Genomic DNA, 60,437 nt, shown 5'->3' with positions numbered 1-60,437 from the left:
AACTCCAATCGCTGCAAGTCCTCCAAGGCAAGATGTGGCACAAGGGCAAAGCCCTGTGGTGACCCCTGAGTCAGCAGCACAGGGCTGAGCACCCACCCGGATGGCTGCTGAGGGGTTTTCCAGCTGCAGGGAGTGACTGCACCTCTGGAGAGAAGGCCACCAAACCCCAGGACACATTTGCTGGAGTTAAACAACATGGCTGTGCTTAGACCTGCTCAGCCCTTTCCTCCTGTGAGCAGCTGGGAGGTGCAGCTCAGAGCTCACTCTGCTGCACCGTGGTGAACTGCTTTAGCCCTGTGCCATGTGGGACTGACTGGCAGGCAGCAGGGATGTGCCTCCTGGCAAATTTTACTAGGTGTGAAGCTATGCCCTGCCAGGAGGATGCTCTCCAAGAGCTGGGCAGATGCTGCTGCCCAGAAAAGCTCCTGCCCCACGGCTCCCCCTTCCCTCTGCTTAGCAGGAGACAGCCCCAGGGGGCACAGCCGCTGGGGCTCTGGTCCTTGCAATCCTGTCCCATGGCCTGGGGCTTCTTGGCTGCAGCACAACATGGCCCCAAGGCTGCCAGGAGCGCAGAGGGGGCTTAGGGACCTCCCTAAGATGCTTCTGGGGACGATGCTATGTGCATGCACTGCTCTGTCCTTGGGGTGCTCCTGTGGAGACAACGCACAACCCTGAGAGAAATGTCACCTCCCCACCCTCGCCAGGGTTCTGCCAGCCCTGTGGTTACTCTCCTCCAGCCTGCAGCCATTCCAGCTCATCCTAGTGGCTCTTTGTCCCCGTGCCACCCATGGGGACAGGCTGCACACAATGGTTTTAGGGCTAGGAAAAAAACAGCGGCTAGGAAAAAACGAGGGGATCGTCACCTCAAGGAAAGGACAAGCAGGAATATGGTGTTTTCACTTTTCCAGGATGAAGGGCTTGTCCTGAGGTATATCTGAGGCTGGTCCAGAAGAACTCAGCTCTGTAAGATACCCTCCAGGAGTGCACGCAGGCTTTCTGTTTCCTGGCAAATGAGCTGTTTGGCTTGACCAGAACCTACTTTTTATCCTAAATTTATACAAGGAGAGACAGAAGGCAGAGCTAGCTCAGCCTGCAGAAGAAAAGGTGAAAGGGGAGACCTGGCTGGCTCCAGCTGCTCAAAGGAGTTCAGGTGCACCAAGTCTTCCCACAATGGATGGCAGCAAAAATATCCCTCACTTCTTTTAACAGCAGGTTACGGGGCGGCACAAAGCAATAGATGGAAAGCAAAGCAGAGCTAATTGGGCCATCCCAAGGGGCTTTCCCCTAGCAATTGTTGGAATAACAAATGTCACTTCTGGCACGTCAGCCTTGGATTTCAGGAAGGGCAGGAAAATGCCTCCTTAGGAATCCAGCTGCTGCTCATTTGGCTGCCCTTTGAATTGTCAGTGGCAAATTATGTTCTATTAAATCAAATTTGCCTCTAAAAATAGTTCCCCTACTAGTGTCACAAATAACACTGGATTACCCCACCTGAAAGCGCTTACTGGGAAGCAGCCCCTCTCCCCCTCCTTGCCCTGTGTCTGCCAGCCGTGTGCGTGGGCTTTGCCATTCTGCTGGCACTAGCGGCGCAGCGTGACTCAGGGCGGCTGAAGTGGCTGGGGGAGGATGGAGCCAGGGGAGCTGGGAGGGCTCCGAGAGCCTCCCAAACCCTCCCAGGGGATTAGCTGGTGCTCAAGCCCACAGGAAGCACCCACACAGAGTATCCTGCCAGCCTCAGGGCCAGGCAAGGGAGTTGAGGGCTGGGCAAGGGGTGATGAAGGAGGCGCCATGGGGAGCACTGCCAGGTGCGGGAAGAGGTGCAGCTCAGTGGGAGCCAGGGCCCAGCCATGTAGGGCCTGAAACACTCACGTCAACAAGGGAGATGCCACGCTGAAGCTAGCCATGGGCTAGTCCCTGCTGGCAAGTAGGGTCTGGGCAGCCAGCAGCAGGGCCAAGCCGTGGGCAGAGGGCATGTCTCAATACCTACGAGAAACAGCTGTCCATGAGCACCCACAGTGTCCGAGGCTGAAAGGCTCCTGGGAGCAGCGATGGGAGGGCGGAGGAGCTGTTTCTCCAACCAGCCACCCCTCCCAGCGAGGCTCCCAGCCATCCCCTGGCCACCTGGCACTGCCAAGGATGGAGGACACAGCTCCTGGGCTGTTCCCCCAGCATGCAACACTGTCATGGGGCTTGCCACAGGTTTGAAAGAGCTCCTTCCACCAGCACTCACCTGCCCTCTCTGGGACCAGAGCTAGCGATCATAGAAACAGAGTGGTTTGGGTTGGAAGGGACCTTAAAGATCATCCAGTTCCAATCCCCCTACCATGGGCTCAGACAGCTTCCCCTAGACCAGGTTGCTCCAAGCCCCATCCAACCTAGCGAGCGATGGAGCCCTGATTCTGCCCAAGCTGGGGCAGAGCAACCGCAGGCAGTGGGACGGCAGCCTCCAGGTGCTGGCAGAAGAGTGGGCGCTCTCGCAGAGCCACCAGCCTTCAACCAGCTCTGGAGGGGTGTGCAGATGGGGCTTCAAGTGCATGCCCTGCCCGCAGGAGATTTTTGCTTCAGATGACCTTTGGGAAGGAAAACCATCAGCTCCTCAAGCTTCGGGAGATGGTGTGAGGAGGGAAAAGTCCTGCTGTGCATATGCACACTTGCATATGTGGAGGCTGCAGCTCTCTGACAGCAGCAGGGTACGGCACAGCTCAAAGCTCAGCTCTTCCCCTCATCCTTGGCTGGGCTTGCTGAAAGCCAGTCACTTGCAACATCTCCCAGGGCAGAAGCATGGTAGGTCCCTGCAGGAAACGCATTTTCCAGCCTGCCCCCCCTCCCCCATCTTTTGGAAAGATCAGCCTATTTTTGTGTTGGATTGGGGAGAGGCCCCTGAGGCGGTGGGTGGAATGTAAATCCCTCCTGTCCCACTGCAGCAAACAAACCCCAACCAAGTCACATTCAAACTATTTTCTTCAGTGACAGGAAAACACACTTTTCTGCATTTTGCAACCCCAAGAGGACACTCAGGATCTGCTTTTTCCATTCTCCCTGCTTGTTGCTCTCTACACATTCCCCCAGCCCTTTGCCCACCCACCTACCCACGCACACAGAGCCAGGCACACTGTCCAGATACCTTGCACCAACTTTGCTTTGGGTGCCAAGCACCCTCGTGGCACCAAAGCAATGAAATGTTCTGGCAGGGGAGCCCAGAGCACCCGGGCAGGCAGTTGCCCATAAACCTGCACCCACTGGACCCGAGCACCTCTCATGGGAGGAGAGGTACTCCTTCCCACCTGGAGGAGCTGCTTTTTGGTGCGTTTTTCCAGCTGCCCACTCCTCTGCCTTTGGCAGCAGTCCAGCAAACACAGAGGTGGTTGTTGGTGCGTAACCCCAAACCCCGTGTGCACACATCTGCCAGGAGCACCTTGCTGGGCCTCTGCGCCCGCTCCCGGCTGCAGAACATCCTCCCCTGGCTGCTTTTAAGCAAGCAAGCAGCGTTTCGCTAAGAAATGCTCCCCTCTCTGTGACTGCTATGTTTGGAGGACCGGCAAAGCTAGGGAGAAGAGACATCTTCTGCCACTACAACCAGCTCTTGCATGGTGAGTGCTCTCTCCCACACAGCCAGGCAGTGACACGAGAAGAGGAGGGTGGCTGCGGCCGGCCCTCTGGCCCTGGACATGGCAACTCCCAACCCGGAGTGGGAGAGCTCGGCTCAGCCCAGCTGTGTGGGGACCCACACAGCCCCCCTGGAGCTCACCCGCCTAGCAGCCTGCCAGGGCCAGGGCAGCTCAGCTCACACCCTGGGGACACTAACAACTTCCTGACTTACCACTGTTGCCTTTTTAGAGAATAACTTTGTTGGCTGAGTTCAGAGCAGACTAGATCCGAGCTAGGACGCGTTTTGAGCGAGACCCATCCCTTCACCACCTCCCCTGCAGGTCCCAGCCAGACCAGAGGTCTCCCCTTCCCAAGCCAGATGGGGTGTCAGTAGCTGGCCCTGCAGCCTGGGGGCTTGGATCCTCCCCAGGCTCCCCACTCCATCACCTCACACCTACAAACCCAGCGCTTCCCGCTGCCGGCACAGGGAAGCCCTGGCTCTCTCTCCTCGGGAATCCTGCAGCAGCGCATCCCGTGGGTTAACTGCACCCTTGCGTGGGATAATGCTGCTCTCCATAGCTTTGAAATACACTCGCCTCCCCTTTCATCCTCCGAAACAACCTGAAGAACAAGTTGCAGACAGCCTCTTTCCACAGGCCAGGCACGCCAAATGCCTTCTCGGTCCTCCTGCCCTCCGAAGATAATGGCCCCAGCAATTTTAACGAGAAAGTTACTAACGAGCTTTTCTGGCCTGGCAACATGGGGGAATGGCTGGCTCGGGCTGTTTCGCTGCCCATCGAAAGGGTGTGTTGGTTTTATAGCAAAGCTGAGAACCAACACATGCCGAGACACCAGTGAACATCGCATAGCCTCCCCAGGCTGCATTAAAGGCTCAGTGGCAGCCATCTTCTCCACCCTGGGGGACAAGGGGATGCTGCCCTGTCCTTCCCGACCCTTATGACAGCTTTTCCCCCCGCCCGGACACTCGGGGACCCCGGCTCCCGCACTGCAGTGCTACCCCACTCCTCGAACGCATGTCCCCCACTCCCCAAACCGCTTCAAACCCACACAAAGGCCTGGGGACGGGGTCGGGACCAGCCCGAGGGGGCACCGCGGACTCCGAGGGCACCGTGCGGGGTGTAGGGCGAGGCGGCGGGGCGAGGGCGGCCGATCGGTCCCGGCCGGGCTGGGCAAGCGGCGGTGCCCTGTGGCTCGGGGGATTTTCCCACAGCTGGAAAGGGGCGAGCCCACGGCGGGTCGCCGGTGCCGTGTGTCCCCCCACCCCACCCCAAGCCTTGCCGCAGCCCCCCGCCGCTGTCCCCTTACTTGGAGGCGGTAGCGCGGTGCCATCGGTGGCGGAGCACCGGTGGGGCCGGCCAGGGTCGCTCCGGCGGCGGCTGCAGCTCCGGGGTTGCCGGTTGCCGGCCTCGCTGGGCAGCCCGGCAGCTCCCCGTTCCCTCGGCGAGGCGGAGCCGGGCGGGGAGATGCGGGGGGGATGCGAGCGGGACCAGCCCGCGCCGCTCCGCCCGCCTCAGCCGGCACCGGCGGGCGGCCGCGGGGAGGAGGGGGAGGAGTGTTGGAGGGAAGAGCCCGGCAACCCCGACCGCGCCCCCGCCCCCCGCCCCCCCCCGGGCCCGGGGCAGAGCCGGGAAGCGCCGTGGCGGGGAGCAGCCGAGGAGCGGGAGCCGCGTTTCCTCGATCAAATTCATTTATTATGAATTGCCACCCATAGCGGCAGGACTTTCCCCAGCTCCTACCGGCCCCGCACCGTGCCCTGCAGCCCCGCCGCTCCCCGGCCCCAGCCCCAGCTCAATCCCGTTCCCCGTCCCTCTCTCTTCCCTGGGGCTTTTTACCCCACCTGAACCTCGGTCTCTCCTGCTTTTGAGCGGCTTCACCCATGGCAAAGGCTGCTCTTTCCTAAGGAATGGAACAAACCACGGAAAACAAACAAACAAAAAAATGCCAGAAGAGATAAAAAGCATTTTTATTTTCTTTCCATGACGCATATGCTTGCCTGCTCGGGGGTGACGCTATTTCAGGCATGTCTATTATTTATGTTTCACTATATTTATATTAATTAGAGATGCCATCCATGTACGTAGTTCTCTAACTTCAAAAAAAGCAGGAGAAGGGGACTGACAGCTGAGACTGAACTTTCTCGAGAGAAACAGGCAGAGAGGAGAAGAATATACACACTCTGTCTGCCAGTCCCATGTGATGTTCCTTGCTCTACACCTGGGATGTCTCCAGTCCCAGCCCCACTTTCCCTCTCTCCTCCTGGCTGGGACCCCAGAGAGATGGGTCAGGAGTCCTGGCTGGGATGCTGAGGATGATGGTGTCCCCCGAGTCATGCCAGTTTTAGGGGAGATGGTGGCACTCGTGTTATCTGTGCCCAGGCAAGAGAAGCATCCTTCAAAGTACCCACTGGCCCCTGGTGACAGGCTGTGGTGAAGCACAGAGCAGTCTTACCTTGCAGAGCAGTGGAAAGAAGGCCCTGAGCTCCCTGGCTTCCATCCATGCTGACCATGCTCCCTCGGGAGCTGGAGCCTGTGTCAACACGTAGTCAAAGTGAGTGACCTCTCCTCTCCCCTGAGATGAGTGTCCCAGACCTGTCCTTGTCCTGTCCAATGGCTCCAGGTCTCTTCTCTTGCCAAACATATGGGTGAGAGGAGGATGATGAGGAGAACGGAGGTGTCTCCTGGCTGGACATCTGCTATTGCCCTCGTCCAGGGTACCAGGGCACATTGGCTCCAAGCTGGGCAGGCAGAGACCCAACCAGAGCTGGTGAAATACCTCCTGCAAAGGCTCAGCTGGCAGAGTTCTTTTCCCAGAAAGAAATCTTGCACTAGATGAAACCTTGCCCAGCTCAGGGCTGACCCCAGCCCTTGCAGGAGCAATGCACTCCAGATGTGCTACTACCTCCAGCAATGCTCTCTGGCTGGCAGTGACCCCTCCCCAGGCTTTCCAGATGGGTGGGAGCTCCTGCAGCTTTTGCCAGTTGTTGGAAATGGCCCCACATAAGCGGTGCATGAATATTTTTTTCAGGCAGGGAGTCCACCACAAGAAGCGGACAGCCCAGCTGGGATGCGGTGCTCCCCTACTCTGCCTTGGGTTCGCTAATGCTCTGCCCAGGCTATTGGTAAAACACTCTCAGCACACCCAGATGAAAGAGTTTCGGTCTTTCTCCGCATCCAAGTAGGTATTCCTTCCAGGGATTAATTAGTAAATTAAAACGATAGAAAGACAAAATCACTAGCCCTGGTGACGATGTCACTGTCTTGCAGATCTGCATGCTGTGTCCCAGCACATTCCCACCTCCCTCGAAGGGCTGTGGGCAGCAGATTCACTCCCCGATTGATTCTTTTAGCGGGAAAGCCACTGGGGTTGGGGTTTGGGCAGATGAGAGCTACCTACGGGTGCCTGAAACACCAATCCCCAGCCCTGACAGCCCTGACCATGTGGCCTGCAGTCCTCCACACCCATGGGAGAAGGAGAGTGCTCTTGTGGGGCATCAGCAACTGTGATGCAGGGGTGCTGGTAGCAGCTGCAAAGCCTCTGTGCACTGCCTCCACATACACTGGAGGTGAAAAACTTGGGTCTGAAGAAGTGGGAAGAAAAATGTGCCAGCATGTGGATGCTGCCCTGCTTCATAATCTCTCCCCCTGGGGATTTGTAACTTCTACCGGCCCCCATCAGTTTTCCAATGCTCTCCCTGCTCTGCCGATGGCTCCCTGCTGTGGATCAGCGATGACCCACCACCCACTAGAGACCCCACAGCCACCCGTGCCTCCTCAGCAAAGTGCTCCTGCCAAGCCCTGAGCCTCAAGGCCAGGGTTGGCCAAGCCTCGCTCTCCAGATTAATGCAAGTGATGTGCTGACAGCTGGATTGATTAGAGCTGCAGCCCCTGTTTTCTAGCCCCATTCAAAAAAACCATCACATTTTGCCTGGCAAAAATTGTCCTTTTTAAACCTAAGTCACTTATGATTCCTTGTTCTGATGTTCAGTAATTTCTTCTTTTTCACTGGTTTCCCTTGGCAGGGCCCAAACTCCAGCAGTGATCAGCAGGCAAAAGGGGGGGCAAAGCCATTGGCAGAAAGGGCAGGTCCCTGGGCTTTGGGGGCCAAAATCCCTTCCCTGCCCACTCTGCCCAGCACCCACAGGACTTGGGCACCCGGGCTCCCAAGGAGACAGTTATTCTGCAAAGGCATCACCCCCCAGGGTGGGCAGTGATGGGCAGCACCCGCTTCTCCCAGAGGCGCAGGCAGAGGCACAGAGGCAGGACAAGCCTTATTTTGGGGCCACCCAAAGGGAAGAAGATGTTTTTCCTCAGTGCAACAAGAAAAGGAGGGGTTAAAAGTGTCCTTTCATCATCTGCGCAGATTTGGGGGATTTTTATTAGCTCTCTTCTTGCTTTATCTCTGGTTAATTTGTTCGTGTAATGTCGACCCAAGGCAATGCTGAGGTTTGCTGCTAACTCAGTCATAGTGCCACCTCCCCTCCCTGGGTTCTGTTACATAGCGGTGAAGGAATCCCTAGCAATTATAACTTGATTATTTTACTGAATGTGTGATTACAAATGGGAGGTGCAAAGCCCATTAGGGCTCTGAATAATGAGCATCACAGTCAAGATGCAATTAAAATGAGCCCGGGCTCCCTTGGCCCCAGCTCTTGCTCCAAAGCCAAGCGGGCTGCTCAGAAAGCCGTTTGCCTGCCCTTCGCTGCACCAGTTATTTCTCAGTGACCAGAGGAAAGATGATAAATTTCAAAGGGTGGAAAAAACCCCAACCAACCAAAAGAAAACCAACCAAAAAACACTTGAGAAATTTCCGGGCTGATTTTTTTTATTTACAACTTTCGCTCTTCTCCGCAGCGGTGCCCCAGGGACAGGCGGGGAGAAGGACGTGCCCTCCTGCTCCTGCCTGCAGGTGGTCACCAGTGTTATATTAAGTCGCGGTGAGCCTGGAGAGAGGCAGATTAGGCTGGAAATTAGAAAACGCGGCAGGGATGGGATGTACCCCAAGAGGGACTCAGCTGCAGAGGCAGGGGATGCCAGCACGGCCAAACTGGCCCCTTCCCGGCCACCAGTTATGGTGTGGCAGGGTGCCCCAGGGCTTCATGCTGGGGCTGCTGCACCCAGCGACCCGAGCCTGTGGCAGGGCAGGACAGCTGGCCACTCAGCTGCTTGGCCACTTTCATTACTGTATGTTTTCCCAAAGAACTTGGTGTCACCCCAGCAGTCCTCTTCCCAGCCCCTTGCCTGGGGGTGCTGTGCATTGGAGGGGAAACAACAGCATCTCTGCTGCTGGCTGCCAGCTGACTCCATCCCTGACTCCTGCGCCTGGAGACCAAACTACCCAGCTCTCTCCCTGAGAGTGATTTTTAGGCAGGATGACATTCTGGAGTGTGAAATATTTCTGATTTTGGAATCTGTGGGGCTGGTGTATCACTTGGGGGAGTGCTGGCAGGCAGCAAGCAAGAGCTGCAGTGCTGCAGTCAGAGGGAACACTCACAGCAATGCCAGCAGCAGCTCTCCAAGGCTGCGCAACTCAGCTCCTTGCAGAGCCAGCCTGCTGTCAGGGAAATATGGTGTTATTGAGTCAGGGATTTGGGTGAAGCAGTGTTCTCCCTGAGGCTGGAGGAGGACCCCAGGCCAAGATGGCGGCTGGCAGCACAGAGCCTGAGAGTCACCAAGTCCCTCTGAGCCTAGGTGCTCAGCACATGCTGGGGAAACCCAGGTGGAAGGAGCTGGGTGAAGGAGAGCAGTGCTATGGACTGAGTCAGAGCACCCATGGATGCTCTGCTAAACATCCTGTTTCCCCTTGACTGACTCTGAGTCTGCAGAAGACGAGGACCACGGTGACAACGCAATGGCTTAGAAAGGGATGGCATCAGAAGCCGTCAGCAGAGAGCACCACAGATAGCCATACAACCGATATGCAGAGTCAATGTTGCACTTTTCCATCCATCTCCCAATCACATTCCTCCCCAAAATCGCATCTTGGCACTGTAAATGCTTCAGCACAGCTGTGCAGGTGATGCTTGGCCAGTGTCTGCTGATGCTGGTGTGATATTATGTTATTAAAACATGTAGAAAAGTGTGCTTCAGACTGCCAGATCTGTGCTCCCAGTGGTTATTTTAACTTGAGTAAATAGTGGAAAAATCACACATTCAACCAAATATATGGAAAACCCCTCCTGTACAGCAATACCAATGTACCGCCTGCAACTCCAAGCAACCAATGCTGTGGGTGACAGTTCAATGCACACACCTGGGTGCAGTGGGGTGACCCCAGCAGGAAAAGGGAGGTGGGAGGAGGGGGGCAGGTGAGGAGCAGGAAGTGGGACTGCAGGAGCCCATGCCAAGGCTCCTGCCTCCCCTCAGCTCTCAGCTCAGGCTGCTGCCTTGCTCAGAGAGCATGGAGCAGAGCAGGGACAGGAGTCAAAGAGCTGTCAGATGTGGTTAGTGGTGTGACATCTCTTAATAAGGCCCATCTGGTTGGAAGGCAGTCGATCTGGCAGGATTTCTGCAGACCTGATGGTGAATGCTTTTGCCAAGGTTTTACAATCAGCATTAATAAACAAGCCAGAGTGGCACTGGGCACTGTAAGCTCAAAATTCTCAGGCTGAGACTGAGAAAAAACAGAATTACAGCAAAAAAATATCCTCGCTGCAGCAGAGCTCCTGGGCAACTCATTCCACCTTCTGGGATGAGCGGATCCCACACAACCTGCAAACACCCACCTGGCTGCAAGTCACTTCTGGTGGGGTAGCTCTGTCCCACGGACACCCCATCTTCCTGAGAGTGGGTGCATGGATCCTACATCTCTGATCAAAGGGCTGGCTGGGAAGCCCAGCATTTCCACCAGCCTTTCATCCACAATTTATCCAAATTTCCATCCTTCTCACCCTGCATCACTGCACCACAAAGGACACAGGTGGCTGCATGGGGCAACAACCACGGCATGGAACCCCCTGTCCTCTGGGAACAGGGATTGCAGGGAGACTGTGGGGATCAAACCCGCTGGGACAAACTTGTGTCTCACAGGTTTAAGGGCAGCACGTGTCATGCAGGCAGTGGGTGCTTTTACAGCAGGATGGGGCTGTATGGAAAGTGTCTGGGAGGGAACAGCTGGACCCGTAGGTGTGTAACAGTGGCAGAAATAGCCCACATGATATAGGGAAATGCCGCATTTGGGGATGATGAAAGGCTAGAGCTGAACCAAGTGGCTATCAATGAATCACAGGGCTTTAAGGAACGCACTAGCAGGTGTTTAAACTACTCTGTAAAGCTTGGCTCAGTTCCGGCAGGTGTTTGGGCATTGCAGGAATGGGCTCTGCCACCCTTTCCCAGGCTTCTCCCACCAGAGCCCAGGAAACAGCGCAGGTCAGAGGGGAACTAAATGCGGTGGTGCCCCTGGTGTACCCTGCATGCTGCCACATCCGAGGCAGGGGAAGGGGCCAGCAGAAGGGTGCCTCAGGCTGGAGCACCAGAACTCATGGACCCAGCGGTATGAGATCAGCTTTGCCAGGACAGCCCTGCCCCAGGGGCTGTGGAGTCACTGTGGAAGCACTGCGGAGACTGCTGCTGCATGGGGCTGGAAGGAGCTGGCAGATCTTCATTTGCTGCTGTTTTTTCTGCTCCCAGCTGTGCCCACCAGACCTCCAGCCTCGGCACACTGTGGCAGTGCTTCCAGCACAAGGAAGGCAAGGAGCAGTGAGGCTGGGGTGGTGCGAGACACCAGCATCTCCAAGGCACCCCTCTGCTTCTGCCCACACCCAGCTGAGGGCTGGGGGCTCAACAATGCAGAGCCCTGAATGGTCCCTTGGGTGCTTTGGCATCTCTTAAGCAAGCAGGATTAAATTAGTCTCATTAGAAACCCTATTGTGCTGAGCAGGCTGGAGCACCAGGCTGCAGGGGACACCAAGGCTCCCCACAGCAGGCTTCACAGGGTTGCTGGTGGAGACAGGTGTCCCTGAATCAAACTGCCTTGAAGGTACTGATCCTGCGCATCCCCACCTGCATTATTCCTGCAGCTGGTTGTCCTGGTTTGGGCTAAACCAGAACTAATTCTGGTTTAGTGCTTTAACTTTTCAGTTAAGTCTCTTCTAACTAACTGGACTTTCTGAAACAGCAGCCTGTTTTTCCAGACAGTGACTGCTTCTAGCAGTGATAAGGCCTGATGGTTACAGCTCGTACCAAAGAATGGTGTGCAGACAGGCCCTTGCTTATACTTGTTCTTATAGCAACCAAGGTCACTGCTAAATCTTATACTTCGTGTTGGGATGCTGGGAGTGAAAAGGGTCGCAAGCACATAAAAGGTCGCACCTGCAGGGAGGAGCGAACCAGACAGGTGACCCAAACCTGCCCAATAGAGTATTCCACTCCATATACGTCATATTCAGTTTAAAGCTGAGAGATCACAAGGGTCAATCTCTCTTCTTCAATGGCCGACATCTGAGGAGGACTCTGTTCTTCTGTTGTCGATCCCAATCTGTGCATCCTTGAATTCAGTTCCTGAGTCCAGCTCCTGCATCCTGTCCCTGTCGCTGCCGAGTCCAGCCTGGGACTGCCCCAGTGGCAGCCCTGCAGTGTGGTGGTGATGTACCGTCATCAGGGTGGGGGGAGTTGGGTTCGGTATTGGTTTTGTATCTATTTGTATATATTTGTACATATTGTATATATTTCATTATTTCCTTATTCTTATTATTATCTTTTCTTTTATTGTTATTGTTTCATTAAAGCTCTTTTAGTTTTCCAAACCACAAAGTCTCTCCCCCTTGTTCTCTCTCCCTTTCCCTTCTGGGAGGGGAAAGGGGTTAATAGAGAGGGTCTGTCATTTGTTCGTGGCCAGTCCAGCCTCAACCCATGACACTGGTCCATACCCTGTCCCTGCTGTGGCTCCTCTTCCTCAGGGTTGTGGTGCTGGGTTGTAGGTCTCTCCCCAAAGCTTGCCCTGTTGTCCCCGAGGGCTGGCTGGAACCCTCCTTGCTGTGAGTGATAAAAAGACTCACTCTAAGTACATACTTCCTTAAATCCCTTGAACTCCTGAATTAAAATAAGGATGTGGGATTTAACTTGGAAGGTTTTGAAGCACATATTTTTGTAATACATCATCGCGCATGTCACAAGCCTAAAATATTTGGAAGGGCTGTATAAATAGTCATTTGATCACCTTTTCTCAGCTGGCTCCTGCTTCCCTCTATCTCACAGCTGCCACAGAGCAGGGAAACACACATAGGCACTTGGAAACCTGTGGTTTTACTTTGGACATTTTCTGTGTTTCCATGAGAGATGCTGTCACAAGCTTTGTTTCATTCAAATTAGAGGAGAGAAGAGAGGAGAGGAGAGGAGAGGAGAGGAGAGGAGAGGAGAGGAGAGGAGAGGAGAGGAGAGGAGAGGAGAGGAGAGGAGAGGAGAGGAGAGGAGAGGAGAGGAGAGGAGAGGAGAGGAGAGGAGAGGAGAGGAGAGGAGAGGAGAGGAGAGGAGAGGAGAGGAGAGGAGAGGACCAGGGCATGTGAGGATGCCACTTCCCTGAGCATCACTCAGATATCCGCAGACTGTCAGGACCAAATTGTTGGCGCTGAAACACCATCATGTTACTGGGAATTACACTGTGCTCTGGGCAATTGTTGTGTCAACCACAGAACTCCTGGCATGTGAAATGGGAATTTTCATGACATGTTCAGTGAAGAAAGGGGCAAAATAAGCCAGAAGCTGTTTCCCACTTTGACAGCTGAACCAGCTTGGGAGGCCTGGGGGCATGGTTTGGGGTGCCCCACATCTACTTCCCCATCACCCCGCTCCCAGGCATCACCCCAGGCCAGTAGCTGGTAGAGACGCCTCAAGGTCTGCACCCCAAAAACACCTGCCAGGCACTGGGGGCAGCTCTGATGCTCCCAGGTTGGTGGGGTTTTTTCAAAGCTCTGTCAAGAAGATGTTTCTATTAAAAGACCTTCTGGGTCTAAGATGTGAATCCACAACCGCAGCCAGCCAGCTTGTCTCGGTTTCAGCTTAAACCCCCCCCCTGCCTGGCTGCCGGGGCCAGTGCCGCAGCCATTGGGAGATGAGAAACATTTGCCATATGCTGAGGGATTACTGTATAAAACCGAGATGCTTGGCTGCACACCAAGGTACAGGGTTTCCAAATAGAGTCTGAATCCTGGACAGAAAAGTTCCAACTAAATATAGCCATGACAGCCTCGGAGTTGACTTCTTTTTTTGTGGGGGTTGAGTTCACTTAAAATAGCCTGTTTTTTTTTATGTGCCCTACCAAGGGGGCAGGTAGAAACATGTTTACGAATAGAGATAGAAAGGCAAGGAGATGGTGGGAGGGGGAAACTTTGTCCTTCCTCCCTCCTGCCCTGGGATGCTCCCGAGGGATGGAGGTGATGCAGGTCCAGAGCCCCCAGGCTGCCTCCTGCCCCTGAGGAGGAACCAGGGGAGGCAGCTCTGATCTCCTCTTCCTCATACCCTGCCCAGGAACGAGCTATCTGCCTGAAAACCATTGTAGGGACCAAAAAGTCTGAGGGGGCTCACAATGACACAGGGGACAAGGGACAAGCGGGTGGCCTCGGAGAAAGGCTGGCGCCTGCAGGGGCTCACTTGCACGTAGCTCAGTGAGAAGGAGCTTTGCCGGGTGGCTTCGGCAGAGCCGGTCGTGCTGGTGGGAGCCAGGAGAGATGGGGGGCTGAGAAAAACTCAGTGAGGAGATGGTGCTTTCACTTGGAAAATGCAATTTGGATTTTCTGGGCTGCCAGCCCTGATCACACCTTTCTGAGTCATGGGCTGAATTACTCAGCCATAGACCTACCAGCAAATGCAGAAACAAAATCAAAGTCCAGCACCGGGATGGAGCAAGGGGCTGGGATTCAGCAGCGGTGCATGCCAGCTAAGCCAGCCCTTGGCTTTGGGATGGAGCAGCTCTGGGTGCGATAAGAGACACACTTTTGCAAAAGCTCATAGAAAAAGTGACAAAGCCTAAATATCTGGGATGGGAAAGCAGGCATTGGATGCGATCCTCACACTGAGTGCAGCGTGCTGGGAGGAAGTGCTGGCAAGAAAGAGGCGCGAACTCATCCTCAGCAACGCAAGCAGCGTCACTCCTGCTCACGAGCTGGCCACAAGCACTCGAGGCACTTGATGCTGAAACTTCTTTAAAGGGTTGGGGGAGAAAGCTGCCAGAAAGCCACAAGTTGTTTGCTACATAGTATCATATATATATAATGTAATATATAATGAAAAATTGTTAATAATGTTGATGAGGAAAAGGAGGTGAGACAAGCACCTACATGCACGTTGGCTTGCACAGTATCCGTGAGAGCTTTTCGACACCTTTGCATTGCAGGCAGTGTTTTATTTAAGGGTTCACAGCTCATAGGACAGCTGATAGGGGTAAAAATTAAGCAGATGCCTGAGCCACGCCTTCAAGGAGGACAGCCCTAGAAAACATGGGAAGTCTGAGATGGGCAAGTATTGAATAATCAGAAGGTGTACGATTGAGGAAAAACTGGGTTTGTAAATCGTGATAAAAAGGCAGGAAAGTGGCCTGAGGTGTGATCTCCCCACAGCAGAAGAGCTGCTGGGAGGGAGAAGCTTGGCTCTGCAAAATTTATGTTCCTAAACAACGGCGTTGGGGCGGTCGGTGACATGGGGGAAGTATGGCTAATAGTAACAAATACCGCCAGAGTTATACCTTACATAGATAAAACCACTGCTGGAACCGGCTTTCTGAGAGCCCAGCGAAAAGCTTTTGTTTAATTTATGGGGCTCAGGCTATATTTAGCCGGCAGATCCTTGGGGTTTTATCTGGGATTGCTGCTCTGAGCCAGCAGCTGGAACATTTTAATTGTTTGCTCTGGGTTTGGGGTGTTTTTTTTTTTCCAAAAGGAGAAAAAGGAAAGCAGGTGCCAAGCTCTGACCCCATCAGCTTCCTGACACCCTTGGCAGAACCTCCCGGGGTGGGGAGGGCAACTAGGCCTTGGGGCAGCTCTCTGTCTTCCTGGTGTGGTGCTGGGGGGTTCCCAGGATGAGCCCCTCTCCTCCAGCCCGGTTGCCTGGCAGGGGCTGCACCCACCAGGATGCTGCATTCATCCCCAGCCCCTGTTTGAAGGGCAGCAATCAGCAGGCGAGAGCACCGGGGAGTGGGAAGACTTCACCTCCAGCAACAGTGTCTTCCCATCCTCAGCGATTTAAAAATAGCCTGGGCGGTCCAGCGAGGCGGGAGCATCCTCTTCTTCCAGGAAAGTGAGAAGTTCTGCTCCAGGCGAGGGAACATGCCTGTGTTTGGTGGGGGTTTTATTTGTTAGGAAAGCCCTTTGGTGTCTGCCTGGAGCGTGGATGTGAGAGGAGCCATCTGCTTGGGGACAGGCGGTGTTTACACCTCCGTGCCAGCCCGGGCAGAGACGGGCTTTGCAGATGCCCCGTCCCCAGCTCCCATCGTGCTGCCGGCACCTCCACCTCACTCAACCCCAGTGATGAATCCAGCCACCTCTGTTTAGGAAAACACGCGCTCTGCTGTGCCAGGATCTCCCCATGGCAGCTCAGAAATACGTCCCTGGCCGGTGGCTGACAAGAGCCAGCATGGTAGGGTGACAGCAGGGACAGCCATGTGCTGGGGACAGGGGTCTGCTGGGGTGTCCCTGCCATGCAGGGTACCGGGCACGGCAGCAGCCCTTCTTTGGAGATGTCCTGGTGCTGAGCACAGTGCAGCCAGAGGAGCTTGAGTGGGATGGGGATGGGAGGGGTTGATGGGCTGGGGCCCACAGCAGAGCCACTGTCCCCACAGACAGCCCCAGTTTGGGGAGCACTGCAGCACAGCGGATGTTTCGGGGATTCCTGCTCCGCTGCCAACGCTTGGTGCTACAGGCAGGCACCTCTCCCCGAGCTCATGTGAAGGTGTTGGTGAGTTGGTGAGACAGAAAGGAAGAAATTAAAAGCAAAATGAAGCACCTCAGCCATGCACTCACTCCCAGGAAAGGCTGGCTCAGGCTCAGCCATCATTGACCCAGCACTGAGGGTGCTCCAGGACCCCTGTCTGCCTATGCTGACCAGAGGGGATGTGGGGTTGGGACTAAAGGAAAAACTCTGAAGAAGGACAAGAAAAATCAACTGGTTTCAATCCTACTTTTTTTTTTCCCCCCTCTTTTTTTTCCTTTTTCTCCCTACAGAGTAAATCACTGTCATTTGGCCCCCACTGAAACAAACAAGCCCAGGTTTTGCACCGAAATACTGGCAATTGCCTCTTTCCATTGCCGGCCAGCATGGTGAGCTAATTTTATCCTCCCCAGCTCCCCATCAGCTCCTGGAGATTGTCCTGTTGCAGCCAGGGAGTGTTAGAAAATAGCACATCGCCCACTCATCCAGCCTCCTTCAAGGGAAATATTTATATTATGCCAAAGAGCGGGTTTCCATGGCAGTGATGACTTTAGCACCGTCGCCTTGGAAACCACTTAAGGCCATCATGAAGGGTTTGAAAATACCCTTCAGAGACAAATATGGAGAGGGAGTGGAAAGGCCAGCGGGATCAGAGCAGTTTTTTGGTCTCCCCTGACTTGCCCGTCGGCATCTTGCCCGCGCTTGCTGCCCGGGTGCCCATCCACAGATGTTCACTCTGGGTCCCTGCTCCATCACCAGTATGCTCCATAGCCCAAGTGTTGCTTCATGAATGAATCCAGGACAAACGACCGAGGCACTTTGCTGACAGAAATGGTTTGGTAGACTCTTCCTGCTGCTGCCCAAGCCAGCCGGCAGAGGCTCTGGTGGCAGGGCATTGCTCAGTGAGTGTGAAAGAGCTGCCTCCAGCCCAGGAGGTGGCTTCAGGGAGACTTCCCTAGGCCCGCTGATGTCAGTGATGCCAGTGCCCACCCAGCCTGAAGCAGCAGCTGCTTTTGGAGGAACAAACACATAGGTCCGTTGTCTTTTTGGCAGCCCCCAAATCCTCGCTACGTGCAAAGAGCCTCGTGTTTCTCCTGAGGAGCTGCCAAAACCTAAACCACCTGCAAGAGGTGGGTGCTGGGGTCAGAACGCTGCCTGCAGTGGCAAAATTGAGAGGCCCGTTCCCTCCTCTGCATCACACGCTTCCCACGGCTCAGCCCCCACATCCCACGGTTCAGCTGACATAACACTATCAGCCGTCTACTCTCCCAGCCTAAAGGAGCTCTGTCACCAGCAGCCAGCTCATCTGGTTCCCAAGGAACACGGCAGGGAGAGCAAAGCTTTCAGAGCAGACGGACGATGAGCTCCACAATGAAGCTGGTGGTGGCAGGGGTGGCCAGTGATGCTGCTTGCTGAAGCTATGGGATCACTTTCATCAGGTTTCATTCTCCATTTTGCTGAAAAATATTAGTCACCTTCTTCATTTAGTTTAGGGCAATCCAAAACGCATTTTCTTACTTCTCCCTGAGCTGCCTCCATGCTGAGGAGTCAGTTATTCATCAAGCCAGAGCTCTGCCCTCAGCACCCACGCTCCGCTCTGCGGTGCATCTCCGGCTCTGCCTCCTGCCTCCCACCACAGGCTCCTTCATGCCGACCCACGCCCACCTCATGGCCAAAATCCGTCAGCCACAAAGAACTTGGACAGCCAGCTTTCCTACGGAGAAACAGCCACTCAGAGCTTAGTCCCTCCACGGGATCCCAAGGGTGCGCCTGGCCATGGCTGCCTGCTCCTGCCTGCACCTCGAGGGAAGAAAGGCATGCTTCGGGACTGCGATAGGGATGGGCTGATGATGTCAGGGCACGGCGCCTTCCGGGGATTTGCAGCCATGCGTCTGCCTGGAAAAGCTTGATCTTGTTCTGAATCAGCCTGGCCTGAGCATGGCTTTACACTGGAGGCTGATGCCCACCCAGCTTCAAGGGACGGTGGCTTCAGCCATCACCACAGAGCAGGCAAGCAGCTGCCAGTGGGGATGCAACACCTTGCGAGGATACAGCACCCTGCAGTACCCATAGGGGCCTGGGTGCAGGACTGCAAGCTGGAACGGGTGCACTTGTAGGAACAGCAGTTTTGCTCTGCTGCTGCCAAGAAGCACACGTGCATGTAGTGATACTTTTACCCTATTCCCAAGAGATCTGGGGTAAAAGCAGGTCCCAGAGTAGCCCCGCGCCGGCAGCATGGCTACAGTGACAGTTGGAAACTCATTTCTTTTGTGTTGTCCTCATCGCTGGGCGTGAATCAAGTCGTGCGGAGCTCTTTGGCTCCAGGACAGGAAAGCGCTCATCTGTATTCTTGACCAAAATCATGTGAAAAACGCCATTTATATCAATGCAGCTCCTCACATCTCGAATGCGGTGGGCTTGAGGCCAGCGGGCTTCTTGCTTTGCCCAGGAGTGAGACCCCAGCACCCTGCATGTCACAAAAATTTGCACCCAGCCTGTGCTGACCGAGGGTAGAGGCTGGGATGCAAAGCATGGAATCACAAGGGTAAATATTTATTCATGTGCATGAGGGTCCCAGCCAAATTGGGGCACCTGACTGTGGTTTTAGACAGGATTCTTATACCCTTCAAGCGTTCAGGTACAACATGATTGGACTAATCACAAGCACCCACGCTACCAACTGCTAATCACAGTAAAACTTTGCGAAGCTGCTCTATTTCTGCAGCATTCTTGCTGCTTGTCTGTTGATCCAGGCGTCACTGGCGCCAATCTTGCTCGAGTTACTGACCCGTGATGCCAGATGATGCCAGGATAGTCTCAAAGACGTGTCAGAGGGGCTGGGGTGCGGGTGTTATCCTGGGGTATCCCTTATCCTTCATGGACAGCTCTAAGCTTCCCAGAAGCAAAGTCCTTCTTTCCGGGACTGGGCTGTCTGTTGGTTTGTTTTGCTTCAGCATGAACAATACCAGAATCTCCAGTAAAATTCCACTACCTCACTACCTTATAGTGTACCATGTGAACTAACATATCTATATTGACAAAGTCAGAGAGCTTTCTTGCTCTAAAGGCTGGTGTCGCAGGGAAGGAAGGGGACCTGGGGACCCTCGGGTGGTCGGTTCGCGCCGGGGCAGGGGCAGGTTCTTCTCGGCCTGACACTATCCACATCCGGATGGTTTTGCGAGAGGGCAGCTCCCGCGGAGGTCTGGCCCCCTCCTGCGGCCGGGCCCGGGTCTGCGCGGGGGGCGGCGGGCCCTTCAGCCCCCGGTGGGCTCCGGCAGCCCCGTGCGGGGCTCTCCGCCCGCCGTGCGGGGAGGGATAACCGGGCGGGCCGCCGCAAAGCTGGCTCTCCTCCGCCTCCGCCGCCGCCGCCGCCTCCTCCTCCTCCTCCGCCTCCTCCTCCTCCGCCTCCTCCTCCGGCCGCTGCCCGCCCGCCGCCGGCTCCGTGCGGCGCGGCGCGGCCCGACCCCCGGGGCCCGCCATGGACCGGGACGGGAGAGGCCGCCCCGAGCCCGCCCCCCGCGCTCGGCCCTACATAGGCCCTGGCCCTGGCCCGCCCCCCCCGGCTCCGCCATGGCCCCAGCGCTCCGGCTCTGCGCCGCCCTGGCCCTGGCCTTGCTGCCCGCCGCCGCCGCCGCCGCGCAGGACGTGGCGGGAGGTAAGCGCGGCCCCGGACTCGGCGCTGGCGGGGGCCCGGCCCGGCCCGGCACCGCGACACCGCCGGCGCTCCCTCCCCGTCGGGCCCGGGGGCTCTGAGCCCTGCGGTCGGCTGAGCCCCGCGGTCCCGGCCCTGCGGGGTGCTTCCCCTAGCGCCGCAGGTGGCTTTGCAGCTACTTTGGACCCTGCTTTGCGGGATGTCTGGTGCGTGAGGCAGCCTGGCATGGGCTGTAGCCCTGTGGGCTGCCCTCCAGGTGTGTGCTCAGCATGGTGTGGCCGCTGGCCAAGGCCCAGTGGCCACTTGGGATGGGGACAGGTAGTGGGAGCCGGGCGATAAGGTCCCATCCTTGCTGGAAGCTCTGCAGGGTGCGATCCTGCACAGTGTGGGGCACCGGTGTGTCCCTCTGAGGTCTGGAAGATGGGGTGCTGGAAGAGAGGCTTTACTTGCCACTCTTCCAGCTGCCACTGCAATGTAGCTGTGCATTTAGTGGTGCTAATGGCTTGGCAGGGCTTAGGTGGGAGTCGGGAGCCTGTCCTGGGCAGGAGGGACTCGCTGGGCAGCTAGGTCGTCTCTGGTGGCCCTTTGGAGATCCTCCTTCAGGACAGGAGATACCATCTGGGGAGCCTCAGACCAGAAGAAGAATGGTGCCGTCAGATTTGGGTGAGGGTGAGGAGCAGTAGAGGGCTGACTGCTTCTCCTTGGTGGGTGGAGGATGTAGCATAGCCCCATGGTTGCCATGCCAGGTAGATGAGAAGCTCCAGCAAAGGGTGGGGGCAGGCTTCCTTCAGTCTGCGCACTCTTCCAAGTGAGGAACTGTTACCCACGTGATGACCAGCCCACTGGTGGCTGAATGGTGGCTCTGGCTGGGAGGAGAGTGAGGATCAGCATTGCATGTGTTTTGCTGTCTTCCTTCTCCCCAAAACCATTCACTTCATTTCTCTTGTAGCCGAGTGGCGAAACCATTATCCAGGAGGCTTTTAGCACACCAAGAGCTGCTCTCCTGCCTCTGTCCCCAGGGTGCTTCCTATGCCATGCTGTGCAAGTGGGTGTTTGGACAAAACCCCAGCCCTAAAGGGCTGCAAGGTCCTGGAAGCAGCATGTTCCCATCCAGCTACAAGAGGGTGGCTTTAACTTAGTGGCTCAGAGAAGGAACCCCAGCTTGGGGTGCCAGCAGAGAGAACACTCCAAGGGAAAAGCAGAGCATCAGTAGGAAGCCTGGTTAAAACCACAAGCTCTCATTTTGCCAGCTGGTGGCCTCCTGCGGTGTGAGAAGGCTGTTTCGTGACTCCTTGTAAGCAAAGAGTCTCAGGGGCAACACAGGTGCTGTGATGTTTTTCCAGCCTCGGTTGGAGAAACGGGGAAGACAACTTCCTAGAGTGTTTAAAATCTGCAATCTCTGTCTCTCTGGGTGTGTGTAAACACTCTTATCTGAGCTATGTTAATAAATTGCCTGGTTGTTTGGAGGGCTGCGCAGAGCATGTGACTGCTGACAGTGGGTCACAGCTGAGAGTTCCTGCCAGCTGCAGAGAGAAAATGCAGCTTTGCTGCTTGTGAGTGTAGAAAACCAGCATCTCTGGGACTGGGTTGGTTGGGGTTTTTTTCTGATTAAAGTGCTGCAAAGCAGTGATCCTTCTTCCACCAGTTACTGGGTAGTCAGGCAAGTTGGTTTGTGTTTTGTTGTTTGGGCTTTTTTTGTTTTGTTTTTAAACCAGTCAAACAGGCTAATGCTTAGACTCTTTAGGCAGGGGTGAGGTGCCAAGAACTGCCCGTGTCGATAGAGCAGGTGTCTTCCTCTGCCAAATGGGGGTGGAAACATGTCCTGAACACGGGCACAGATTTTGGCTGCAGTGCTGCTCCTGTCACCTGGACCATTTCCTGCTGAAGGAGGGTTTGGATGAATTGACTGAGACAGGGTACGGCCCTCGTGTGTAGCAGGAGGGTGTGGGTTCCTGTGGGGACTGGAGCTGCATGTTCCCTCCCCTTGTGATCCTCTGCTTCTCCTGGTAGTAACTTCCTTGTTGGGGCTTGTTTGCTTGAGCTGGTCCATCATCCAGTGATATGGGACTGCACCACCTGCCCCATGCTTGTGCTTGTCCTTGTCCTCACAGGATCGCTCCGGACCAACCCCAGCCGTGTCTGCCAGCTGTTCTGCTGCCTGCCGGCCCCAGCAGATGCTCGGGCTTTTAGGGAAATAAGACCCAGGGGCAAAGCTCGGGGCTTTGGGTCAGCGCAGGCAAGGCAGATGACTTCCATTTGCATTTGAGCCTCCCACCATGACAGCATTTTGAAGCTGGCAGCTCTTGCAGCAGCATTAAGCTGCACTGCTGTTGGTCCAACAGGAGCAACTGCCTCCCAGAGCAGGCAAAGCAGCAGGCAGGAGCGGGCTCCAACGAGCCCAGTTTTAAACCACTGAGAAGCTCTTCAAAGTATTGAGGTGTCTTTTTTTTTTTTTTTTCTTCCTGTAGATTGTCGCCAGTATACGAACAGGAGCTGTGAGGAGTGTCTGAAAAATGTCACTGTAAGTAGCAGCAGTACAACTCCCAACCTCTCTCTATACCTAAAAATGCAGCATGGGCTTTGTTATGGAGCAGCTTCCCTCCCGGAAGGGGTACTGCTCCCCTGCCCTTGTCCTGAGCACACTGCAAATGCCACCCAGCCGTGATGGTGAGAGGGCAAACACCCCTTGGTGCTCTGGGAAGAGGTAGCTAGAAACTGCTTGAGTTTTGTTGTATGCTTTTCAAGTCAAGTAGTGGAATTGCTGAGCATCTCCTCACAGTTGGGAGATACCATCGTGCCCACAGTGAAGGAGTTGAGTGGGCTGGACTGGCTGGTCAAGCTGCCCCTCCACCAGTCTGTGGGTGCCATGGCACTAGGCGGATATGGGGTGCATACCTGTGTCCTCCCAACCTCCGCTGCCTTATCTCTGACATCAGCAAACTTGAACTTGAGTCAGATCTCGAAGCTGACATAGATAGCCAGAACCAGTTTGGCCAGAACCAGTTTGACCAAACCCAACTGAACAATGGTGTTGGGGGTTGGAGCCACCAAGAGAGGAGGGTGCCAAGCTGCTGCAGGTAGTCTGGCTGGGAAAGTAGAGAGGGCACACACAAACCTCTCCTGCTCATCAGCTCTGCACTGAGTACCTTGTCTCAAAGGCTTTCTTCTTGTCCCCAAAATTCTGCACGGTATAAACACAAAGGATTTGGTGATTGCTACCATCATGCAAGGCAGGAGAAGGGTTCTCAGCATCTTTACTGGCTCTAGAAATCTGCACTCCCCTCACCTGCCTCTCCTGGTGCAGCCCGATGCAGCCTATGCTGACCAAAACCAACTGTTACTCCTGAGTATCCTGTTGCTGCTGGGTGGTACTGGCTCTCGGGAGCAGGCAGCAGCGGCCTGGTTGCTGTGGCTAACAAAGCAGAGTGTGGCTAACTAGGAGCACTGCTGCGCACCAGTGACGCTGTGCTGCCTGGTTCCTGTGTCCCAGTGCCTGTGGTGTGCCAGCAGTGGGAGATGTGTGGAGTACCCTGTCCGAAGAGTTCTACCCCCAGCTGACCTCTGTGAACTCCGCTCTGCACGTTGGGGAGTCTGCTGGGGTAAGTGCTCTGTTTCCTGGTGGGTTTCTGGAGAAATTAGTGTCTTGTTTAGACCAAGCTTGGTGCATGCTCATGCTCAGACAGGACTCAGCTTTTCGGGGCTGGGGCAGCTAGGAAGCAAGCTGCAGCTTGGTTTCTCTCACGTGTCCCCTTGATGGGGAACTTGGAGTTGAATTGTGGTCACCTGTCATGTATTGTGCTTGAGGCTGGGCTCTCTTCTCTACCCACAAGAGAGTTAAAACCACTTCCATACCTTGTGGAGGAAGAATCTTCTCTTTGTGAGCACTACAGTGTGCTTTTTTGAAACTTGTGTAAGACCTTGAAATACTAGTTTTTATGTGAGTAGCTTCACAAAAGGTTTCATTTTGGAAGGACACATTCCTTTGCTTGTAAAACTCGCTTTAGAGATTAGTCCTGTGGGAGATTAGCTCTTAAATGAGTCTGCATTTTTGGTGTGTGTGACTTAAGCCTTTATCATCAGGTGAAGGAGTGCCTGGTGCTCTGCCACAGGCCTCTTTCTGCGGGAAGGGGTGATCTGAACCCCAGGCTCGCCCTGAAAGTCAAGGTTTCAGAAGCACCAATGCAGACGGGCTGGTGGAGAAACTCCTTTTTGAGCTGAAGAGCCTGTTTGGGTTTGTCTCGTCCCACTGGGCTGACTTCTGATCCCTGACTTTTGGGCTGTCCTCTACATGACTCCACGGGTCTGTTGCAGTGCAGCCAGCGAAAGCTTCATGTTCCTCTGAGGCAAGACATGCTGTGGACAGTCAGGTCTCAAATACTACCTTTCTCAAAGCCTTAGTGTGAATGTGGACCTGCAGACCTCCCTGCTGCTGGGTGACTGCTGGAGAGGCTGTGTGAGCCTGTGGTGGTGCTGGTGGCTCGCTGACTTCTGGTCTCACTGGTGACCTGCTAGGCCATAGCAGCTGTCTGCGGTTGGTACTTGGAACCATGTTCCTTGCATGGTGCTTGCCATGGTAGCCTGGGTAGGGATGCAGTATGATTTCAGAGTGAGATGGCACAGTTGTTGGCAGCGATGAAGCTCTCCACTGGGAGCAGGAGCTGGAGGTTTTCAAAGCAAGTTCAGTGGTGGAGTCAGCTCAGCCTGGAGCAGCCCAATAAGCCTGCTACTGTTGAGTCCCTGCAGCAAGGGGGCAGGCAGGCAAGCATCTTCTGAAATGCACCATGTGCAATGCTTGGGCTTTCCACTGGGCTCATGGTCTGAGCTGCATGGAGAATGATAGGACGAGGGGTAATGGTTGGAAGCTGGGAGAAGGCAGGTTTAGATGAGATACAAGGAAGAAGTTCTTCACCCTGAAGGTGGTGAGACACTGGAACAGGTTGCCTAAGGAAGTTGTGGATGCTCCATCCCTGCAAGTGTTCAAGACCAGGTTGGATGAAGCCTTGAGCAACCTGGTCTAGTGGGAGGTGTCCCTGCCATGGCAGGAGGTTGGAACTAGAGGATCTTTGAGGTCACTTCCAACCCAAACCATTCTATGAGAAGAGGGGATCAGAAGTGCTCTGAGCGGGCTCAGGTGCAGTAGGATTTGTCACTTGGCTGCTGTGTGTGAAGTGGCTCCTAAACAAATACTTCCATGGACCCAAGTGTCTGAACAGTCTGAATCCTACTTGGAAGAAAACGCTTTTTGCTTCAAAGGGTTTCAGGTGATGTCTAGGTATATCTGTTCTGGCTGGTGTCTCTACTGCTATTACTGCAGGAGCTGAGTATGATAGCTGCCTCCCAGGGGCCAGGGCTCAAGGCTGCTGCTTCACCACCACGTCCCAGCAGGTTTTGTGCTGTGCATTGGTGAGCAGATCCCCCAAGCTCTGGGGAAATGCGGTGGTGGTGGTGTGCATGAAGCAGCCCTCCGCCTTCAGCTGTTTCAGCAGCGCTGGTGGCCCCAAGCTGGTAAATCCCAACGGATCTTGTCTTGCTTTGTCACACACCCAAGGACTCCAGACACCCATAAGTGCCTCCAGTCCACTGTCATCTCATCTTAGATGACTTCTGAGGCTGGCTGCTGGCTCCAGTGCCAGCTGTGGCCTCTCTGTCAGAGGTTGCTCCTCAGCACTGAAGCCTCTGGTTTTTTTCCCCCTTGATGGGTTACTGTTCACCTGGATTAGTGATTAAGACAGCTTTGCTCCTGTTTCTGCTGGAAGAGTTTGACCTGAGTGCCTTTGTTCTTGGCTTTCTTCATAGCCAGTAACTGAGTGCTGTAGTTAGCAGCTGCATATACTCAGTTGATGTGTACATGCTGGTGCCAGCGCCTGGTATACCTATAGATAACCATGTCCATCTTGCTCTCCCAGGCTGTTAGGCGTGTCTCCAGCCCAGTGACTGAAGCTGCTGGCGACAGTAGCCGTGTGCTTGTAAATATTGTCACTCCAGGCAGCTGTGTGCTAAATGTGTTTTGTCAAATTCTTTAGTGAACTTTGAAGCCCTGATCATTGCAATGTCTGTGCTGGGAGGAACGATCCTTATCACGTTGGGGGTCTGCTGCTGCTGCTGCTGTTGTAAGAAAAAGAGCAAAAAGCAAGTATTGGAAGGGTCCCCTGTTTTATCGAAGTAGCTCTGATGCAACCATGTGCTGTTGCAGAACTGAGTGCTGAGCACTGCTAATGGGCTTTTCTGTCTGTCAGGCCAGACAAGGATGATGAGAGAGCGGCCAGGGAGCGGGAGAAGAGGCGGGTGCGGCAGGAGGAGAGGTGAGGTTGCCCTGCAGCCCCTGCTCCCCTGTGAGCGAGTCACACTGTCGTAGGCTGCAGAACGATTTGGCTCCTGTCTGTACTGTCAAACGTGATGCCAGGAGGCACATGGAGTTCAACATGTGCAGTCAGTGGCTGCTTTAGCCCTAGCTCAAATGTAAACCTCATGAGCAATGTCTTTCTGGGGTGACTCGTGGATGCAGCATCACAGCAGTGTTGTGTATCCGATTCCGAGGGCTGCTGATGTGCATGGGCTCTGGTGGTCTCCTGTGCCTCCAGGAGGTGGGTGGCAGGGGTTTGAGCAAACCTGGCAGGCTGGAGCTCCCTAGGTTGGGAAGAAGCAAGGAGCTGTAGCTCCTCTTGCTTGGTTTTGTGTCACCAGTCACTGACTTGTGGTTTTTGTTTGCTTTTTGCAGGAGAGCAGAGATGAAATCACGGCATGATGAAATACGAAGAAAATATGGTACAGTGCTGATGCAAGCGATTCTAACTAAGCTTTTTGTCCTGGTTTGGCTGGGACAGAGTCAGAGCCCAGCCATGAGCAGTTTTGAGTTCAGCCAGGGCAGCTGACCTGAGTTAGCTACAGGTGTAGCCCATCCCAATGTCATGGTCATCATAAAGGGGGACCGTTTGCTGAGGAAGGGGGAGCTCTGGTTGGGGTTCCTGCTTGGGTTCCTCCTGAGAACTGTGAGGGTCAGACATTCTAGGCAGAGTATAACTTTGTATGTTTTATTTGTTTTGCTCTTTCATTACATCTGTCCTTGCTTCAACCTTTGGATCTCCTCTCCCTTTCCTGATCCCCTTCTCACCTGGGAAGGGGTCATCAGGTGACAGAATAACTGCTGTAGTTTAGCCCCGGTACGGGCCAAACACAGACAGCTTTAGATTGAGCAGCCTCAGTAACTGTGTTCCTTGCTATGGTTACAGCTGCAGAGGAGGCCTGGCCAGCAGGGAGAACACAGTCTTTGCTTCCCCCATCTCAGTGAATTGCTCTTTTGCCCTCTGGGAGCAAGTGTAGAGATGCTTGGGTCATGGCATGTGACCCCACACAAGTGCTGCTGCTCCTGGGCAGGGAAAGAGGGAGTGTTTAACACTCCCTGGGACCCACTTCCTCCAAACTCACCATGTGGGAGAAGCTGCAGGGACTTGACTGGAGGGGAGAAGCAGAAGCTGGTAGACACACCACCAGCTGTAATGCTGCAGCCCTTGAGGCTCTGGTAGCCCTATGGTCAGTGAGTGGCTGGGGAGCTAGCAGCCTGGGGTGGGGGGGCCAGACAGGAGCCTGGATGCCCCCAGCTGCAGGAGCACAGAGCAGGCACCAGCCTGACTGCAGAGCTGGTCCTCTGTGCTGGCAGTGGTTCATTAGGAGGTGGCTCAGTCCCCTGGTGCTGGGAGGGCACCTCTCTTCTGGGGCTGGACTGCCCTTTAGGTGAGTCCCATGGCCCTGGGGTGTGTGAGGACCTGCCTGAGGGCGACAGCAGCTTGGAAGGAAGGGAGAAGCAGCCAGTCACTTGGAGCTGGGGGAAGGGAGCCTCCTGCCTGCCTGTTTGGCGCTGTTGGGGGCTCTCCCAGGGTGGCAGTGGAGCAGGGAGCAGTTGGGCTCATGCACACTGAGCATGGTGGTCTCTGGCTTGGGGGGGGGGGGGGGGGGCGTGGGGCGTGGGGCGAGCTGTAGGGAAAGCTGGAGACCCTCTGCCTGCAGCTCCTGCCAACTTGCAGGTGCAGGTTGGGCAGGAGATCCAGGGGCCTCTGGCTGGGCTGGCTTCTCTGGGGGAGGAAGAGGAGGAAAAGTTGTGCCTGAAGGAGTTCTTGGTGGGGAAAGCACCTGTTTGTGGAAGAGCTGTGCTCCAGGACTGTCTTGCCATGCTAGGGCTCTGTCCTGCTGCAGCCTGACAACAAAGTGTGCAATCTTGTCCTTTCTGGCTGTTCCTCAAAAGTGTGGGGCTGTCACTGGCCCAAAAGTCAGCCCTGTACCCTGTCTTGCTCCCAGTTTGGGGATGTAGGAGCAGGGGAGCAAGTCGAAGAACAGTTTTAATTTAATTTGGGTCTAGGCTCTCTTCTTCCAAGTCCAGTCCAAGAGAAGGAGTGTGCAGAAGGGGTGCTCTGGAAGTTCAGTTGTGCTGCTTTACCTGGAGTTTATATGGACTGCCTGGGGGAGGAGTTTGCCATCAGGTTGAGTTTCTTAATGGATCTCTCCTCTTGTGCAGAGGAAGAGAGTGAGATAGTGGTGACTGCATGCACAGCAGGTCTTTTGGACAGGAGGCTGGATGAAGAATGAATGACAGAGTCGTTACCAAGAACTAGGTTTCTTGCTGGCCGTGACTGGCATGGCAGCTGCTGTCTAAGGGAATCTCTCTTCTCCTCTAGGCCTGTTCAAGGAAGAGAACCCGTATGCAAAATTTGAGAATTAGCTTCTCTGGACCTGCCCACCCTGGTGAACAGTGCCTTCCCGCAGAGCTGCAGGACTCCACACTTCCCCTGCCATGAGGAGACCACCGTGGTGCCACTTCCCACTCCAGCTGCCACAGAAGATGAGCCAAATGCTTGGTGACACAATCGTCCCCACTCCAGATGCCCAGTTTGCTCCAGAGCTTTGCTCTTGCTCCACTGGTGCAGAAAAACCTGGTGGCAATGCTGGAGGATGACGTTTCTTCTCACTCACCCCTGGGGTGGTAACAGGGTTCAAAGCAATGCAGATAACCACCCTTGTCCCTGGCCAAGGGCAAAAGCAACCTTATGCATCTTTCTTGCTCCTGCTTCACCAAATCCCCTTCATGCACACAGAGCCAGGCTCTTCTGTTCCCCCCACCTCCCTTTCTTTTTATAATTTTTCTTTTAGTATGGGCAAAAGCCAGCAAGAGTTTCATGACTTGCTGGGCAGCTGGAGGCCTTGGCTGTTACTCCAGCATGTACTTGTCCCAGCCCATTAGCATTCCTTTCAAAAAGCACAGGTTTCTGATTATCTTAGGCCTCCAGGAGGAAGGTCCCATGTGCACGTTCTCACTTGCAACTGATCTGGGGAAATGCCCCCACTCTTCTACCTCTCTGTGCCTTTCTAGAAGGGTGATCTTCTGGGTTTGATAGCCACAGCTGATAGCAATACTGTAGGATTCAGATGCATTTACAATATGTTGACTATATATTAAACAGATTTGATTACTATCCTAGACTGAAAGTGTTTAATTCTGCTTCCACACCAGGTATGGCCCATGAAGTCATCACCTTTACATGGCCCTAGCTAGTCAGTCCCTGATGGGGTAGCTGAGGGAGGCAGAAGCAAGACTTCTGCCTTGAACTCTTGCTGGGCTTGAAAAAGAGGAGCCTGTTCATGGAGATATTCAATTGTCAGGAAAAGCTGGGTTTTGGGAGCAATGCTGCTCTCGAAGAAAGGAGCTGAGTCTTTGCAAGAGCTTGGCCTGTCCCCTAGCACCTCTGAGAGCCCTTGTTTAAGTGGAGTGGCTTGGGGACTCCAGGCAGCATTGGGCACAGGCTGTGCTACCTGCGTAAGGGACCCAGGGATGGGGAAAAGAGGATGGGAGCTGACTGCTCTTAGATGGTCCTATACTTGACCAAAATTAGCTTGGCAGTATGAAGGAGCTTTGCATGCAAGCAATACATCTACCTTGATAGTTTTGTCTAAGAAAAGCTGACTATTGCTGTCTGCCAGGTGGGGTGACTTGCTCTGGGAGGCTGCAGATAGTTCAGCACTTCTGTGGGCTTGTATGAAATGCTCCATTTGCATTGCCAGGCTTATGGCCCTTGGACACAAACTGCTCGAGCTGAACTTCTGAAGCTAAACCAGCTGTGAAACCTCGCTGCTGCCCGAGCTGTGCGCTGGCTGCCAATCTGGCTGGCTTTTGCCAGGATGGCGAGAGATGCAAGACTTGCAGGTGACTTTTAGTCTAGGCTGTCTTGGCTGCTGCCAGAAGATACTCAGCTTCAGGTGGGTAGAAACAAAGTGAATGACTGCCAATGCTGAATAAGCACCTGGTCTGTAACCCAGGCTCCTTAGTGTGAACTAGGCTGCAGTGCGAGGAGGAGGGCTGAAAGGGTAGGGTCGGGTGACCAAGCTCTCATGGGTGCTGTCCCATCTTCTGTCCTAGTCTGTTGGACTGGCTGGGCAAGGGCTGCACCCTGCTGCTGCCAAGTCAAGAGCTCTGGGAGGTGGTGACAGCATCTTATCTGGCTGTGTGTGGCTGGGAGATGATGCCTTAAAGAAATCCCCAATGCCCTGCTTTTGGTTTGTCGCTCCTTGTGCAAGCTGCCCTGTGTGTGTGGAAAATGAAGCGTGGAGCCCTGTAAGGAGAACTGAAAATGTTGATAAAGAGCCTGCATGTGCCCCATGCTTTACTGGGTGCGCTGGCCTGGAGGGGCCGTGGTCCCCTTGCCAACCACAGGTGCAGGGGACCCTGTGGGAGCTTTAAGAACAGGCATTGCAGCGGCAGCTGGTGCTAAACTGCAAAGCTGTTACAGCTGCCCTTACTCCTCCTGTGCTGCGATGGGCTCTGGGTCCCATCCTGCCCTGAGGATGGGGACCAGTATAATCCCTCTGGGCTACCTGAGCAATTCCACTAGCCCCGTACTCCAAAACCATCAGGGATGGGGGACCCCTTGCTGGGACCCCACTCGTTACAAGCTCTGTCTGAACCAGGGCAGCAGAGGGACCTACTCCACCTGGGGAAGCAGGTCCCTGCCTGGATGGAGCATAAAGGTGCCCTGGGGACAAGCAGAGGGAATGTTGTGTTGCCAGGGCAGCACTGGTTATCCCTAGGCAGAAGTGCTGTGCCCTCTGTCCCCCTTGACTGTTCCATGGCCTGTGATGGAGCTTCTGCTAATTTTTCTAATCAGTCCTGTGAAGGCTGCTGGGTGCAAGTATTGTGTGGCTGATGCACTGCAAAGCTGGCCATCCCTTTAGCTAAGCTGGCCTGCAGCGGGGAGGTGAAGGTGCGTTCTTGGGTGGCTGAGATGCCTGCCCAGGTCTGGCAAGAAACATATCTGCACTGTAACCGAAAGCTGAGCTTGGTATCTAAAAAGACCCTTTATGAGGATTAATTAGTGCTTTGCAAAGCTGCCATGCAGGGAAGGTTGTCCCGTTTGGGGTGGGGGGAGCAGATGGTGATGGGGATGGCATGGCTGAGGGGTGGGACAGTGGTGCAGGGCCAAGGACAATGGGCACTCACTTGGAGAATGCATGAGAGATCTTGGAAACAAGGGGTTAACAGGATGTAACAGGGAGCTTGGCTTTGATTCCCAGGGCAGGGCATGGCAGCTTTGCCAGGTAATAGCAAAGGTGGGATAAGCAGCCACTGCCCTGAGGGAGATGAAGTCCCTGGGTAAAGACAGAGCTGTGAGCTCAGGCCTCCTGCCTGCAGGTGGAGGATGATCATGCTGGGCTGGCCTGCCATCACCATGGCCACAGAGGTCCTCAGCGACAGAGATTCTCTGCTGAGCTTCGGGTGTGCAGCCCCACCCACCAGCATATCCAGAGCCTGTCCAGCTAGTGGGACAGCGATGGGTGCAGACGGCTCTGCTACCTGCTGGAAACCAGCAAAGATCATCATGGCAGCAGAGGGCCTGGGAGGAAGAGCCAGGCTCAGGGGACCACATGCACTGCCTCCCCTAGCTCTGCCTGAGCGGGGCGGCCAGCCCCCCGGGGTCCCTCTGAAATAAAAACACCAGGGATGCTAAAAAGAGCCATGCCTCGTTTCTTCCCTGCAGGTTTGCTCGCCCCTGCGGGGACACACCCCGGGCAGCAGAAGGGAAGAATACCCTGGGACTCCTCCAAGCAGATCCCTGAGCAGATCCCAGTGTCTAATCTCCTGAAAGAAGCTGAGATGGAGGTTTGGGGAGACCCTCCTTTAGTTTCCTCTCCTGCTCCTGCACGCCCCCGTGCTGCCGAGGGCTGCAACCTCGCGGTCAGGGTCTGCGGCCTGGGGGAGGCAGCCCTGTCACAGCGGCCTGTGCTGCCCGCGGGAGAAGCGGCCCCAGCCGGGACGTGTTTAGGCAGTCTCTTCTTCAGGGATACCCGGAGCCCTTCCCCGCTCCTCTCCAGCAGGCTCTCGTCTCCCCAGCAGCGCTGACCTCCTGCCCTCTCCGCTGCTCCAGGCTGGGCCGGGCACAGCCGTGCCAGGAGGCCCTGGGCAGGTCCAGATCGGAGACCCCGACCGGGCAGTGCCCTGGGTCTGGAAGGCTTCTGGGCCTGCCCCGGCGTCTGCCCGGCCCCTCTGCCGGCACCAGGGCGGATACAGCTGCTCGGGGGCGGGGAAGTAGGAGGGGGGTGGGGGGGAAAGCCGCCCCGGCTGCTACCCCGGGCGGGCGGCCTGTGCTCACCGGTCAGCCCCGGCCCCACGGGCCGCTCTAGCCCGGCGGGCTGCGCACAGCGCTCCCGTGCAGCTCGGCGGGGCCGCGGCTGCCCTTGGCCCCGCCCCATGCCTCAGTCCCCTGCGGCCCCACCCCTTGGCCCCGCCCCCCCGCTCGCGGCGCTTCCGCTTCCCCGTGACGCACTTTTCAGAGCCGCTTGCGGAGGTGAGCGTGGCCGCTTTCCCCACCCCTCGCCCCTACGGGCAGCTCCTCACGTGACCGGGGCGGGGCGGCCAATGGGAGCGCGGGACGGCTGGCGGGGCTGCAGGGCGGGGGCGGGGCCGAGGCGCGCGCTCTCGCGGGCGGCGGGCGGCAGGCGGCGGCGGGAGCCGAGGCGGGAGCTGAGAGCGCGGGTCGCTCCCTCAGCGCGCGCGCGCCGTCCCTCCCCCCCCCCCCCCCCCCCCCCCCCCCCCCTCGTCCTGTCCCGCCGCCATGTCGGAGGAGAAGCCCAAGGTAAGGTGAGGCGCGGCGGGGCCCGGACAGCTGCGGCGGGGCCGGGGCAGCCGCGGCGTGGCGAGGCGAGGGGGGGGAGGGGGGTGGGCGGGGAGGAGCGGGGGTGTGGCCTCTCCGCTGGGCCCTGGGGCAGGGCTGCCGCTGGGGCTCCGCCCTGCCGCGCGCCGCCCCGCCCCGCCCGGCGGCGTGCGGCCGCCAAGATGGCGGGGTGGACCGGGGAGCGGCGGGTGGAGACTTCCTAGCCTCCGCAGGCCGCAGCGGGTGGCGTCCGGCTCGAGCACGACCGCCTCCTCGAGGGGTGGTGGTGGTGGTGGTGGTGGTGGAGGAGCTGCTGCCGCCTGAGGGGCCGGGAGCTCGTCTGGGGGCGCGGCGGGGCTCACCCGGAGTACGGCTCGCCCGGCCGGCCTATGAACCTGCTTCTTCCTCCCGTTTTGTTTTTTTTTTTTTTTGATCCAGGAAGGCGTGAAAACGGAGAACGATCACATCAACCTGAAAGTGGCGGGGCAGGACGGCTCTGTGGTGCAGTTCAAAATCAAGCGGCACACCCCGCTGAGCAAGCTGATGAAGGCCTACTGCGAGCGGCAGGTAGGCACGGCCCCACAGGGCACCCCCCTGGCTCCCTACTGCTCCTTAGGGAAGAGTCCTTGGGATGGTGGAAGCTTTGCTGGAACGTTGAAAGCAGGGCATGTATACCCAGGCGCGTAGGAGAGCGAGGGGTCAGGGTACTGCAGCTTTTTCTCTTCGTGAAAGCTTCCTCTTCCTCCTCAGGTGCTCCCAGAGCTCTAAAAATGTCCCATGGTGGTGTTACAAAAACTTCCCGAGTTCTGATCCAGGCTCTGAGCCTGATTCACTCTGAACTCAGTGCCTCGTCACCCTCAGTCCCGTCATCTCTAAAGACTTTTATCAGCTTTACACTGAGCATGTTTTCCACCACAAAACAAATTCTCCCATGCTGTGGATTTTGCTGTAGAGTTGGGTTTTTTCTCCTCCTCCCTTCACGTGTCTCTCCCGGTGCCTGTCGGGCTGCTGGATTTTGCAGGTGGTGGCTGGATGCTCTGTGTCGGTGGCCTTGGTGCCACCCTGAGCCGGGTTTGTCCTCACAGCCCTGTGTCTGAGCCCTGGGCGCCTCCGCTCCTGTGCTGTGTGAGGGGGTGGAGATGCGAACGGCTCTCAGAAGCGGAGTTGGATTTTCCTTGCTGGTGTTTCACCTTGGCCATAGACCTCCCTGAAGAGATGCAGGGAGTTTTGTGTTGGTATGACACTGTGCATGACTGGAAGCGCGAGTTGTGCGAGGATTTCGAAGGGGTTTTAGAAGGTTTAGAGGGCAAAGCAAAGACCTCGGTTCCCTGAGGCAGGGAGTGGGGCTGCGAGTGATGAATCGTGGCCAAAACAGGATTCGGTCATGAATTCAGCTCAGGTTTAAGGGCAAGGTTAATTGCTGCTGTTAGACCCTGTCACAAACCTTGCAAGTAAAAACTGGTGTCAAGTCCTGCAAGTTCTTTTTTCCTCTATCTTCTTTGTGGTTCCTCTTTTCATCAGAAGACAATGGGAGCAGATGCCTGGCATGAGTGAAGACTTGACTGAACTGTGGGTGGTTGGTGCTGGTAGCTGGTTACACCAAAAAGCAGCTGTTTCAGATTTTTCTAAAATGTTTTCCTTGGGTCAACTTAATCCACCTTTAACTTCTCTGACAGTGTGAGCCATGGTTGCTGCTCCTTCCTGCCGCTCTGCTTAGATAGCAGGACAGACGCGCTGAGCAGCCTGTCTGATTAAATCTTTGGGGGTCTTAATTTTGTTCATATTCATTCTGACAGTAAATCCGCAAATGTTTTGTCTGGATTCGGAAACAAAAGCGTGGTTTCTCCTATTAATGACTTTAAACTTGCAGGGCTTGTCGATGAGGCAGATTAGGTTCAGATTTGATGGACAACCGATCAGTGAAACGGACACACCTGCACAGGTAAAACCCTTTTCCTGCAAATGGCTGTCCAGATACTGTGATGTCTGTGTGCAGATCAAAGGGATTTGAAATCAAAATGATTCTGAAACAGTTGGTGTAAGTTTAGCCTGTTCCAAATAATTTGTCAAGGGTGGGATTTTTTTTTTGTTTTCACTGTTTGGAGGAGGGAGGAAAACGCGCGGGAGCACCAGTGTAGAACCAGCTGGCACTGGTGTGGGCAGGACCCTGGCAGGCGCTGGCATCGCTCTGGTTCTGCATTGGGTTGCTCGGAGCCTGCACTGGAGCTGTACCAGCCAGCAGCACTGGGGAATTTCTTGGGCTGGCAGGGCCTGAGGCGAGGAAGAGGAGACGCTTGGCTGGGCAATTTCTTGTAGGAGATGCTGAACTGCGGAACTGGGCCTGATTGCCAGGTGTGCTTCTGAGGGGTGTTTCGGTGTTGGCGATGCTCCGGTGGGAGTGCCTGCTCCGGAGTGAGCGTTGGCAAGCGCTTCACGGCTGATTAAAATCACACCTTAAGCGCTCCATTTTTTGGTAGCATTCGGGGTAGAAAGCTGAGCGCTTTGTGTAACCCTGGGGCTGTGTACTTCAAGTCTTGTGTTTTCCATATTCCTCTGGCAGCTGGAGATGGAAGATGAAGATACTATCGATGTGTTCCAACAGCAGACGGGTGGGGTGTGCTAAGACACGCTGTCCTTCGGAGAAGAGCAGCACCTCACTCTCGCATCTGTCCTTCAGTTTGCTACTAAACGGAACACAAATGAACATGCCAATCGCACGGGATTCTTCTCAAGTTTAGAGGACATTTACCAAAATCGCTTGTTGTCTTTGACGTACTGCGTGTGCAAGTTGAAACAGTATCTGCAGGGATTAATCTGTATCTTAAATTGGGCCCATTTGATTTAAGTTCAGATTAGTAATACGTGTTGTCTCTCTGCTGTTATCTTCTATTTTTTTTTTCCTTTCTGTAAACCTGTGGTCTAAATATTCATCCACGTGTCAGCACACGGAGCGTTCGTTCCTGGTTCTGGTTGGTCTTGCCCCTCTTGAATTCTAATCATGTAAATAATTCAGTATATTTCCATGCCAATGGTGAGCGTAGGAGTTTCCTTTTATGCCTGAGAGAAGGAAAAGAGAGGCTGATTTGAAGCTTTTAGCGCGCGTTGCAAACACAGTTATTACTTCAGGAGCGTTGAGCTCGCGACACAAGGCTGGTACATGCAGATAAGATGCCTAGTGTGGAGGTGGAGCCTAAGATATCACAGATTTACATATGCTTTGTCATATTATGATAAAGTCATCTGAAATATACTTTTTTTTTTTTAATGCAGAAATGAGATTTGTGCTGAATTCTTGTCAGACCTGGAGCAGCTGGTCAAAAAAAGGCTTGTGATGGAGCAGCAAGATTTTTTTGTTGTGCAAGTTTAGGAAAAGAGAAAACCCATCACGGCAGCTTCAGCCGTTTGCTGAGTGACGGGCAGAACCTGCCGCCTTCCCTCTGCTCCCTTTTGTACGTCTCTCTTTCTTGGTGGGTACCAGAAGTGTGCGGCCTCAGGTTTCTTTTTAACACTTGATTTTAGTAGATAAACTTGATAAATGAGGAGAAAAAAAAAAAGCGCCTTTAATGTCACTGAGACGTATATGCGGAAGAGCTGTCAACCCGGTGAGCAAGGCAAGGGAGAGACACGGGTGTGAGAAACCAGCGGGCTGCTCTGCTGCCTTCCAAAAGTCCATGGGATTTTAAATGCCTTTGTGTGACGCGTTGAGCCCCGCGCAAGGCCTGGAGGTGCAGTTTCCCACCAGCCGGCCCAGCATCCCTCAATGGCCAGCTGCTGCTCCAGGGGTCGGTACCTGCCTTTTCCGTTTTCCCGCCCCGTTTGCCCATGGTAGATCATCTCCCACTCGCTGGGAAGGCTCTGGTTTTCATTTTCTTGTGGATGGGCTGGAGTGGGGTGTCCTGTAGATCTCATCGTTTATTCACCGATTTGTACATTTTATTGTTTTACTCTTGTATACAGTAAATACAGTTTGGTACTCTGTCTCCTGCCTTCCCTTTGATATGGCTGCGCTCCCCTGCCCTCCGCTCCTTGTCCCCCTTCGTGCTGGGGAGGTGTATGTGGCCGCGGTGCTTCTGGCCGCCCCGGGTTGCAGCAAACCCCGCCAACCTGGGGGGATTTTGCCCCGTAACGCAACTTTCTTCACCCTTTTCTCCTTCCTGCCTTCCCGCGGAGCAGCTGTAGCCTCTCCGTGCCTGCAGCCCGTTCATCCCGCGGGACGGCCGCCGGCACCGGCTGTTTCCCGCCCCGACGGCCCTTAACGGACCCGGTGTGCTCGGCGCTGGGCACGTCGGGCGCCGTCCTGCGCATGCGCCGACCCGCCCAGCGCTGGGAGGACCGGGCGGGCACCATAGAGGAGGAGCGGCAGGCGACGGGCCTCTCTAGCCATCCGGCCGGAAGCGGCGGTGGTGGAAGCGGCGGTGGTGGGAGCGGCGGGGCCGCGCCATGGCGGGGACGGCCCTTAAGCGGCTGATGGCCGAGTACAAGCGTGAGTCGGGGGAGCGGCGGGGGCCGGGCGCTCCTTGGGCTTCTTCCCCGCTGCCCCTTCTGACGGGATCCTGCTTAAAGGCCGGGAGGGCCGGCGGCCGCGGTGACGGCGGCGGGGCAGGCCTCCCTCCCTTCCCCTTCCCAGCGCCGGGGACACCTCCCTGTGTCCCAGCCCCGCTGGCTGCTTCTCTGGGCCTGCAGAGCTCTCCCTGCGACCCGCCAGAGCCCCCCGGGGCGGGGGGGTTAGGGCCAGCGGAGTCTTTGAAGTGCGGCTGTGGAAGAGGGGAGTCACGATCGGCACTGACACCCTCTGCCGGGGTGTTCTCCCGTCGCCGTTGCCGTAGGCCTGGGTGGGAAACCGTGCCGCACACCGGCCCTGGCTGTGAACCCCGACTCTTTCGGCTGGGACACCGACGGGGGGTTTGTGCGCAGGTGCCACGCCTGGGATTCAGTGGCACGGGGAGCTTATTCACGGGGAGGCCTGGGAGTCTTGGGCGACTGGCCCATTCGTTGTTTTTTTTTGTTTTTTTTTTTTTTCCTGGTTAAATTTTCCAGGTGGACCAAAACGCAGCCACAGAAGCCTCTGTTGCAGAGCATTGTTACCTCAAAGATAATTAAAGGTGTTTGTCAAGACCTTAGCAGAAGCGTAGTGCTTAGTAGCAGCCTTTAAACTTGAATTTCATGACCAATGACATAGACTTGTTTGGTTAAAAATCTGCATGAGGTGTGACTTGGAGGGGGTGGTGAGCAGTGATCTTCACGTGCCCCACCACAGGGAGCAAGGGACCTGCTGCTACGGGCTGGGTCCCTCCGGGACATCCCATTTCTCCCAGGGTGGGTGATCTACTCCCCAGCGAGCTTGCAAGGTGTCCAAAGGTGCTGGGTTTTTTTTGTGGGAAATATTTTTTTGTTTGGTTTACTTAGTTGCCTTTGGCCTCTGATGTTCTGGCTTTGATTTAAGGCAAAGAAGTAGAATGGAGGAAGAAAATAAGTGTCTGGCAGGGGAGGGGTGGCATTGGGCTGTAAGAACTGGCCTTCTGCTCCAGTGAAGGCCATTTACAGAGCTCCTGAGGTTGTCCAGGATGAGGAGTTGTTGCTTACTTTACCATCCTTTAGTGGAAGACTCCAGCCTGTATGAAATAGAGGATTTACAGACACGGGTTTCCTGCCAATCCCATGTTTATTCTCAGGCTGCTCTGTAGAGCACAGGTCTTTAAGCTGAACCACCACCAAGTGTTTGTGAGGGCCGGGGCTGGTCTGGGCCCCCCACCACTGGCTGCTGCCAATAGCTGCTCGGGGCGGTGAGCAAGCCCCGCTGGTGTGATTGTGTGGGTAAAGCTTGTGCTGACAGTGTGTCCTAGAAACCTGCATTTTTCTCTTGTCATCCAGAAGCACCGACCTGAAAGGCAGATGTAGAAAGACTTGATTCTGCTTTTGTCCATTCTCTTACATAAATCCCCTTAGTCCCAAAAAGCACTTTTGATCCTTTGTTGTTAAGAACTTACTAGAATGTCTTGTATGAATGAATTGTGTAGGAAAAAGTTATGTTAAATAGCATCAAAAAGAATTTAACGTAGTGCTACAGGCAGGTATTATGTGAATCTTCTCTGCATAGTTTGCCAGGGTGACACCATGAACTGGGAGAACATCTTGTTTGTGATCTTCCTTTAGAAATACTTCCCTGACTCTAATAAAACATAGTGTTGTAAAACAATGACTGTAATCCATAATGACTAAGCGTACAATGCTTTGACTTCTGGAGACCTGAGTTACAGAAGCAGAGCAGGACAAGCTTTTTGATTTCCTTGGCCGCCTGGATTGCGCTGTTGCTCTGAGTGCATTTCCAGGGTTGTTCCTTCAGTGGGTGCTTTCCTCAAACGTTGCTATGAACCCCGGAATCAAGCCTGAATTATAACCCTCCCCTAGTGTTTCACAAAAGGCTGGGCAGCTGTAGCTCTTCAGAAGCTGTTTTGCCCTGTAAAAATATTCAGCAAAAGTTAGTTTGAAAAATAAAAACAGTTCCTAGTTGTCGGTAGTTCTGCTGCCTCTTTTTTCAGAAACAGGCCTGTCTGGGGACAAGGCTGTAGTCTGAGGTTCAGCTTCATGTGGACTTTCAGCTCCTTCCAGGCAATGTGTGTTCCTAATGTATGTACTGGCATAAGCACTGCATGACCCTGGGTGAGCATGAGGGTGGAGGTGACTTCAAACGACCTTTCCTCCTGCCTCCCCAGCTTGGGTGAAATTTGTATGTAATCTGTGTATATATTTGTGCACACAATTTTTTTTTTTCCTTTAGTTTTCATCTTTCTCCTTCTCGATCTCTTCCCTTTAGTTACTTCTAGCTGTGACAAAGGTGTTTGGCAGTCAGTGCCTTGCTGCTGGTGGGTGTATTTTGTTTACCAGACTTCTAATTATTTCCTTACTTGCCTTTTGTTTTTAGTTTTGGGCTTTGATTTTTTCTCTGTGTATGGGCATGTGCATGTTTACATCTTTAAATAAAGGTTTATCGTTACCTTATGTGAAAAATGCTTGATGTTGTGAGGAGTTTCTGCCTACTGGAGCCCAAATACATTATTCCATTTTGGGAGAGGCTGTGCAATTGCCGTGTTTTCTCTTCCTTGTGGAGAAGGAAGGGAGGGTGGCTGTGGGCAGCCAGATGAGACTGATTTCTTTTTTTGTCCTCATTTAGATCTTTGCATGCATTTTTTGCTGTCTCATATTTATTCAAGTATTTTTCTACTCTTCCCTGAACTAATTTGAATAAAGCTTTCAAAAAAATCAGATATAAAAAATGATTTCTGTTAGAGCATATGTTTGTGGTTGATTCTAGATTTAGAATAGCATTAAAGCCTGAAATTAGTCTCTCAATAGCAGCTTACGTTTGTGAGAGCTGGGATGGAAACCTTTTTCTACATTTACTGTTTCCTGGCTGCATGATCTTGAAGATGCCTTATCGCTGGCTGAACTTCTTAAATCTAAAATGGGTTATTTTGAGAGTATTAAGTCAGATCTGTAGGGACACAAGAATTGTAGTTGTACACACTGTATTTCCTTTCTGGTACAAATGGGCAAGAGAGCAGTGGACTGTAATGCCAACAGGTATCATTAGGAGCGCTGTTGTGTTAAAAATATGAGATTTATGTTAATTCTGAGATTTTAGAATTCACAGAAAAAATACAGCTTTATTGTACAGAACAGAATCCACTGGCACTTCAGTGGGTGCTTCCTGCCCTTGCTGCTTACAGAGAGGTCGTGTGGAACCGGCAGAAAACTGCTGCGGCAGCAGTGGGGGTTGTGATGAGCTGCCCTCTCCAGGGGAAGAGGGGGATGAAGGTTTGCGGTAGGCTTCTGCAGCTGTCCCTGTTAAACCTGATTTGAAAATGCTCTTTCCTGTGCGTAGCTCCTAGGAAATATCTTGGACACGTACTGTGCTGCGTGTCCACCTGAGCTCAAACTGCCTTATGCTGACTGGATGCTATGTCAGAGAAGAGAGAAGAAAACTGAATTTCTGGCAGAGTAGAAAGAACAAGATTCTGGTTTCAAGCATCTCAATCAAGATGCTGTCAGACACTGAAGTGAGTTTGTGCCCTTAATATTTGCTGAGTCTTGTGCATTTAATTGGAGTGATGTTAGACTGATGCTGTTTTTAGAAAGCGTACTGTTGAAATTCTCTTTTAAGAAGAGCTGTCGGACATAGAGGGGCTATTAGCTGCTTTAACAAGAAGGGTTGGTTTCAGTTCTTCTCCTTTTGGCCTTTAATGACTCTGTAATGAGCAGTGAAATGAAAAAGGAGGCATTGATTGTGTGTGTACCCAAATCTGCCCCAACCTGCACTTCACTAGTGTCAGCTCTGTTTCATTCAGGCTCGGCTTACAGGCAGATCTTTAAAGTAAGGTTCAGCTGTGGTGCTACAAGCTGGGACTTTGCTGTGTTCCAATTTGGAAGCAAATCCCTTGACTGCATGCACCAAAACCACCCTGCAAACCGAACAGGGTGCCTCATGGAGGATGCGAAGATGGAGACTGCTCCAAATGCTCCCCAGGGCTGAAGAGAGACATTGCTCTGACTCAGGTGGTGGGCTGTACTGCCATGGGCTCCTCCAGCATGCACCCAATGTGTGTGTCTGAGTAGAGACCTCCCCATAGCCCCCCAGACACAGGGGCACCCTGAAGTGGTTGTGGTGACGTATAGGTGACCCGATGCCTGTACATCACCACAGCCTTTCCTCCTAGCAGCAGCTGCCAGCCTCGTCTTCTCCTCGTGACTCTGCCGCTCCTTTGTTTTCCACAGAGACTTTTCTTGGCCTTCCCCTTTACCTCTTTCAAAACTGATTCCTTTTCTGTCTTTCCATGTTATCCTTTTTTTCCATGTTAACTGCTTGTCCTCCCATCTCTTGGAATCCCTTAAGGACGTTGCTGCTTGTGCATTTGCTCCTTAAGAACCCTGAAGGTTTGCCTGGCAGTAGGGTACTCCTTGGGCACGGCGGGAGGCTGGTTTATCCCACAGCTCCTGCTGATGGCAGCTCTGGTAGTTAGCACCATGTAAAATACCAGCACAAGGAGGTGATGGCCTGGCTCTGCCTGCCCCAGAGAGGTTATTTGTCCGCTGGTAGCGGGGGCAAGTTGTGGTGCTCTGCGGAACGGGGTCTGTGCTCCAACACAGGCCTGGGGTCCCACAGCTCCAGGTGCGGGTGACGGAGCTGCAGTGCCAGTATGGCAGGAGGGCCCCTCTATGTCCGACAGCTCTGCTCCTGCGTTGGTTGTCCTAGGGATCGCGAGGTTCCACTCCTTGGAGGTTTTTTGCTGAAGGAGGACAGTTACCAGTCAGCCATGGGCAAGGAGCTGCCTCATCAAGGGCTCCTGCAGAGTCTGCTGGTCTTGCCCCTTGGAGAATGGGGATTGAAGGAGGTGTCTCTTGATTTGTGCCAGCTGCCTCTCTCAAGAGGCTGGCATAGACTCGGGATCTGCATTTCCCCCATCAACACCCTGTGTTGGGTGCTGTCCACGCTCAGCACAGGCAGACGGCTCAGCTCCTTGCTATCTCTGGGAAGTAGCACGTGTGGCAACAGAAATGGCATGTCAGTGCATTAGGCTGCCGGGTGATGGTGGCTGGCGTGTGGGTGTGCACTGGCACACTTGTGGGTGGGTGGGCAGGCAAAAGGACAGCGTGGCATGGCATTTGCAGAGGGGCAGAGCTTTCATTGGGAAATCTTTAAACCACGCATGCGGTGGGTGGGTCTTGCAGGCCAGGAGGCCAAACTCAGGCTAGCCAGAAGTTGCCCCCAGGCTGGATGCTGTGGGGAGCAGAGGGTGGGCTAGTCCATCTGCTGATGTGCTGCTTTTGTGCCACGCAACTTGCTCAGGAGGACAGCCACAGAGGAGAGTGGGGTAGGAGGCCGTTTTGCCTCTGTGGCTTGTCAAAGTCACTCTGCAGTAAAAGGTTAAAACAAATGCTCTGATCACGTGCTTTTTGCTGCTTGCTTAAGAATAATTGGAAAAAAATCTCCCCTTACATTCCAGTAAAGTGACCCTGTTTTGGAGGCTCTGAAGCAACTGATGCTGTGTCAGCTACTGGCAATTCATGCTGTGTAGCTCCCAATTTCCCTTTTTTGAATGGCTCTAGAGAAATTGCAGGGATGTGACCATCCATGTGGAAAAGGGGTTTTGCCTTCCTCAATGACCGGGTGTAGTAGCAGCCACTCAAAATCAAAGCTCACGTGTTCTACGCTGCCCAGTTAGCCCTTTACCTGATATCCTTAAGGATGGAAACCTCTTTCACATATCTCCGTATGCCTGAGGGGAGAGCTGAGCAAGGTGAAGAGGAGAACTGAACCTTCATCCTCGTAAAGATCCTTTGCTTGGCGGGGTTTGACTCTTGCTTCCTGTCAGGCTAGTTTTCCTTGGGGGTGGAGAGCTGTGCGGCACACCTCTGCGGGGCTGCCCATTGCTGCAGGGGACGCGCAGGTGCTGCCACTGGGCACTCGCAAAGGCTGCTGGGCTTTTCAAGAGAAATCGTGGGAAATATCAGAGGGATTCTCTTCTTAGAGGGAGCCACAAGATGGAGCAAAATGATTCCAGGAGCTCTTGGGTTTGACGTTTCCCTCTTTCTGTCTAAAAACATCAACAAGAAAAGCTGTTAGAGACCCACTATCAAGCTGGAAAAACCTGCTCCTGAATGTCAGGACGTTGTGAGAAACTGTAGTGCTGAGTTTTGTTCTGCTGCTGTGCTTTTGAACTTCAGTCGTGATGGCCTGCGCCAAAGTTAATGGCAATCTGGGTGAAGAGGTTTGCTGCTTTCCTGTTGGCGTATCTCAGCACGTTTTTGAATCCAGCATTGACTTAGCTGTTTCAAGACAAAGACCTCTGCACTGTTTTGTGCACAGTTTTCACGTAGAACCTAACAGAAATTAGGTCAAGTGTCTCGTTTATCGATTCTTGACTTCCCGTATTCCTTGGGTCTGCGTTTGTGCGTGGGAATTCATGTGGCATTTCCTGTGGCTGCATTTTGGGCCAGTAGTAGTCCACAGGCCTTCGGTTAGGAAACACTATTCTAGATAAGCAGCTCACAGCCCATGCGTAAGTTGGCCTAATTACTGTCGCCTCCCCCAGTCTGACGCCCTCGGAGTGTCGCCTCCTGCCACTGGTCCTGCTGGCTGCTCGTGTCTTGCTCGGAGCTGTGGCGCTGGTGTTCAGCGCCCCCAGGGACTGCAGGTCCGCTGATTGCCTGTGCACGGCTGAGCTTTGTCTCGCCAGCTGCTACCACCCCGCAGGACTTCGGGAACTGGAAGTTGGTGGTCATTGCACTAAATAGTAGAAAAACTGGTTGTTGTTTTATCAGTGCACGGGGTGCTGGGCTTCAACAGGCTTGAAATGAGGTACTGATGCTGAAGGTTAGTGTACGAACTGGGAATTGTACCAGTTTCCTACAGAAAGGGAGGGTTGATGGATTCAAACTTGCCACATGAAGGCATGGCTGCTTTATTGCTGCTGCTTTTTTTTTACTTGCGTTTTCCAGGCCATGCAGCGAGAGTCGGATTGAATTCAAGGAAGAGAGCCGCTTGTCAAATCTCTCTTGCTTCTGCTTCTCCAGCTTTTTGCATCCTTTTGGGTTTTGTATTGAGATGCTGTCAAGTCTGAATAGGTGCAGGGAGATTATGGGAATACAGCCCGTTTTCTCTTCAGGCTGTTGAGTTTGTACCTGCAGATACAACAGTGCTCCAAAAGGATAGTATTTCCCATGCTTTTTGGAAAGAGTCGTTCTTCTTTCTCAGTTTTAAATTGTTTCCCCTGGGAAGACTAGTGTTGAAAGCCTGAAAAAGCACAAAATGCCAAATAATTTTGCCTAGAAAACAGTCTTGCTTGAAGAAGTTAAATTGTCAGCAGTGAGGTGCTGGGCCTTCTCGATGTGGAATCTTGCCCAGTAAAGCATGGCCAGAAGATTCCTCCCAGGGAGTCCTCAAGCTTTTCTCTGAGGGCGTTTGCTGGTGGGGCCTCTGTGCTAAGCTGTGGCCACCCAAATGCTAGCTGAAGTGCTTGGGCTTGCAGGTCATATTAACCTTCATTGTGTTTTTCTTTTTACAGAGCTGACCCTGAACCCACCAGAGGGGATTGTAGCAGGTGAGGAGCTGAGCAGGGTTTGGGTGCTGCGGGGTTGTAGTCTTGCGTTCAGGTAGCACTAAGCGTTTTGTTTTTATCTTAATAGGTCCCATGAATGAAGAGAACTTCTTTGAATGGGAAGCTCTGATTATGTGAGTTAATACTGGTTTGTACTTGAAGTTAGCACTTGCACCTATGATTGTCTTCTAGGGGAACAAGAATATAAAAAAATAATACCAGTGCTGCGTAACATTTACCTTGGCCTGCCTTTGGCTGGGAACTTCTTTTCTGACCCAAACTAGGAATTACATTTGGATTTTAAACTGCGGGACAGAGGCAGTGTTGGGGCTTAAGTGATCATTTGTTGTACAGGTGTCATATATAACTTGCAAATGTGACAGGAATCCTCATTTGGGCTCCATTGGATATATGTTGCATATGCAAACAGTGTAGGAAATGATTAATTGCTTGTTGATCACACAAACCTGTTGGGAACATTACTCAACTGCAAATACAGGACAGGTTTTTCTCATGGTCTAAGTGGAGCAAAATACACAGATTATCAGTGATAGGAGGAGAAAAAAAAAGCAGTGTGGAAAATTAATTTACTTACTATTCCATTTTTTCTAGAAAAGTGGAAGGGGATTCATCTGAGAGTATTCAAATTTAAAAAAATATATAATTAAAATCTTTTCCAATTCTTTACACTTCGTGAATTGGCTGGTGTTGTACAGATGTTGAGTGCCGTGGTTCTGTGTCGAAAGCTCTTCTGTTGGTGAATCGCTCTGATTGCTACCTGTTGTGTTTTGGGGCATGACAGAGACTTCTGCACAAAGCTGTGTCATCCCCCTTCCACTCCCAAACTGTTGGGTGTGGTTATTCATAGCAACACCTGCCATGAAAAGACAAAATCTTCTTGCCCAATATCTTACAAGTCATCTTCTCTCTTGCTTGTACTCTCTTACTCATGCTGTACCCTTCTTTGGTAACTTGGAGTGCATGGAATAACCGGTGATTTTTAAGTTCTAAAAAGGTAGGGGAGAGGAAAAGAGACCTTTATCACTCAGGTCTGACAATTTACACAAATGCTACAGGATTAAAAGATGAAGAAGCTCCAAAACCGCTAAGTCTGTCTTGAAACTGATGGTGTGTTGTTAGGGTAGACCCAGGCTCTGTATTTCAAGTTTCCTTTAGTAAGAGTTGGTGATTTCCTTCCTACAGCCAGGGTCAGGGTGTCCCGGAGGACCCTGGGAGCAGCAGGTGGTGGCCATGGCCTTGCTCGTGGCAGGTTTTCACTGCAGCCACCAGTGCTGACTTAGGAGATTCTCAGCTAGCGTGGGTGGCAGAATTTTCCTAGCTTGGTTTGCTAGGAGCGTGTTGTCTAGGGATGAAACCCCAAGATTTCTTGGGATCAGGCACGCAACCGATACAAAAGCGTCCCGAGCTGTAGCACATCACCTGTTCCACCCAAGCTGGCTGCGTGGGTGATCCTGCTTTATGGCAAGCCTGAGCCTCTGAGTTATTTTAGGCCTTTGTATATGGAGAATTGGCTTATCGCTGCTTGTTTGCTGATTGATATGAAGAGTTGGCAAATGCCTCTGCTTATGTGCAGCAATTTATCCTCTGATCAACAGGTTGTACTTCCTGGTAGCTCAGGCCCTTGAAAATAAACACTCAGCATGGAAATAGGTAATCTGTTGCCTGACACCAAAGGCTTTTGGCTGCAGTGCCTTACACTTTCTCTTTCTGCAAGTGGGATAGTTACCACGTTGCTGAAACATGCGCTTTTTACTGTACCAAATTTCAATTCAGAGAGCTGTGCGTTGCTTGGAGTGTGGACATCCCAGAGGACTTAATGCACTTCTTGGAATGTGGAAGGGAATTCCTGCCTATCAGTACTTTCTTGTAGCAGAGATTTTGTGGTTGAGTAGAGCTTTCATGGGGGACATGCAGAAGTACTTTTGGATTTGGTGCATTCCCTAGAAAATACCTTTTCTGATGTTTCCCATAACAAGTTCTTCAACAACAGAGGAGCCGCTTGCAGACTTGAAAGCCCTTTAAAGTGCTGAGTCTTGACCTTCAGGTCTTTGTCAGCGCAAAATGAGAGGTGGAGGTGCTTTAATTTTGGTTTCAGTATTGTGTGTGTGTCATAATAAAATTATATTTTAAGATCTGCTGAATTCTGAAGCTGTGGTACAATAGCAACATGTTTACCCTAAACATGTTTGGTTACTTTCATCTCTTTACAAAACTCTATTAGTAGAAGTATTTGCGTACATTTGGAAAGCAAGCTAACTCGCTTGTTTGTAGTTGTCTGTGATAATCCTCTTGCATGCTTTGTCATCTCAAATGTGCCGTGTGAGATTATGGGAATGAGAGAAGTGCAGATGAGGAAATTAAAGTTAGCTTCAAATTTTTAGACAGATGAAAGGGTAAGCAGATAATAATGAAGAAGAGAATAGAATACTTTTTTTCCTTCACGCATTTTATATAATGAGCCTGTGTAATGGCAAATAAATCTAAACCCCCTGAGACCTAAGAGAGAAAAGGAATCGTCCATTTATCAGTTCAGAGGTGGGCTGGGTAGTGTTACACAGATTGATACAAGAGCTTGGCTCAGAGATAAAATAATGCCTTTTAAAATAATGGTAATAATAATTCGTGTTTCTGGTGTTCTTACCTGCAGCAGCAGTGCTGGATAAATGTTAAACGTATAAACATTAAGGCTGTATTGACACGTCTGGATGATAGAACTGAAGTGAGTGTAATAGATCCAGAACTGGAAGTACAAGGCAGTAATCTTTCTGAACAGTGGGGATTTGGAGCCTGGCATCAAATGCACCCTTTTGATGAGACAGAAAACAGTAGTTGAATTAGTGTATTTCTGAAAGCCAGATCTTTGCAACAGGGTGACTTATTTGTGGTGATAAATAGCCCCAGCATGTCAAGAGTTTACCGTAATGCCACTCAACTCCTTAGCGCTGTGTGAGGTCCGACAGGTTGCGTTGTGTTGTGCAAGTTCATTAATTTAATGTTTCAAGACCAAGTTTTGCCCTCTTTGGGTGTGTGCAAATGTGTGTTGCTATTAAAGTTTATCCCCAAAAGACGCGAAACCATGTAATTGTGAAGAACTAAAAATTGCTTGAAAACTAAACAGTGTAAATGCAAGTCACCCTACCAAAAACCTGTCTAGAATGGTAATTAGATCTATAATTAGGCTTATAACTTTTGTTTAGCACGGAATTCCCCTTTTCAGCATCTGATGACTGTGGGCTTTGGTCTTTCTCCAGCATCTTTTTACAAATCTGAAGCCATTTACAAGTGGACGTGAAGCTATGATTACAGAATTAATTGGCCTTGTCAATGCACTTTTCCCTCCTATTTTGACAGATACCCACCATCCTTTTCTTTCCCTTGCCTAAGTAATAGCCAGCTCATGCAGTGCAGGGTTTCTTCTATGTGCCATATCTTATGCCAACAGAGTTGTTCATAACGCATCTCTCAACTAAACAGCCTGGTTGTCTAGCAAGTCATTTAATGCCATACAATGGTCGGAGGAGAGCTGATGTCTGCTCCTCAGTGCTTTAGGGAAGTTGGTAGAGTAGCATCGTGTGCGGAAAAAGATGCAGAGACTGCCTGCTTTGCAGCCTGGAAGGAGTCTTGGATGGAGCGGGTTTAAGACAAGGTATTTCTTAGAGTTACATGCCTGAAGCCTGAGCAGAGTGAGTGCCTTCTGTGTGCATGGTTAGTGGTGGCCAGTGCTTTATCCTCCCTGGGGTATAGGAGCTGCTTAAGGCAGCTGGCCAAGTGCTCTTTGCTCAGGGGGACAGGTGTCACTGCTGCGTGGTCTAGGTGTTTCTTGGAGGAACCCTAATTGAGTACTGCATAGTCTGGACTAACCAGCGTAGCAGCTCAGATGAGATCATAGCGCAAGGCACAGAGGCTTTGATGGGGTGTACTTTGCAGTCACACCACCTGCTCTGCAAGGATTTTGAAAGGCGCTGTGCTCTTTACCTCCCTGGCCCTGCCGATGTCCTTTTTGAACTGAAAGGGATACTGTCGAGTTTAAATGTTGCGGCCTCCCGAGTGTTTTGTAGTAGCAAATGCTGTCTTGGATTAACTTTGATAATTTCTTTGTCCTGGCAGCAACGAATGGCTAAAACAAAAGCATTTTGCTCATATAATGCAGGGCCTAAAATGGAGCGTGTTGAGTTAACATACTTGACAGAAGAGCCCTTAAGGCTGTGTGCTTGCTGTCAAAACAGAACATAAGACACCCACCAGCTTTTCAATGTGTGTATGTACATACTCTTGGAAGTTCACAATAAGCCTTTAAAATGCATCTGGAATTAAAGTGTTTGTGAAAAAATGCGTTTGATTTACTCTCGGGTGTGAATTGAGTCCTGACTAAATTTAGGGGAAAAGACCAGAAAGGGAACAAAATGGTTGAGATGGTTTAGCTTTCGTTCTTGCAGTACATTGGTGCATTTCTCTAATCTTACCTGCTGGTGTCAATATTCAGGTTTAAATCACGTATTTCTTGTGTTTATCTACGAGCCAAGTCTTTTGAATCCCAAAGTTTGAGAGTGAGCTTCCTAGGGCTTTAGGTTTGCTGGTCTGAGTTTTCTCATTCTATAGGTTACCAATTGCAGCTTAACTGTTAGGAGTCCTTGGAACTTTTATGTTCTTTCTGACATGGAGGATGTGAATCGGGAGTAGGAGGCATGAATATATTCCTAAACCTTATTTCCCAGACAGTATAACCCTTGTTTGAAGAGCTTTTTAGTAAATACATGAGGTTTCCTTGGCTAAGGTTTTCGGCGATGAAGCTTGTTTTGTGATCTTTCCAACCAAGGGAGATCATGTTTGTGTTGTAACTTCCAGATGGTTCATCAAGTTTGCATAAATCATGTCTAATAACCTTTTTTTGCTCACATTCTGAAAATGTTTTATGTAGGGAGAGTAACATAGTTGTCTTTATATTCTCGACTTGATTGCACTTTGAACTAGATGATGAACACAATAAGGTAATGTTTCTACAAGAACCCTGATGAAGCCATTTGTTCTACTCAAGGGAGTACAAACTAGATACCTTAATTCTGCAAAGAAACATTGCTGTCCTGCATCTGGCAGTTATGGTCCCTGAGCTGTGTTTTTATTTTTGCAAAACATTGCTGTGTTTTTGCATCAGATAGGGATAAGTGTTTACATGTGGTTATGCTCGATACTGGCAGTTTGAATCTCTGCAGGTTTTGTAAATTATTTTTGAGCTGCAGCATTTGACATCTCTGTCTTGTGCAGCATAACAGTATCTTCAAAGGCACAGGAGTTCCACACCTGCCTCTGCTTTCTCTTGTCGTGCAGACGCCCAAATCCTGGAACATGCCTTGGAGCCAGATACTCCAATTATATCCAGACACACCCTGCTAATTAAGCAGTGTTGTGACCTTCCTAGTAATTTAGTGTGCAAGCTTTGATTTCCCCCTTCCCTCCCAAACCCCATATTTGGATTTAAGTTGGTGTGGGGTAGGAGTGCGTTAACTCTTTGGTTTTTGGAGAAGATGATATAACCCAAACCTGAAATGTCGCATCAGACAAGAATTTGGATGAAAGAACTATGTAAAACTCTGGTGAATAGCTTTTTATCTGTTTCTAGGGGTCCTGAAGACACCTGTTTCGAGTATGGGGTTTTCCCTGCTATTCTGAGCTTTCCACTCGACTACCCGTTAAGTCCTCCGAAGATGAAGTTCACGTGCGAGATGTTCCATCCGAACAGTGAGTCTGATGCAGTAGGACGTATGGGGGAGTGGGTTGCTTGTGCACCTTAAAACCAAACTTTTGCAGCAGGAGAGCTGGCATCCTTACTGAGGGTGGTTCTCTCCCTTTCCAACCTTGAGTATGCAGTAGGAGTGTTCAGCTATCCAGCAATTTTGCTCCATCTTAGAGTCACTTTATAACATTCCTCATATAGCTTTTGGTCATAAACAGTCCCATAAAGATTCCAGCAGTTTCACTGCCTTTAAGATCATTCCAGGAATACTTGTAACTATTGTATAAATAGGCCAAAGATAAATATTCTGTACATGATGTGAGATTTAGTGAGTTAATACAGACTCTTCCAGTCTTGTTCTGTGGCTTGTTTTGAAGTAGTTTGGTGTTACTTTAATGTGTGAAAATTCGTTCATATTCACCAAAGTGTAGATGCAAGTGGGATAGTTTCTTAGGCAGCAGGACCTTTTCCCCATTATGTCACAGGTTTGGTAACATTTCTGGTGTGATCTTTCTGAAACAGAGAGTGCTCTGTCCAAGCAGATGACGCACTTGTAGGCGTTTAGTATGAAGACTTTGCTGGCCTTTTCTCTGCAATTCTGATGGTGGCAATACTATCTTAAGACTTTTCAGTGGAAGTAATTGAAGTAACAAGTACAGCTAACAAGTTTGAGCCTTGGACAGGTAAAACCTTAAAGCCTACTTTCGCAGCCTGGGGCACTATTTTCTGCAGTTGGCCTTGGCATTCTTTGTAAAATTGTTGCTTATGACATCTGCTAAATCAACATGGATTTTGTAAAGATTGTTTATCATCACTCAGATTTGATGGGCTGGATCTGTACTCTAGGCTATTAGGTCTCTGCCACTTGAGAGGAGTAACAGGAGAATGCTGCCCTCCTGCCTAGTGTTTCCTTCCCAGCTGACATTCCTGCATTTGCATAACACAAATATTAATCTTAGCTGTGAATCAATTTATTGCATCATATTCCAAGGAATTTTTCAACTTCTTGAAGTTCTTCTGTTCTTCCCTTCTTGAAGCAGCACTGATGCATATTCTTGCCCATTTAATTCACATCTTTCTGTTCTGCTGTGGAAGACACACTTGTGTGTCACAGTGTAGAACCGTACAGACATGCCCAAGGCAGTGTAGCATTGCCTCTGAAGTCTGCAGCAGTGCAGTGTTTGGCACTTGGGAGCAGTGAGGCTGCATCAGCACCTCGCTCCAGCTGAACCAATTCACTGAAACTTCTTGGCAGTACTGGTGTCCATGAGCAGATCCGTGTCCACGCAGTACTCTGCAGCTCCAGTAGTGGCCTTGGCCTTGGCTTGAGGTTCGCTGCTTGCAGCTTTGTGTGCAGCATAGCCAGGAGGAGCAGGGTGCGGAGAAGCTGCCTGACTCTCATGTGTTACAGACTGGCTCTACATGTGGGCACTTCCTCCGTGGGGTTAACAGGAACATGCTAGATGGTCAGCTCAACTCTTTAAAGTCCCATGACTCTGGATCATGCTTATATAAAGCTGATCACCTAAAGTAGACGCTTGAATCTTTCTTCTCAGGTGGGACTGTGATGGTCTGGTTATACACGGAAAGGCTGCAGAAGTGGCTGGCTGTGCCGTGCTTTTTCTGTTCCTTTAGTGCTTACTCCTCCACCTGTGAGGAGTTGCAAAGAAAATGTTTAAAAAGTCTGGTGGGTTCCCTTATCTTTGCAGTTTGTGTTGTGTACAGCAGGAATTGAGACACCGCAGAACTGTCTTCTCTTAAAATAAAATGCCGTTCATGGATGCTCTGGCAAAGATAACTGAAGTTAATGGTGTCTTGCACTAGCACTTAGTGACAAAGTGGGAAGGTGCGTACGTCTTCCTGGGATCAGCCTTTGCTGACTTGACTGTGCTGCCTTGAACCAACTGTTTTAAATGAGGCACTACATAAAAACATGAGTGTAACTTCCAAGTGAAATACCTTGTACCAGTGTGTTCCTGATGTGCAAGAAGGGCTGATTCTGCACATGCCATTTTCATCTCTTCCAGCTATAGCTAAACCAGCTCCAGTCCCCTCCTGGGGCTGCAGGAGGTGATGTAAATAAAAGTCTTCCAAAGTGCTTACATGGTGCAGGCTTGTGCAGACATTAGCTGGGTGAATGGAAGGAGCTGGAAGTGAGCGCAAGTGCTTCCAGCGGTCATTCCCTCTTTTTTTATTGTTTTCATGGCAGTGGCAGAGGTTTGGTCACCCAGGGAATAGCAGCACCGAAAGTACTGGGCTAAAGGCATTCCTTGGCAGGCTGCAGAAATAGGCCATGTTGCTGAAGCAGTGTTTCAAACTCCATTCTCTTTGCGATGGCTCTTCTTTGGCCTCATTATCAAGTCAGTGGAGTCCAGTGTCTGTGAAGATGACTTGTCCTGTTGCAGATGCTTTGCTTATGCTGAAAGTGGGAGGGGAAGACATCTGTTTCCTTAATTGATAGGTTCCCTTGTTTCCGTGCGCTTTAATGCTGCTGAGCTTTAAGCAAAATTAAAAAAAAGTAGTGTGAACTCTTCTGGTTGCACCTCAGCAGTGTTCAACATAAGATCAATTCTGTTGTTTATAACATATAACTTTTCCCTTCTTGCTGCAGCGGAGCAAGTTTGCTTAATTCTTTTTACAGTGACAGTCCAGTGGAGAACTCCAACGTGTATTCAGTGCTGTGTGACTGTTGTCCTTCATTTTAAGTAGGTCTGGTTGCCAACTTGGAGCTGTGTCTGTGCATAAATAGTTGCCTTGTTCCACTGAGCTGCATCTCTTATTTTTCCTGTGGAGCCTGTCAATGATTATTAAATGACGAGTGCTCCCGGCAGGCCTCAGTTGGGGAAGGATGAGCCAAGTTTGTTAAATTTACTTAAAGGAAATTTTTGCTAGATTTTTGTCTTTCAGATTTTGCATCCTTTTGCATTTGGAAGAGGAAATTTAAAACTGGGTTTAGCTTCAGTCATACGAAGGCCAAGTCCAAACATTGATGTATGCTTTAGCATTCATCTGGAGAGGCCAAGTGTTTCCGCTGAGTAACAATCAATCGCTTGTACTTCTTGTGCAGTTTACCCCGATGGGAGAGTTTGCATCTCTATTCTTCATGCTCCTGGGGATGATCCCATGGGATACGAGAGCAGCGCTGAGCGGTGGAGTCCCGTGCAGAGTGTGGAAAAAATTCTCTTGTCAGTCGTTAGCATGCTGGCAGGTAAGGACCGCTGTTTTATTAGCAGTAGCTCAGATAGCAGCTCTACCAAACTCAGTAACTGCTTCTTGCTGTTTGATTTGTTAAGTGAGCAAAAGGCATTTAAAGCTGCTCAGCAGCAATCACAGCTCTTAGAACCATAGTATTTATTTATTAATAAACCAGTTCTCTGAAAATCATAGAATGGTTTGGGTTGGAAGCGACCTTAAAGATCATCCAGATCCAACACCCCTGCCATGGGCAGGGACACCTTCCACTAGACCAGGTTGATCCAAGCCCCATCCAACCTGGCCTTGAAGACTGCCAGGGAGGGGGCAGCTGCAGCTTCTCTGGGCAACCTGTGCCAGTGCCTCACTGCCCTCACAGTAAAAAATTTCTTCCTATTATCCAGCAAGGTATTGCTTGTAAGAAATTAAGAAATTAATTAAGAACTTAATTTGTAGTCTGTAGATAATAGTAATTGTTGCATAATAATTGAAATAATAAATAATTGAAAAAAACATAAAACTGAATTAGTAAACAGTCTTAAATAGTTAAACTTCTATTAAGATAATTTCTTGCTATTACCCAGCAAGGGCTGTGGATCAGCTCTGTCATGTACAGCTCCCTGAAAGATGGATCCTCTTCCACATAGTGGACAGAGCCACTGAACTGCCTGAAAAGGGCAGAGCCATGTCCTTTAGGATCAGTTTTGAATGAGAAAAGTTTTTAGATGGTTTAGAGGGTTTAGAAGCAGCAAAGCTGATCAAAGAGCGAGCAACAGATTCCTACACGGGACTGTTTTAGCTTCAGAACAGTAACTTACTGTTGGGAGGCTGTTGCAGAAAAACAGTCCCTCACTGGGCTTCCCGTGGCCTCCAAAAACTTGGTTTGTGGTGCAGCCTTACCTGGACTGGTTAGCGTGGGAGCTGCCTGGTCTCTCTTGTTCTATGCCTGCGTGTCCTATTTTCCCATGGCTTTTGGAGGAATTAGTCTAAAACATCAGTGGTCAGCTTCTTGCAGACTGCTGGCAAGCTCTCTGCTCTGGCTCTACAGAGAGCGTAAGGCCAAGCTCACCAGACTGACCGACCTGCATATCTACTGGCTTTCAAGGGCAGCGTTGTGTCAAGGAAGACACGAGCCAAAGATGTCTGCTGTGAGCTGTGCTGGGGTGGGTTTGGACTAGTGTGCGAAGCAAAATGGTAGAGTACACTGTCTCAGTGACTTGTGTGATCCCGTTGTCCCCCTGTATGCCGACCACAGATCCTGTGTTTCTGCTTACCTCTGGAGAAAACAAAGTGTTGGGAGTCACAGAGGCTTAATGTACTTTGTCAAGTGCTCTGAAATTCTCGGATTAAAGACGTTGCAGAAATGAAAGCATTCTATGTGTTTTCTTGGTTTGTTTTGTTGGTTTTTAATAGAACAAGCCATCCCAAAGAGTGACAGAGCCTGTTTGGGTGGCCTGGTTGGGAGGGCTTTGTGTCTGTGAAGCTGCAGAACCAGAAAAAACATTTTGCAGAGAGCAGCGTGCAGCTTTAAAACCCCTTGACGGCACTGGTGGTGCCGTGTTGTGTTGTTCCGTGTGCATGCCGGGGCTCAACCACTAAGAGCATAAGCAAAAGAAAGTTTTGCTCCTCTGCCACTTGTTTCTTACCTAAACTTAAGCTTGCTGTGATATTCTCTTGCGATCAGTTAAATCAGAACTATTCGGGAATCCAGCAGCTGTCGCTGCATTTTCTTTAGTGGTGTTTCTGTAGTCCCAAGCAAGGGGAGTGTGCCAAAGCCACAGGGACGTGGTAGCACAGAGGCACTATTGAAAAAGCAAGAGGGTCTTGCTCTGTTGCCTGCCTGCTCACCTATCTTTCAGTCTTTCTCGTTTCAGAGCCAAATGATGAAAGTGGAGCCAATGTAGATGCTTCCAAAATGTGGCGGGAAGACAGAGAACAATTTAACAAAATTGCCAAGCAGATTGTGCAGAAGTCACTTGGACTTTAAGCTCATGAAGAGACTGAAGTTTTTGTATTTCTCTCCACCTGAAAATGAGCAGTGCTCAGTGCTGGTACCAAAAAGGAAAATTTTGCAAAACTATTGGCCTAGTTCTTCTTATAATTCGTTATTTATTTATATCTCTTTTCTTCTTCCACTACTCTAGAGAAGCCTGTAGTTTACTCACTAAATTGTGTGGAAAAGGGATTTAATACTAGGGAAAAATGCACAGACAATGCTGTTTCAAAGGCTGTTTGTTGCTACCTCACTTCATGGTATGGAGAGCTTGGAGACTTTGCAATCCGCAGCCCGCCTTCGCCAGTCTGCTGTTTGGGAACAGAGCTGGTTTGGATCACCTGCTGGAAGAATTAGTTGTATTTTTTTGTAGGTAGCATTGCCTCTGGAGCACCAGTAGACAGGAAATAATCTGTCAATTTGATGATACTCACTAAGTTAGGGACAGCATTTGCAGTCAGAGCTGATTTGAATAGTATAGTTAGCAAGAGAGGCTATAAACTGAGGTTGTAGTCAGGCTGCGTTAGCAAAGAAAGCGACTATGCAGCAGTTAACTTAAAGAGAAGATCTAGGAGTTGTCAGTGACTGGCTGGGGGTCTAGGATGGGCTGGTGTTCCCACATAACACTCTGAGTTTGTATTGAGCCTTTGGGTCAATGTTTGGAAGAAATCCCAAGAGCTGCTTTATTACTCCTTAAAGATGCTCAGTTGTAAACGTTACATTCAATTAGAGGTGCAAGAAGTAACGACTGGATTCTGAAACACTTTGGTCAGGTTCACCATGGGCGAGGCATGTCATTGGCAGCCTGAAAATCCAGTGAGAATGTGTCTGCTCTGCTGGGCCTGTGAAATGTCTGCAGTAATGCCAGCTCTTCTTCTGTCGCCATTCAGGCTTGGAGAGGATTAGGCACTGCTGGCCTTTGCCGTTACGGTCCAGGTCACCCGTTTTTCAGCTGAACGAGCGAAGATGGACACAACGAATTTTGTGAAATTAATGTAACATTTCTTTATGCTGCCTGCTTTTGTGTATTTAAATATGAGGCAGTTTTCTAGAGGATGGTACGTGTTTAGAACTGCAGATTGTTGTAGCCAACCACTGGTGTGGAGGGTGCAGGAAATACCAGCTGCAACGATGAGTTTGTAAAACTGCTTAGGGGCCACTGGTGACCTTTGTGCTTTGCAAGGCAATCCCTTGTGCAGGTCCAAATCTTCTCCAAGGTACTACAAGCAATAACATGCCCATTGATAGCACGTGGAATCAAATTGGCAGCTTTAAACAGGTTAAGTTTGAGAAGGGCTTTTTTTTTTTCTGCGAAAAGCCTGTGACGTAGAAGTAGTCGTGCCGTGGAGAAAGCTTTACGGAGGTGATTGTGTGCATGCGCGTGTGTGCAACTCATCAGTATTTGTGTCTATGCTGCAGGTCGCAGTATGCCATCGTTCTGCACCTCTGAAGAGTTTGTATTGCTACAACTTGCTGATTGTACCTCTTTGTAGAAGTAATTCTTCTTGCTTGGGTCTAAGGGGGGGGAGGGTGACATAGTTTGGGAGCAGAGATGGTAAAATAGTGTGTACCTAACTAGTATTTCAAAGCATACAGGAAAATGTCGCACTTCTATGCAAACTGGGAGCGTTTTTGGAATTGTGGTAGATGGAGCATTGCTCCTGAGAGTACTACGGCCGCTTTTGGAAACAACGCTGGGGAGCTGTGAGCGCCACAGAGCAAACGATGGATTCGGCAGACATGGCAAAAGAGGGCTTTTTTTTAAGTGCAGAGTGTTTTATTAACGTGTGCTGCTCACTCTTTATTTTATGGTGGGATTTAGTCTGTATACTGAAAATAAAGTGATTCTATTTTCTGCTTTCATAGATGTATGCAAATGTATTGCAGTGGGTGTTTTATATGGGTAACCAGCTGGTCAAGAGAGTCCAATTCTGAGTTGGTCTGAAGGAGTGGAAGGGTTTATTCTAACGCAGTGAAAACACAGGGCATGCTTCAGAGGAGTGGAAGAGTTGGCATAGTTGCTTGGGCTTTCCAGGCAAGTGTCTTGTCTCTAATGATGGCAGTGGCTTGGTAATTCAAAGAAAACTAAAAATCTGACAGCCGGCAGATGAGATGCCGTTTGCTTCTTACAAAGGTCTTGTTACAATCCTTGTCCCTGGCCTAGGAAGGTGAATTGTGAGTTTTAATGTATCGTTCAAAATCTGCTGGTATTAGCTCTTGGGTTTGAGAAGGACAGTTAGATGTCCAGTTCCTACTGAGAATTTCTGTAGTCCCTAAATCGCTGTTGCTTAGAAATATTTCTTTTTAAGTGACTGGCATGCAGCAGGCTTGCTAGCTCAGGTGTTTTAAGCCACCCAGTGAACATATATACCAGGAGGTCTTGCAGTGACGAAACGTAAGCAGAAGTCCACCTTGGAAGACTAAAGAACTGTGCTGCACAATGGCTGTTTGTTTAGCTGAAACTGGCGGCGAGCGTTCATGTTCATTGAAAGGCTTAAACGTGGCACCGCAGTCGGCATCTTAGCTTCCCTGTTTGTTTTACTCGCAGGAAAGAAAGAAAGAAGGAAAACTTCATCCTCGTTATTCCGTAATAAACTGAATCCTTGTGCACAGCACGAGAGTTCATCTCGTGCAGCTCTATCCCTGTGTAGAGTCAGGTGGGCTCCTGCTGTGCCCAGCTTGCCCTGAAAGTCTTTCACCACACAGGCAGCTTATTACAACTGGGGAACACCTGAGAGATAAAGCTTGTAAAGCTGCAGTGTCGATCCCGTGATAGACTTCCCTGAAAGGCTTAATCCTCTCCCTTCGTGAAAGAATACTCACGTTGGCAGCATGTGTAATACTAGCCAGTAGCAATGTTTTTCTGAGCAGTTGCCTATTTTTCAGTCTGAAACAGTTACTATAAAACATGTTCGTTGGGGAGTGTCAGAGCTCTACAGGTGTTACACATGCAGGTAAAGTATTAAAGATTAAAAAAAAAATCCTTTCTCTGGATTATATTTACTTTGGGCTTTTATATTAAAAAAAAAAAGGCAAAACAAAACCCTTGAACAAAGCTGTAAAAATGCAAGCAACGTCCTCTTTAGAGCCTTTGTATATACATATTTCAACACACGCACGCTTTTTTTCCCTGGCAGATGGGGCTGTGTCAGAACACACACAGTGGGATGCGAGACATTCATTAATTGTGTTTTGTGTGCCTGTGTGCATGCAGGCGGTTCTTTGAAAGTGTGAGCTGCTGGGCGAGAGGCATTGGAGCCACATGAAACGGCTGCAGCTTCGGGGCAGAGCCAGCCCCAGGCTTCTTTCCATCTATTTTTTTTGGCTGGGGCTATCTCATGAATGGAAGGTGGTGTGCTGCCTTTGAGATGAAATGGTGAAGGCTCTGCCTCTCTAGAAGATCTTTGCTTTCCTCCTGAAGTTCTGTCTTGGCAAGGATGCTGTTATGTTTTATCCCTATGAGAATCAAAAGGAGAAACACCCCTTCTGCCAGCACAGACCCGGAATATCTATCCCTGGTGCCAGCCATGCTGATACTGGGTTTGTCTCCGGTGCAGGATTGGCACAACTTTTAGGTGGTAGCTCCAGATGGGCTCAAAGCAGCCCCCACATTTCCCCTGCCCTGTGGCATGGGGTAAGGGCTGTGCACGCTGGCTGAGCAGTGTTGAGCCAAGGCAGCAGCAGGGCATGGAAGTATGAGTGTGGGAGGTCCCTGCGCTGCTGGGGCAAGAAGTGGCACTGGTTAGTTGCCCCATGTTGCTTCTCAAATTTCCCTGACTCGGTGGAAGAAGAAAATCACTTTGCTCTTCAGCAAGCTCAGGGACTGGGAGGAGTGCGAGGTGAGGGATGCTAAGGGTCTTGCTGATGGGATGGTTGGAGGTGTCACGGGGATGGGGAAGGTGCAGGAACCTGGAGAATTCCTCTGGCATCCTAGAGTCTGGTTGGGATGAGCTGCCTGAACAGCAAGGTGGCCGAGCCTCTACACCAGCTCTGGTGAGGGCTCCCAGGGTCACCTCCTGTGCAGCCAGGTCCCACCCGATAAGTGCTGTCGGGGTCATGCAGGCAGCTACAGCTGTGCAAGGCCACCTGATGCTGCAGGGGTGGAACCCGGCGCTGGGGAGGGAATTGTTCAAGCCACTTAATGCTTTGTGGTCCTG

General features: G+C 51.7%; 3 protein-coding genes across 4 annotated transcripts; all 3 read left to right on the top strand.

Annotated features, from left to right (window-relative positions):
* Window positions 1–20,033: 20,033 nt before the first annotated feature.
* On the top strand, window positions 20,034–28,828 carry PTTG1IP (PTTG1 interacting protein). Its single transcript, XM_086468292.1, has 7 exons — window positions 20,034–20,118; window positions 22,584–22,636; window positions 23,606–23,714; window positions 26,139–26,244; window positions 26,352–26,417; window positions 26,834–26,880; window positions 28,785–28,828. Exons 1-7 carry the CDS (start codon window positions 20,034–20,036, stop codon window positions 28,826–28,828), a joined length of 510 nt encoding a protein of 169 aa, XP_086324418.1.
* A 4,366-nt stretch (window positions 28,829–33,194) lies between these two features.
* On the top strand, window positions 33,195–37,226 carry SUMO3 (small ubiquitin like modifier 3). The gene is made up of 4 exons (XM_086468404.1): window positions 33,195–33,230; window positions 33,687–33,815; window positions 35,119–35,190; window positions 35,809–37,226. Exons 1-4 carry the CDS (start codon window positions 33,210–33,212, stop codon window positions 35,869–35,871), a joined length of 285 nt encoding a protein of 94 aa, XP_086324530.1. The 5' UTR covers window positions 33,195–33,209; the 3' UTR covers window positions 35,872–37,226.
* Window positions 37,227–37,658: 432 nt separating this feature from the next.
* On the top strand, window positions 37,659–58,143 carry UBE2G2 (ubiquitin conjugating enzyme E2 G2). Of its 2 annotated transcripts, none has more exons than XM_086468402.1 (6): window positions 37,659–37,731; window positions 45,311–45,346; window positions 45,432–45,477; window positions 50,982–51,100; window positions 54,163–54,303; window positions 56,162–58,143. In XM_086468402.1, the coding sequence occupies exons 1-6, from the start codon at window positions 37,689–37,691 to the stop codon at window positions 56,272–56,274; spliced, it is 498 nt and encodes a 165-aa protein (XP_086324528.1). In that variant the 5' UTR covers window positions 37,659–37,688; the 3' UTR covers window positions 56,275–58,143. The 2 variants fall into 2 exon arrangements, with proteins under 2 accessions (XP_086324528.1, XP_086324529.1); XM_086468403.1 differs by lacking the exon at window positions 56,162–58,143 and adding an exon at window positions 55,543–55,650.
* The last annotated feature ends 2,294 nt before the right edge of the window (window positions 58,144–60,437 follow it).

The sequence above is a fragment of the Leptosomus discolor genome, chromosome 7 (genome assembly GCF_034619465.1).
Source record: "Leptosomus discolor isolate bLepDis1 chromosome 7, bLepDis1.hap2, whole genome shotgun sequence".
NCBI classification, from domain to species: Eukaryota; Metazoa; Chordata; class Aves; order Leptosomiformes; family Leptosomidae; genus Leptosomus; species Leptosomus discolor.
Note: the sequence above shows the minus strand (reverse complement) of the source record. Positions and strands in the feature narration are given on the sequence as shown.

Excerpts from the sequence above, each read along its gene's own strand:
- UBE2G2 (XM_086468402.1), top strand. The coding sequence starts at position 37,689 with ATGGCGGGGACGGCCCTTAAGCGGCTGATGGCCGAGTACAAGC. Across the intron at positions 45,347-45,431 it reads ACCAGAGGGGATTGTAGCAG|GTCCCATGAATGAAGAGAAC; the intron begins GTGAGGAGCTGA and ends TTATCTTAATAG. Across the intron at positions 54,304-56,161 it reads AGTCGTTAGCATGCTGGCAG|AGCCAAATGATGAAAGTGGA; the intron begins GTAAGGACCGCT and ends TTCTCGTTTCAG.
- SUMO3 (XM_086468404.1), top strand. The coding sequence starts at position 33,210 with ATGTCGGAGGAGAAGCCCAAG. Across the intron at positions 33,231-33,686 it reads TGTCGGAGGAGAAGCCCAAG|GAAGGCGTGAAAACGGAGAA; the intron begins GTAAGGTGAGGC and ends TTTTTGATCCAG. Across the intron at positions 33,816-35,118 it reads AGGCCTACTGCGAGCGGCAG|GGCTTGTCGATGAGGCAGAT; the intron begins GTAGGCACGGCC and ends TTAAACTTGCAG.
- PTTG1IP (XM_086468292.1), top strand. The coding sequence starts at position 20,034 with ATGGCCCCAGCGCTCCGGCTCTGCGCCGCCCTGGCCCTGGCCTTGCTG. Across the intron at positions 22,637-23,605 it reads AGTGTCTGAAAAATGTCACT|TGCCTGTGGTGTGCCAGCAG; the intron begins GTAAGTAGCAGC and ends CCTGTGTCCCAG. Across the intron at positions 26,245-26,351 it reads TGTAAGAAAAAGAGCAAAAA|GCCAGACAAGGATGATGAGA; the intron begins GCAAGTATTGGA and ends TCTGTCTGTCAG.